Genomic DNA, 71,879 nt, shown 5'->3' with positions numbered 1-71,879 from the left:
GCTAGGATGCTGCCTGGAATGGAGAAACTTAGCTATGAGGATAGAAACATAGAAACATAGAAAATAGATGCAGGATCAGGCCATTCAGCCCTTCTCGCCTGCACCATCATTCAATCAGTTCATGGCTGAACATGAAACTTCAGTACCCCCTTCCTGCTTTCTCGCCATACCCCTTGATCCCCCGAGTAGTAAGGACTTCATCTAACTCCCTTTTGAATATATTTAGTGAATTGGCCTCAACTACTTTCTGTGGTAGAGAATTCCACAGGTTCACCACTCTCTGGGTGAAGAAGTTTCTCCTCATCTCGGTCCTAAATGGCTTACCCCTTATCCTTAGACTGTGACTTCCCCAACATTGGGAACATTCTTCCTGCATCTAACCTGTCTAAACCCGTCAGAATTTTAAACGTTTCTATGAGGTCCCCTCTCATTCTTCTGAACTCCAGTGAATACAAGCCCAGTTGATCCAGTCTTTCTTGATAGGTCAGTCCCACCATCCCGGGAATCAGTCTGGTGAATCTTCGCTGCACTCTCTCAATAGCAAGAATGTCCTTCCTCAAGTTAGGAGACCAAAACTGTACACAATACTCCAGGTGTGGCCTCACCAAGGCCCTGTACAACTGTAGCAACACCTCCCAGCCCCTGTACTCAAATCCCCTCGCTATGAAGGCCAACATGCCATTTGCTTTCTTAACCGCCTGCTGTACCTGCATGCCAACCTTCAATGACTGATGTACCATGACACCCAGGTCTCGTTGCACCTTCCCTTTTACTAATCTGTCACCATTCAGATAATAGTCTGTCTCTCTGTTTTTACCACCAAAGTGGATAACCTCACATTTATCCACATTATACTTCATCTGCCATTCATTTGCCCACTCACCTAACCTATCCAAGTCACTCTGCAGCCTCATAGCATCCTCCTCGCAGCTCACACTGCCACCCAACTTAGTGTCATCCGCAAATTTGGAGATACTACATTTAATCCCCTCATCTAAATCATTAATGTACAATGTAAACAGCTGGGGCCCCAGCACAGAACCTTGTGGTACCCCACTAGTCACTGCCTGCCATTCTGAAAAGTACCCATTTACTCCTACTCTTTGCTTCCTGTCTGACAACCAGTTCTCAATCCACGTCAGCACACTACCCCCAATCCCATGTGCTTTAACTTTGCACATTAATCTCTTGTGTGGGACCTTGTCGAAAGCCTTCTGAAAGTCCAAATATACCACATCATTGGATAGGCTGTGTTTGTTCTCATTGGAACAGAGGATGTTGAGAGGAGACCTCATTGAGGTGTCCAAAATTTTGAGGGGTCTGGATATAGTGGATAGCAAGGACCTATTTCCCTTGGTGGTGGGTTCAATTATGAGGGGGCATAGTTTTAAGGTGGTTGGTGGAAGGTTCAGAGGGGATTTGAGGGGTGGCTTTTTCAAGCAGAGGGTTGTGGGGGTCTGGAACTTAGGGCCTGGAAGGGTGGTGGATGTAGAAACCCTCAACACATTTAAAAGGTGCTTGGATGGACACTTGAAGTGCCATAATCTGCAGGGTTACATGGACCTAAAGCTGGTAAGTGGGATTAGACTGGATAACCTGTTGTTGGCAGGCACAGCTATGATGGTAAGTACTGCAGCAAATCGAATATATCCAGGGTGATCTCCTGGACGAGTTTCGATTACCTGGATGGGTTGGAGAGGAATGTTCCGAGATATTTTTTCCCCAATTGACCTGGGTTTTTATCTGTTTTTTGCCTTTCCCAGGAGATCACATGGCTCCGGTTGGGGAGGAGTGTAGAATGTTTCGGTGCAAGGGGTGTCGCAGTTGTGTGGGGCAGACTGGTTGGGCTGGGTGCTCTTTACCTTTCTGCCATTGTTCATTGTTCATACGTTTATATGTAACTTTCAGGGCTGCTGACTGAGGGCCGTATGTTTCTTTGTCGGCCGGTGTGGACACGATGGGCCGAAATGGCCTCCTTCTGCGTTGTAGATTTGCAATTGTGCAAAAATAAATGATGGCTTCTGCTCAAATGCCTTTTCAAAATAGTACTTGCATTGATTGATCAACTCAGCTTTCTGTTGAAAAGCAGGATTGCGAGGGGCTTTGCTGCCTGGATATTTGATCAGTTGAAATATTTTTTTTCTGCAACACTGACCTATTTGGTGGTGTATGAAGGTAGAGTTTGGAGTAATTTTTAATGCTTTCTTCAACAGCTCCACAGCTTTTTCCACATCTCCTTCTCTTCTGTAAAATTTTGCTGCATAACGAGTTACATATGGAAGATCAGGGGACTTCTGCAATGCTTGTTCAACTAATTCGTGTTCTTCCACCTTTTGATTGAACTCTTGTAGTTTTAGAGCCAACATGGCTACAGAGTCATCTGGATCAAGTTCCAGCACACGTCACAACTGCTTCACTGATTGGCTGCAGTCACCACTCTCTGGGGTACCAGAAAACCCTTCCAGACGGAACAAAACAGTCGCATAGCCAACGTTCCATTCAGTGTCATCAGGATCTTCCTCCAGAGTCTTCTCAAAACATTCCTTTGCCTCTTCATAGTATTGACAAGGAGAATTCAACAGTGACCAACCCTTCTCCCCGTATACTTCAGGTATCAGTGCTGTATACTGAGAGCCATCAGTAAATTATTTACAGATCATCTCCAGCTTGTCGAGGTAGGACTGGGCCTCTGTCAGTTGGCCCATGTGATAATATACCCAGGCATAGTTTCCATAGGTGATGATGCTTCTTCTTTCAAATTCATGTTCATGGTTCTCCCTCAGAATCTTTTCAGCTTCCTTTAAGTTTTGAATTGCCCCTTTGAATTGCCTTGCTGACAGTTTACAAATGCGAGGTGGTTGTCAGACCTGGCCTGATATTTCACACGAGCCTGTATTAAATCTTGTAATCTATACTTCATGTCGTCCAAGTCAATGCTGTCTCTCTGTGGGCCCCACGTGAAGTGACATTGAAGCGGCCAAGTTTTGCTTTCAAGCAATCATTCAGTGTGTTGCTGTAAGAGAACAAAATAATCAAAGCCCATCTTATGTGTATCTAACTTACATTTTTAGCTCATATATAATCAACATAGCAATGCTGGTAAAGTCAGAATAGCAGAACAGATGAGCAGGTCAGTGCACATGGGCCCGGAACACCTCCCTGCAGCCTCACTGCCTGGCATCCCTCAGTTCGGGGGAAACCCATTGGAATCCCGTAATGGTCCTGGAGGCAACAACAAATGAACAATTGGCTCATGAGTGCCAGCAGAAATCCACGATCATCCATTAGTATGATCATAGGTAGGAACATAGGAACATGTTCCACCATTTAATTTATCATGACTGAACTGTATCACAACTCCATCTACCCACCCTGGTTCTCTAACCCTTAATACCCTTGTCTAACAAAATTCTATCATCTCAGTTTTGACATTTTTAATTGGCCTAACCTCGACAGCTTATTGGGGGAGAGAGTTCCAGATTTCCACTACCCTTTGTGTGAAGAGGTGCTGTCTGACATCACCCCTGAATGGCTGAGCTCAAATTTCTATTTCATGCCCCCTTGTTCTGGCCTCCCCCACCAGAGGAAATCGTTTCTCTCGATCGACCCGGTCAAATCCTTTAATCATATCAAACATCTCAATTAGATCATCCCTTAACACTGGGGAAAGAGGGCTCGGGGAATGGGAGACTGGGGAATGGGGGCTCGGGGAGAGGGAGACTGGGGAATGGGGGCTCGGGGAGAGGGAGACTGGGGAATGGGGGCTCGGGGAGAGGGAGACTGGGGAATGGGGGCTTGGGGAGAGTGAGAATGGGGAATGGAGGCTTGGGGAGAGGGAGACTGGGGAATGGGAGCTCGGGGAGAGGGAGACTGGGGAATGGGGGCTCGGGGAGAGGGAGACTGGGAAATGGGGGCTTGGGGAGAGGGAAACTGGGGAATGGGGGCTCGGGGAGAGGGAGACTGGGGAATGAAGGCTTGGGGAGAGGGAAACTGGGGAATGGGGGCTCAGGGAGAGGGAGACTGGGGAATGGGAGCTCGGGGAGAGGGAGACTGGGGAATGGGGGCTCAGGGAGAAAGAGATTGGGGAATGGGGGCTCGGGGAGAGGAAGACTGGGGAATGGGGCCTCGGGGAGATGGAGACTGGGGAATGGGGGCTCGGGGAGAGGGGGAATGGGGGCTCGGGAGAGAGAGACTGGGGAATGGGTCAGGGGGGATCATGGTGAGGCCAGGCGGGAGGTAGAAGAGGCCAGGTTGAGTGTAATTTATTCTGTGGGGGCCTGGAAGAGCTGGACTGATCCCTGGGCTCCAGACAAGGTCACTGGGCCTCTCCAGCCCTGGCCTTCTCTCACACACCACAGCAACTCCCTTCAGCCCCCTCCCAGCAGATCCCTTCAGCCCCCTCCCAGCCGATCCCTTCAGCCCCCTCCCAGCAGATCCCTTCAGCCCCCTCCGAACAGATCCATTCAGCCCCCTCCCAGCAGATCCCTTCAGCCCCCTCGCAGCAGATCCCTTGAACCCCTCAGGAGATCGAGCTGCCGGGGGTGGGCAGAGCTTTCGGGGGGTTGGGAGTCGGGAAGTTGGGTTTGGATGGTGGTGGGAGAACTCGGGACCGGGAGAGGCGGGGATTATCTTTAACCTACCCGGCAACTGATGATGCAGCTCGCAGTATTTGTCTGATTGGATAGTTCAATGTTTGGAAAGTTTATTTCGGCACCAACACAAACTCTCCCCGTGTCTTTTCTACCCGGAGCCTATTGACTCACAGCCTGTTTTTATTGTAATTGGAGACAAATATACCCTCGAACCAATCGAACCGGAGGAGTCTGAGTGTAAAACACTCTGCACTGGGCAAAGCGCAAGAACAGACAGCACAGGGCACAGAGACAGTCCCAGAGACACAGTATCAGCACAGGGCACCGAGACAGTCCCAGAGACACAGTATCAGCACAGGGCACAGAGAGACAGTCCCAGAGACACAGTATCAGCACAGGGCACAGAGACAGTCCCAGAGACACAGTATCAGCACAGGGCACCGAGACAGTCCCAGAGACACAGTATCAGCACAGGGCACAGAGAGACAGTCCCAGAGACACAGTATCAGCACAGGGCACAGAGACAGTCCCAGAGACACAGTATCAGCACAGGGCACCAAGACAGTCCCGGAGACACAGTATCAGCATAGGGCACAGAGAGACAGTCCCAGAGACACAGTATCAGCACAGGGCACAGAGAGACAGTCCCAGAGACACAGTATCAGCACAGGGCACAGAGAGACAGTCCCAGAGACACAGTATCAGCACAGGGCACACAGAGACAGTCCCAGAGACACAGTATCAGCACAGGGCACAGAGAGACAGTCCCAGGGACACAGTATCAGCACTGGGCACAGAGAGACAGTCCCAGAGACACAGTATCAGCACAGGGCACCGAGAGACAGTCTCAGAGACACAGTATCAGCACAGGGCACAGAGACAGTCCCAGAGACACAGTATCAGCACAGGGCACAGAGACAGTCCCAGAGACACAGTATCAGCACTGGGCACAGAGAGACAGTCCCAGAGACACAGTATCGGCACAGGGCACAGAGAAACAGTCCCAGGGACACAGTATCAGCACAGGGCACAGAGAGACAGTCCCAGAGACACAGTATCAGCACAGGGCACAGAGAGACAGTCCCAGGGACACAGTATCAGCACTGGGCACAGAGAGACAGTCCCAGGGACACAGTATCAGCACAGGGCACAGAGAGACAGTCCCAGAGACACAGTATCAGCACAGGGCACAGAGAGACAGTCCCAGGGACACAGTATCAGCACTGGGCACAGAGAGACAGTCCCAGAGACACAGTATCAGCACTGGGCACAGAGAGACAGTCCCAGAGACACAGTATCAGCACTGGGCACAGAGAGACAGTCCCAGAGACACAGTATCAGCACTGGGCACAGAGAGACAGTCCCAGAGACACAGTATCAGCACAGGGCACAGAGAGACAGTCCCAGAGACACAGTATCGGCACAGGGCACAGGAATCACACGGTCTGAATTGGGCGCAGCTCACGGACGGTCTCTCGGAAAAGGATTGCCTGCAAACCGCTCATTCCAGCCTGTCGAGGGAAGTAACAATGTTTGGACTGACCGTGCTGGCCCTTCTGTGTGGAGAGGTGTGTGCAGGCTCTCACTCCCTACGGTACATGCACACGGCTATCACTCCGCTCCCGGGCATTGCTGAGTTCACCGATGTGGGTTATGTGGATGACCAGCAGTTTATTTACTATGACAGTGTGAGCCGCCAGTACACCCCGCGGCAGCGGTGGATCAGGGAGAGCGAGGGCGCCGAGTACTGGGAGCGCTACACACAGATCCTGCGGGGCAAGGAGCAGGTGATGAAAGGCAACATTCAGACCGTCTTAACCCGCACCAACCAGACCGGCGGGATCCACACGCTGCAGAGGTTGTGCGGCTGTGAGCTGCGGGATGGCGGCACCACCAGCGGCTTCTGGCAGTACGGCTGGGACGGGAAGGACCTGATCAGCTTCGACAAGGATCGCCTGGTGTGGGTCACCCCGGTACCGTGGGGAGAGATCACCAAGAACAAGTGGGACCAGGACAGGGCCGAAATGCAGCAGGACAAAAGTTACCTGGAGCAGGAGTGCATCGAGTGGCTGAAGAAATACCTGAAGGCTGGAGAGAGAGAACTGGGAGCTGTTGCTCCTCAAGTGTTTCCTTCTGTGGACAAGGCGTCGAATATTAAAGCCCCCCAACTCTCCTGTCTCCTCACAGGTTTTTACCCTCGCGAAATCCAAGTGACCCTCCTGAGAAATGGCGAGCCAATCAGGGACACGGAATCCACGGGCATCCTGCCCAACCACGATGGCACCTACCAGCTCACGACATGGGCTCAGATCGAGCCCGCGGATGGAGCCACCTATTCCTGTCAGTATGAGCAGAGCGGCCAAGCAGGAGGGAAGACCCGAGACTGGGACGGGACGTTCCGAGTGACTCCAGGATCGCCAGAGGGAACAAATAGGGGTTTGATTGTTGGAATTGTGATTGCTGCCGTCGCCCTGATTGCTCTTGTGATCGGTGCGGTTGTGTGGAAGAGGAGAGGAGGAGAGGAGACATCTGGTTACAGCCCAGCGAACCCTGCTGAACGAGGAGAATTATCCCCAAACTCACCAGCCCAAGCCTGAGGCTGGTCCCGAAGTGAAGTTCACTGGGACTAGAATCTGGACTTGCTGTGTCGCAAGGAGGGTTCATTCAGAAGCAATCCACGATTCTGCATCTTCATTTCGTTTGATTGTCACTGGCTGCTGCCAGTGTTAATAGTAATCGGTAACGTATCTATCATTGAGTGGGTTTGGGGATATTTTCTTTTTGGTGATTGGATAGAAATCTCCAGTTGGGTCTTTTGGTGTTTAATGTAAATGAGATATGTCTAATTCGGCACGGGCTGGATGGCCAAATGGTCGTCTTCCGTGCTGCAACCATTCTATGATTCTATGTATGGTGGCCGGAGGAGAGGGAGACTGGGAATGGGGGCTGGGGGAGAGAGGGAGACTGGGAATGGGGGCTTGGGGAGAGAGAGACTGGGGAATGGGGGCTCAGGGAGAGGGAGACTGGGGAATGGGGGCTCGTGGAGAGGGAGACTGGGGAATGGGGGGTGGGGGAGAGGGAGACTGGGGAATGGGGGCTCGGGGAGAGAGGGAGAGACTGGGGAATGGGGGCTTGGGAAGAGGGAGACTGGGAATGGGGGCTCCGGGCGAGGGAGACTGGGGAATGGGGGCTTGGGGAGAGTGGGAGACTGAGGAATGGGAGCTTGGGGAGAGGGAGACTGGGGAATGGGGGTTCAGGGAGACGGTGACTGGGGAATGGGGGCTCAGGGAGCGGGAGACTGGCGAATGGGGGCTTGGGGACTGGGAGACTTGGGAATGGGGGCTCGGGGAGAGAGAGACTGGGGAATGAGGGCTTGGGGAGAGGGAGACTTGGGAATGGGGCCTCGGGGAGAGAGAGACTGGGGAATGGGGGCTCGGGGAGCGGGAGACTGGGGAATGAGGGCTTGGGGAGAGGGAGACTTGGGAATGGGGCCTCGTGGAGAGAGAGACTGGGGAATGGGGGCTCGGGGAGAGAGGGAGACTGGGGAATGGGGGCTCTGGGAGAGGGAGACTGGGGAATGGGGGATTGGGGACTGGGAGACTTGGGAATGGGGGCTCGGGGAGATAGAGACTGGGGAATGGGGGCTCGGGGAGAGAGAGACTGGGGAATGGGGGCTCGGGGAGAGGGAGACTGGGGAATGGGGTGGGTGTGGGTTCCAGTATTTCCCCCAGAGCCGGGAGCAGCAGCAACGTGGTGAGTGGGAGTGACACTGAGAGAGGAGCAGCCAGTAAAGGGGTGAGTGAAACCTGGGGACCTTACTGTGGGTAAATAGTGAAAGATTATTTCCAGTGGTGGGCGAATGGGGAACTATGGAACAGAAACCAAGGATTCTAAAACCTAAAGGGAACGTGATAAATATTTGAAAAGGAAGAATGTTATAAGATCTGGGGGGAATGGGATTACAGAAGAGAGTGCGAGCTCCGAGGCCGAATGGTCTCCTCCTGTGTAGTCATTTCTATAATTCTATGAAAACCCTCCTTTATTGAGACCGAACACATGGAATGGTTTAGAAATGTTGGTGCTGAGCTGAGTTTAGGACAATGTTCCCTGTGAGAAGTGCCCCAAACACTGAGCTCACTGCCCTTTGCGCAATCTCTCGGATTGGTTCAGGTGGGTCTGTGCCGGCCGGGTTTGACGTGTGAAGTCCAAATACAGATCAGCTCAGACTGAGGTTCCCAGTTCAGAATTGTCACCTTCACACGGAACCGGAGACCAAATCAGATTCCAAGGAGATAGAGAGAGAGATGGGGCCTGTTAAATGTGGCTTCAACTGGGGAGCCTGACCTCACCTGGTGCAGTGCAGGGGGATTCTGGGTATGGTTTCAGGGTGAGTATCAGTGGGTTAAAGTATTACTGCTAGTTACACGTAGGATAGAGAGACATTACACCTATTACTGCTTGTAACATATAGACTATCAATGAGTTATTGTATTACTGTTGGTTGTGAGGGGCATCTGATTGTCAGCACTTTTTCGAAATCAGGGATTCCTAAAAATGTATAAAACTGTCACGAATGTGTAAAACGGATAAGAATATTATGTTTAAATCGTTGTTTTGAACTGCAGACGGAATATCTATTCGAATCAGAGAAATGCTTAGAAATGGAGGGTATAGTTTTTTGTACTATTTACAATCTCCCTGATGCTAGGCAATTTAAATACTTGTTGATGTATTTTATGTATAATGCAACGGGTAGGGTTTAAAGTTACCTGAACAAAACTGCTGGCGTAGATAATGAAAGGAAGTTTGTAGAGTTACGGTAAACATGTTGCTATGTCGTAAAAGAGGTAACACTCTGGGGTGAGCAGTTTTCTGGTTTTGCTTCTGTAGAAAAAAAATGAAGTAGAGGGAACCTAATTAATCAAAGGGGACCTAATTAAGTAACGTTAACAACCAAAAACAAAGGCTGTCAGAAACAAAAGAAATACGTGCTCCGAAACACAGGGAAAATGTTAAAACTCCAACTCTTCGGAAGATAAATCACCTTATCACAGTATAACCCAGACAGTTGGGCCAAGGTTAGGTCACATGAGGTGATAAATGATTACGGGAAACAAAGGCGGATTGAGAAAAATCTCAACTGGTTGAGAGCAGATCAGCCAAGAGGTGCAGACCTGAGAATGATGTAGCACGTAACTTATCAGATAAAAGGCGCACAGGGGAGGTAACGAAGCTTGCTGTCAATATAATTGTATTAACTAATTAATATTTGCAATCATAAAGTTAGGCGAAACTTTGTGATGTGGCAGGGAAACAACAAATGGAAAGCTTCCACACGGAACTTCATAATTTTGTATGTATTTTGACTGTTACTATAAAAATAGTAACCTGACGCTTGTTCGAGGAGAACAGCTAGTTTGGATCACCGAGTTACTGAACTCGTGCAGAAGCTGTCTTTCTCTCGATCGAGTACTTAATAAACAAATCTTTTCTCCAAAACAGACTTGTGTTGAGCATCTTTGTAATACTCCACATCAGCTTCATAGTTCAAAGAGTAGAGGAATAAGGCTGTGTAGTGATTGTTCCTGGGAGAATAGAGACAGAGAGGTATCAAAGGAATTCCACAGAAAAGCTACTTCGATAAGATATAAATAGTGAAATGTGACCAAAATTGTAAGACATCTTTAAGGCGGGTTGTTGAAACAAGAATTGAGACAAAGAACTAGAAAGCTTATTGGATAGTAAGTTTTTAGGGGCACCTCGAAAGGTCAAACGGTCTTGTCAATATCCAGGGTCAGGCCCACTCCTAAAAATAGAATAAAAGTAGCTTCCTGAAGAATGATGGTATAGATGGTGTGAGGGAAGGGCGAAACAGAAATTTAGCTGATTGAACACTTTTCGAGAAAGATCCCATGCTTTACCGAAGGAAGATCTAGACGAGAGAAAGAGACTGCAAGCCAGAGTACTGCTCACTTGTATCAGCCTTTTGTCCGATCGGAATCGGTATCAACTACCTGTTACGGTTGTATGTTTTTGCTCTATAACTAATATGTTATATTCTGTCTTAAACTCTGATTAAATATAATGTATCCACCAGATTGGTTTTACCGTTGATCCTGATTATTAAAGGGACCAGAGATAGCCTTAAACTTGGCTATTTCCAACCAATTGGCTTCGGGGGCAGGACTGTAAAAAGGTTATTGTGGAGAAACGAGTTGGAGACAGACTTGCTCTAAAATGTCATAAAGGGTATCAGGTGGAACGACTGGGTAGGAAACCCCGTATGGGGGTGTGCTTCGTCACGGAAACCAAAAAACAAATCACGGATGCTCATTGTAGACATAAAATCATGAGCAGTCTCTCCGAGAAATTCGGGGTCCAGAGGGCCAAAGAGGTTATTAGAGTGGTCCAAGAGGAGGGGTGTAGTTACTCCAAGCACTGGGATGGGATAGCGTCCCAAGTGAATGAGAAGAAGATTAAGCTTAAAGAAGCTAGTCATATACAGCCCAATATGGCCCACTTGTGTGCCGTCCGCTCGAAAGAACTCGAGCGCTTAGAACAAAATACTTCACTTGAAAAAAAATGACAGGACTGGCAGGATCGATATGCTAATGTCTGTTCTTTCCTTCGACATGAGGAGAGGAAGCCCGACTGGCTTCACAACGTCATCAGCAGGCCTTTGAGCAAAACCAGTCTTTAAAATCCAAGGTTAAACTCTTGTCCTCACAACTGAGGAACTCAAGAGGAGTTCTCAGAGAGTATCTTGTAAGCCCCCCTCCGGTGGGCATTGGTCACTCCCAGTGTGAATTAAAAATACTAGAATTGCAGGGGAAACTGGGAAAGCAATCAGCTGTTGTGGCAGCCATCACTCGCTCTAAACTGGGAGACCCCAATGTTAACCCGGAAGGCCTGACTAAACAGAAATAATCCCACAAAGATTCTTATTGTCAGGACAGCCCCCGACCCTCACGCCCCCTCCCCCTTATCCAGGAGGGAACACCCCGGCAGAGACAAAGAAGGTTAATCTGATCACTACCACTATTACAACAGCCCAGGCAGATAATGAAGATGAGTTTGACACTAATTCTGAGGTCTCCGGGACATATGACCAACCCCCGAGAGAAAGCGTCACCACTACTAGCAGAAGTCTGAAACCGGATGAATTAAAGGCACTCGTAGAATCGATGGGACCCGTCATCTTGGGGATGAATCCGATCACCCTGACCCGTAACTGGGGCAGGTTCCGCCGTAGCCATCCTGAATTAGAGACGGCAGATTTAAAACAGGTTTTGTTGTGATGTGTCTCCGAGGACCTTTGGGATGTGCTCCCCCAGGATGTGTATGATTCAGACAGAGATTGGTGGTATGTGTTGGAGGCAGTGTCCGTCCGACTGGGTATGGATTCAATTGACTTTAACCAGCTGATGGGATGCGCTCACCAGATGAGCGCCCTATTTCCTTTCGTTCTCGGTTATATGGCTAATACGAAAAGGCCCAATGATATCAAGATGCAAATGAAGCTAAGAAATTCAAACTGAAGTTTCTGAACGGTTTTTTGCCTGGGATAAGAGATGCTCTGGGAATAGCAGTTCATAAACGGACCCCGTGGGTGGACTTGATGGGAGTCTGTATTCAAGCCTGGACCGAGCAAGTCCCTTCGACCTCAAGCTCGAGTTTCAGCGGTGGAGGGTCCCCTAAACCCAGATCCCCAACCACCACAGGGCTCTCCCAATGAGAGGGACAGACGCGATGTGACTTGCTTTCACTGTAAAAAAAACCGGTCACATTTCTCGAGAATGTCGAGGTCGTCGACGCTCAAATTTTGGGCCGCGTTACCATTCTCCAGGTCAGGACGATAGCAGACTGGATTCAAGACAGATGCTACAGAAACTGGAGTGCTTGTCGGCAATGGTAGAGACCATGCAACACAATCAAATGGGGGGCAAACTGTGGCAGCTGTCTCCCGTAGTGGGGGTACATGGCCAGAACTATCCACCCCTTCCCAAACACTGTGACGGTCACCAACCTCACCAGTGACCAACTCCTCCTCCTCTCCCATTTGGTATGAGGAGGATGCGAGACCCTTCAGACCAACTATTGATCATGAAGGCCGCCACCATGTCATGCTCATGGACTCCGGCTCTGCCATGACTATTTTACACGACCCTGCCCCATTCAGGTCTTGCTCTGAATCTTTCTGGTTTTAATGCTGCTACGCGGGTGGCTAATCAGGGGTTAATTCCTATTGTTCTATCTATCAATGGGGATTCCGTTAATGTTCGCTCTGCCGTTTATCTGACTACTTATGACCAGAAAGGAATTCTCGGGAGTGACACATTACGTACACACCACGCTGTTCTCAACTATTGTTTATGGTGGCACTTTAGTGAGGGACCACCGAGGCCTGTTCGGATGCCCATTTGGTATATACGATTAAAAAACCCGAGAACTTCACCCTTCCCTGGACTGAAGACCCCGGGGTTGATTTGCTGAGTGTAAATTTTCAGGTGTTTTTGCTAAATCCAGACACAATTGTGGTAGAATGTCAGGGGAGGAGAAGATTATTGGGCCCTCCCACCCTCCTGTTAAGCAGTATGCCATTCCAGCTGAGAGGAAACCTTATGTTGGGTCTACTATTGGGTCGTTATTCACACTGGCACTTTTACTACTAATTCTCCAACTTGGCCAGTTAGGAAACTAGACGATAGTTGCCGTTTAACAATTGATTATCGCAAGCTTAATTCGGTTACTCCAGCTTGTGCCCCTGTTGATCGGGAGACCACATTCTCCTGTCCCAAATTCCCCCGGGTCGCTGCTACGTCTCCACCTTTGATATTTCAACCAGGTTCTGGAGTATCCCTGTCAAGGGAAGGGATCAGAACAAGTTTGCTTTCACCTTTGAAGATCAAAGGAACATGAAGGGCATGTTTGCCTCAAGGCTTTCACAACGCCCCGACTATATTCCACAAACGGATGGCTCAGGTACTTAAACCCTTTTTTGAGACCTGACTGTCTGCTGCAGTATGTTGATGACCTTTTGCTTGCAACATCTGATAAACAAACTCATATTGAAACATAGAAACATCGAAAATAGGTGCAGGAGTAGGCCATTCGGCCCTTCGAGCCTGCACCGCCGTTTAATAAGATCATGGCTGATCATGTAACTTCAGTACCCCACTCCTGCCTTCTCTCCATACCCCCTGATCCCTTTAGTCGTAAGGGACACATCTAACTCCCTTTTGAATATATTCAACGAACTGGACTCAACAACTTTCTGTGGTAGAGAATTCCACAGGTTCACAATTCTCTGGGTGAAAAAGTTTCTCCTCATCTCGGTATTAGATGGCTTACCCCTTATCCTTAGACTGTGACCCCTGGTTCTGGACTTCCCCAACATCGGGAACATTCTTCCTGTATCTAACCTGTCCAATCCCGTCAGACTTTTATATGCTTCTATGAGATCTCCTCTCATTCTTCTAAATTCCAGTGAATATAAGCCTAGTCGATCCAGTCTTTCTTCATGGAAGAGTTATTAGACCTTCTTCCGAAAGCTGGGTTGAACATTAATCCCAAAAAGGCACAATTGTTGCTACCTGAAGTGATATTTTTAGGGGTTATTGTGGGGCCAAAGGGACTCAGTCCCGACCAGGATAAGATTGCTATGCTTTAGGTACCATTGCCCGTATCCAAAACAGCACTTCTCTCCTTTCTGGGTCTGCTGGGATATCAGCGCTCGTTCATTCCCAGATTTGCAGAGCTGGCCAAACCCTTATATGAACTATTAAAGGGTGAAGAGGACACTGTGGCCTGTGACTGGATCATCGAACATACAACAGCGGTGTCCCTCCTTAAAATTGCCGATATGCAAGTCACATGCCTGATTAGCCTGACCGAGTTCAGCCTTTCCACCTGGAGATGGGATCCACCGATCAGAGTCTTGGTGCCATTTTGTGTCAAGAGGTACAGAGTAAACTTATGCCAATTGTGTAGGCCTCTCGTATTTTGACTGGCGTGGAGAAGAATTTTACTGTGTGTGAGTGACATCTGCTGGCCACTTTTTGGGCAGTCAAACAATTCTTGTTTATTATCAGTTTAAATAAACCGATCATTCATAGCCCCCACACTCCCTTGAATCTTCTACTTAAACCGGGGGGCACGCTGGTCTCCTCTGCTCAACTCAGTCATTGGACACTTCTATTAACTCAGAGAGATTTGGAATTAACGCCAAAGCAGACAACTCTACCTCAGCTCGTATTTTATGAGGGCAGAAGCCATGAATGTCCACTTTCACCACTGAAGTTCGACCGTCATCCCATCTCTCTTACTCCAATAGGTGATGCCACGGATGTTTACATTGATGGATCATCCTATCACAGAAATGGAAAACCCCTAGTGGATTTGAATTAGTTATGCCTGACCGAGAAATTAAGTATAAATGCATTCCCCACTCTGCTCAATGTGCTGAAGTTGCAGCCCTGGTGACAGCAATCCAAATTACTTATGACATACCTGTTAATGCCTGGCCAGATAGTGCCTATGCGATTAACACTTTGTTACCTTTATCGCTGTATGCTCGGAACACGATCAGCCCCTGTTTATGTTGGTAAGAAGAAGTCTCACTCAGCATCTTTGAACTTACACACCCGGAGCAACTCACAAGCAGATCATGCTGCTACAGATGCCACCGTTAATGGTGACCTCTGGCAAGCTCCTACCCCTCCCTTAAGGTCTGTCCCGAGTATTCAAGGTGGGGATATCGATCTCCCGGTCTCTAGGCCAGTTATCTTCCCTATGCGGTTGTTATTGCATGGCATCGGGATGGATGTCCGTTGTCTCAGCCCACTCCATGGGCTGTGGACACACAATTGGCTCCAGATCAGTCTGGGAAATCTGCCCTCCTGTTAATGTATGGGCCCTGCTTGCGGTGGCTATCATCTGATCTCCCAGTTGTCTGTGTTCCCCCATCCATGGCACCCAAAATGTTTGATCTCCTCCACTGACACCCGGTGGGAGGACACTATTCAGCCGATGCAACTGTTCAGAGACTACGCAAATTTGCATGGCATCATAATTGTGTAACTGACGTCACTCATAGAGTGAATGTTGCCTGCCCTGTTTACAGCAAAACCCAAGTGCCACATGAAGCGAGCACTGTTGGGTAGTCCCCCTCCTCACGAGGGGCCATGGTCTCACCTTCAAATTGACTTTATAGGCCCTTGCCTACAGGACCTTCTGGGTTGTGGTATTGTCTGGTTGTAGTTGATACATTTACAAAATGGATGGAGTCTTTTCCATGTAAAACAAACACAGTATTGACAGCAGCTCGCCTATTATTGGGTGAGGTGAGCTGCAGGCAGGGAGTGCCAATTCAGGCTGATACCGCACAAAGTTTTACCGAGCTGCAACGGACAATGGGTATGTTGCATAAACTTCACATCTCCCACCGTCCACAATCATCTGGAATGGTGGAAAGAGGAAATCGAATTCTGAAAGTTATGTTAAACAAATTTGGTGCAGATCACCCCACCAAATGGTCTAGCATGCTGTCAATGTGCCAGATAGTTATTAGATCCACCCCGCATAGCACAACGGGTATTTCACCCTACCAAGCTATGACTGGGCGACTAATGCGAATGCCAGCCCATCTGTTAACCCCTTCAGTTACACCCTTAGTACAGGGAACTGCCAACCAAAAATGGCTTGAAATGTAGCCAGACAGACAGGGAAGTCAAGAAGCCAGGCATAGAAACACTTCGATAAGCAGTTCCGACCTTTTGAACAGCAAGTGGGAGATATCGTAATGCTACTAAACTATGGGAAGCAACAACATTGCTTCGAACCAAGGTGGAATGGCCCCATTCCCGATTATTGACGGGGTCAGTCCTTCGGTTTATCTGTTGCAATTCCCTGGGGAAAAAGGGGAGGACCAAGGGGGCTAAATAGTACCATATCAATCAGTTGAAAACCGTGAAAGAATAAATATTGCATGTTTTATCTTATAGAACCAGTTAAGAATGATCAGTTATCGAACCCTCCTGCTGGAGGTCATCATTTACTTCAGACATTCGAACAGGTCTCAGACATGCTCAGTTACTTGACAACAGAAGATGTGAAATGGTTAATGTGGCTCAGGGAAGTGAGACAATTAACACATACTCCATCGAGAAACGATCTAATTAATGACAAAAATAGAGATTTGGAGAATCTTTTAAGTCCATGACTTGTTGATTAGATGTTAAACTTCAGCTTTCTGTACAATGTCTGTTTTCATTACCTGCATCAATGTTTGCTGGACATGTATATACTTAGTTGATGTGCTACTGATTGTCAGACTGAATTGTAACTATAATAATTATGTTTTGTAGGTAACAGAGCGTGGGAAAAGCCAGTATGAATCCAGTATGAGGGTTTTGATGGTGCCTCCTGTAGCATGTTTTATGGGTCTAACAGAACCTCTTTCAAAACCGATACCGAAGTGAAACTGACAGTAAATGAGATACTTCAGTATAAGCTGCACAATTAAGTGGTGCAATTGGTATGACATTCAGAATGGTGGGATATTGGGCCTAATATATCAGTACATTCTTAGGTTCAAATTATTTCACACGCTTGGTAATTATCTAACTTGTGATGATAGTGTATTTGATATTTGATTAATTGAACACAACAAAAGGGAATATGTGAAGCAACACAGAGGAAACCCCAGGTGGGGTAAGATCAGGAGAGATACAAGAAACAGAGGATAGCCCAGGCAGGGCACAATTGGAACACCGGAACAGTGAATTGAATTTGAGAAAGGGGTCAGAGGTTGCTTCTCCCGTTTAAAGGAACGGATTGTAAGAAAGGGGAAAATCTTCATTTTTGAATCACCCTTAGCAAAATCTAGAGTTGGCATGGTTAGTAGAGGTACGGAAATGAGAGATCAAAATAACTTTCTCTCAAGGAGGGGAATATGTTAGAAATCAGGGATACCGAAAAATGTATAAAACTGTTATGAATGTATAAAACTGATACGAATGCTGTGTTTAAATCATTGTTTTGAACTAAAGACGGAATATCTATCAGCTACCTGTTATGATTGTATGTTTTTGCAATATAACTAATGTGTTATATTCCATCTTAAAGTCTGATTAAACACTATGGGTTAGATTTTCCACTTTTGTGCATATTGCCCAAAAATGGGCGTTATTTCCGGTGTGGGCGGTAAGAAAGGGTTTTCAGATCGTCGGCTTCTCGCCCATTCTCAAAGCACCAGTCAGCATTTTTGAAATTAGGCGTTACCGCGAGCGATATGAAATGCACGGTAGCGTTAAATCTCTCTGAACTTCTGCTGTAAAGTGTCATCATCCTTAGCAATGGCATGTTAGCGCTCGATTCCCGCGATTCAGGAGGTCAAGGGTCACCATGACATGCACAGAAGAGGACACAGAGAGAGGGGGAGCTGAGAGGGACTGGTGTGTGGCTGTGGTGTGGGCTTGTTTGGCTGTTGTGGGAGGCATGAGGGAGATTCACCAGCAGCAAGGAGCCGACTAAGCACCAAGAACTTTGTTGGCACCGAGTTTTTATCCAACAAATAAGATGTAACATGAAAGGGATGGTGGAGGCCCTGGAGCTAGTAGCCAGAAACACTGATGGCAGAGAGCTCCCAGTGGTCCCGGAGCACAGCATTGCATCCCAAGGTGCCACGCCACCATTGCCACGACACATGAGAGCCACGATCAACATCTTGCTTCTGGCTCGGAGCACATTTCCACCTTGGGATCGTCCTCTCCCGTATCCGTCCACTCAGCAGTTCAGCCGTCATCCCCCCCAACCCTCCACAATGAAGCATCACCTGAGGAGCTCCTCGGCCAGGCGGCTTGGAGTCAAGAGGGGAAGTGGAAGGGATAGAGGTGGGGAGGAAAAGCGGGGTGGGGGGGCGAGGACGGCAAGGGGAAGGATTGTTTTTTACAGAAATACTGATGATTTCAGACAACTGTGTGGTTTAAATGATTTTTATTCAACAAAACCTAGTTGCGCATAGGCTCAGGTAGCTGCACCGTTACATGCTGGTGATTCCTTAACATCAAAGGGTATAATTGCACTTAATTTCAATCAATGTAAACTTTAACTGTCACCAACATGATGCCCACCATTGATGTATGATCTGCACACCCAGCAGTGTGTCAGCCTTGTAAATAACACCAACATTCTTCCAGGCAAAGCGCTCATTGATGAGCTCCTAACCTAAGGCTCTTGCAGCTATCATGCCACCACGGGCCCTTTCATGCGGTTTACAGGGGGGCAGGGGCATGGCTTCAGCGCCAGCCTGATTGTCTGGCATAATTTCAGCATCTGCCTCCTTGTCCTCCTCTTCCTCTCTGTGGTGAGGTGGACTGTCAGACACTTCAGGCAATTCTTGTCCCCTCCTGATAGCCAAGTTGTGCAGCATGGAGCACACCACCACGAATTGAGCCACCTTCTCAGGGTGGTTTTGGAGCTCGCCTCCTGACTGGTCCAGGCATCTAAAGCGCTGCTTAAGCACTCCAATGGTTTTCTAAATTTGACTAATTCTGGTTGCATTAAAGCAGCATATCCTTCGAGTAACCATTAGCAACACACTTGGAGATTGCTGATTGTAAGAATCGGCGGAAACATCGACAGACTTCAAAACATTTTGTACTTTAATTTTGGACTTTTGCTTTTCCATATTTTCTGTTACTGCAGAAGAGCAGACAGCGGACTTGGGATAGGTCCATACATGTTCCACAGGAATACACATCAGGTGGGTGGGGATGGGTCAATGGCTAAAATTGCAGGAAGATGGCTGATGGGACCCTTTGTCATCAGTGAGAGACCAAGTAAATTGGTCAGAGCTCAAGCCATCGAAATGACGGCGAGCCCCAGAGCACAGGAACCTCAGGACAAAGGAAGCCATTTGGCCACCCAGACTCATTGGAGCCTTTATCCCCAGAATGGCCCAGTAACAAAGACACAGGATTCATTGCTCTTTCAGTTGGACTGCCTCAGGCAAAAGACTGAATTTTGGCACGAAGAATTCAGAAGTATTTTCAGGTATAAGAGAAACGGCAGTTGCAGCCATCGCTCTCCTCCTCCAAGCTTACTTGTTTCATTCAACGCACACAAGGACTGAGCACTCGGTCTGGGACGGAGAGAAGAAACCACCAGCTATGAGCAAAGAGAGCCTCCCTCATCGGGAGAAGCAGTGAGTAAGCCAGAGGGGTAACTGGTGAGCATTATCCCAGCCCACACATGTCTTAAGACCACAGCATGGTATGAAGGGGTGTTGTGTGTCCCAACCAAGCCTTAGGGATTTAATGGAGAGGTTTCTGCATGGATCATAGGCGTATGTACAATCTGTTGGACAGATTCAGTGGTGCCCTATTGAGCCAAACAGGAGTGTTTTAGTCATGGGTACTTTGCGATGGGGGCCTGTTCAGATGGGCCAGTGTTGTGTGTTGTACTGTATTTTATTCTGTTTGTTTCATGCCACCAGAGTGTGTAAATTAATATGGCAGGGGGATGGGAATCTATTCAGGGAGACAGAGGGGAATAAAATGGAGACAGAAGCAAAAGATAGAAAGGAGAATAGTAAAAGTGGAGGGCAGAGAAACCCAAGGCAAAAAACAAAAAGGGCCACTTTACAACAGAATTCTAAAGGGTCAAAGTATGTTAAAAAGACAAGCCTGAAGGCTCTGTGCCACAATGCGAGGAGTATTCGGAATAAGGTGGACGAATTAACTGCACAGATAGCTGTTAACGTATACGATGTGATTGGCATCATGGAGACACGGCTCCAGGGTGATCAAGGCTGGGAACTCAACATCCAAGGGTATTCAGTATTTAGGAAGGATAGACAGAAAGGAAAAGGAGGTGGGATGGCGTTGCTGGTTAAAGAGGAAATTAATGCAATTGTAGGAAGGACATTAGCTTGGATGATGTGGAATCTGTATGGGTGGAGCTACAGAATACCAAAGGACAGAAAACGCAAGTGGGAGTTGTGTACAGGCCACCAAATAATAGCAGTGAGGTTGGGGACAGCATCAAACAAGAAATAAGGGATGTGTGCAATAAAGGTACAGCAGTTACCATGGGCGACTTCAATCTACATATTGATTGGGCTAACCTAACTGGTAGCAATGCAGTGGAGGAGGATTTCCTGGAGTGTATTGGGGATGGTTTTCGAGACCAATATGTCGAGGAACCAACCAGAGAGCTGGCTATCCTAGACTGGATGATGTGTAATGAGAAGGGACTAATTAGCAATCTTGTTGTGCGAGGTTCCTTGGGGAAGAGTGACCATAATATGGTAGAATTCTTTATTAAGATGGAGAGTGAGAAAGTTAATTTAGAAACTCGGGCCCTGAACAGAAGGAAAGGTAACTTTGATGGCATGAGGCGCGAATTGGCTAGATTAGACTGCCAAATGATATTTAAAGGGTTGACGGTGGATAGGCAATGGCAAAACACAAAGATCATATGGATGAACTTCAACAATTGTATATCCCTGTCTGGAGTAAAAATAAAACAGGGAAGGTGGCTCAACCGTGGTTAACAAGGGAAATTAAGGATAGTGTTAAATCCAATGAAGAGGCATACAAATTAGCCAGAAAAAGTAGCAAGCCAGAGGACTGGGAGAAATTTAGAATACAGCAGAGGAGGACAAAAGGTTTAATTAAGAGGGGGAAAATAGAGTATGAGAGGAAGCTTGCCGGAAACATAAAAACTGACTGCAAAAGCTTCTATAGATATGTTAAGAGAAAAAGATTAGTGAAGGCAAACGTAGGTCCCTTGCAGTCGGATTCAGGTGAATTTATAATGGGGAACAAAGAAATGGCAGACCAATTGAACAAGTACTTTGGTTCTGTCTTTGTAAAGGAAGACACAAATAACATTCCGGATGTACTAGGGGACCAAAGGTCTAGTGAGAAGGAGGAACTGAAGGATATTGTAATTAGGCGGGAAATTGTATTCGGGAAATTGACGGGATTGAAGGCCGATAAATCCCCAGGGCTTGATAGTCTGCATCCCAGAGTACTTAATGAAATGGCCCTAGAAATAGTGGATGCATTAGTGATAATTTTCCAACAGTCTATCGACGCTGGATCAGTTCCTATGGACTGGAGGGTTGCTAATGTAACACCACTTTTTAAAAAAGGAGGGAGAGAGAAAACGGGTAATTATAGACCGGTTAGCCTGACATCAGTAGTGGGGAAAATGTTGGAATCAATCATTAAGGATGAAATAGCAGCGCATTTGGATTGGTCCAATTCAGCATGGATTTATGAAAGGAAAATCATGCTTGACAAATCTTCTGGAATTTTTTGAGGATGTAACCAGTAGAGTGGACAGGGGAGAATCAGTGGATGTGGTGTATTTGGACTTTCAAAAGACTTTTGACAAGGTCCCACACAAGAGATCGGTGTGCAAAATCAAAGCACATGGCATTGGGGGTAATGTACTGATGTAGATAGAGAACTGGTTGGCAGACAGGAGGCAGAGAGTATGGATTAACAGGTCCTTTTCAGAATGGCAGGCAGTGACTAGTGGAGTGCCGCAGGGCTCAGTGCTGGGACCCCAGCTATTTTACAACATATATTAATGATTTAGATGATGGAATTGAATGTAATATCTCCAAGTTTGCAGATGACACTAAACTGGGTGGCGGTGTGAGCTGTGAGGAACATAAGAACATAAGAACATAAGAATTAGGAACAGGAGTAGGCCATCTAGCCCCTCGAGCCTGCTCCGCCATTCAACAAGATCATGGCTGATCTGGCCGTGGACTCAGCTCCACTTACCCGCCCGCTCCCCGTAACCCTTAATTCCCTTATTGGTTAAAAATCTACCTCTCTGTGATTTGAATACATTCAATGAGCTAGCCTCAACTGCTTCCTTGGGCAGAGAATTCCACAGATTCACAACCCTCTGGGAGAAGAAATTCCTTCTCAACTCAGTTTTAAATTGGCTCCCCCGTATTTTGAGGCTGTGCCCCCTAGTTCTAGTCTCCCCGACCAGTGGAAACAACCTCTCTGCCTCTATCTTGTCTATCCCTTTCATTACTTTAAATGTTTCTATAAGATCACCCCTCATCCTTCTGAACTCCAAGGAGTAAAGACCCAGTCTACTCAATCTATCATCATAATATGGAGGTGCAGGGGTGGGTGATCAGCCATGATCTTGTTGAATGGTGGTGCAGGCTCGAAGGGCCGAATGGCCTACTCCTGCACCTATTTTCTATGTTTTCTATGTTTTCTATAAGGTAACCCCCTCATCTCCAGAATCAGCCTAGTGAATCATCTCTGTACCCCCTCCAAAGCCAATATATTCTTCCTTAAGTAAGGTGACCAAAACTGCACGCAGTACTTCAGGTGTAGGAGTATAGGAACAGGGAAGTCTTACTGCAGTTGTACAGGGCCTTGGTGAAGCCCCACCTGGAATATTGTGTTCAGTTTTGGTCTCCTAATCTGAGGAAGGACGTTCTTGCTATTGCGGGAGTGCAGCGAAGGTTCACCAGACTGATTCCCGGGATGGCAGGACTGACATATGAGGAGAGACTGGATCGACTGGGCCTGTATTCACTGGAGTTTAGAAGGATGAGAGGGAATCTCATAGAAACGTATAAAATTCTGACGGGACTGGACAGGTTAGATGCAGGCCCGATGTTGGGGAAGTCCAGAACCAGGGGACACAATTTAAGGATAAGGGGTAAGCCATTTAGGACTGAGATGAGGAGGAACTTCTTCACTCATAGAGTTGTGAACCTGTGGAATTCCCTACCGCAGAGATTTGTTGTTGCCAGTTCATTGGATATATTCAAGAGGGAGCTAGATATGGCCCTTGTGGCTAAAGGGATCAAGGGGTATGGAGAGAAAGCAGGAACGGGGTACTGAAGGAATGATCAGCCATGATCTTATTGAATGGTGGTGCAGGCTCGAAGGACCGAATGGCCGACTCCTGCACCTATTTTCTATGTTTCTATGTTTCTTACTGGAAGCAAGTGTGTGCCTTAAATCGAATAAAAGCATTGTGACGGTTGAGACGGAATGATCTGGCTATAAATGTATTCTTGTTCACCACTATAATTCCGGTGTCTAGAAATGTTGTAAGGGAGCTGATTGAAACCACCAAGGGCAAAACCACTTACAGATTGTGTCTTTTATATAACGCACAGCCTATTTGTGCAGGAGCAATGCGAGTAACTAATAACCCACACTGCCACCCTCTGGAACCTAGTGCATGCACCAGTCCCAGCTCTCACAGAGAGGGAGGGAATACAGGGAGACAGAGTGGAGAGAGAGGGAGAGAGAGAGAGCAATTCCACCATCACCAGTCCCCTGCTGTAAGAAATGTTCTATTTTCATTGCAGCAGACACAGGGAGGCAGGTTTAGGAAGGAGTTTGCCCTGAGGCAGCTGCCTTGTTGTATACATACATCTGCTATAAGCGGATAGCTCCAGCTCCCCTCATTTCAGTGGGTTTGAAAACAATGTCTCTCTCTTAGGCAGCCCCTCGTATCGAGGATGACTTGCTTCCATGTCAAAAAGGGATGAGTACACAGGTGTTTCAATGAAGGACCTAATATTACTGGTCCAGAAAAACATGTTGAAGGGTGGAAGATGACAGTGCATGGATTTTTTTAATCTGTGGTGGCCGTTGCACACCAGCCATCGCACAGGCTTGACAGAACTAGGTCTTGGTCCAGTTGTAAGGATTAACCAAGACAGCAGGCCAGCTCTGCTGCATGGACCTAGTGCACGCACATATCGTAGTGTGGGCTGGCCCGTGCTGCTCCTGTGTCCTCGCCTCTTATGGGCCCCAAACGCACACCTCTCCTGGGCCGCTATCACAATGACTTTGATATTAACCCCTCACACCAGGTGGGAGAGGGTCACGGAGGGTTAAACTGTCAAACATGTGAAATGCGGCCGTAACCCAACGCACACGGAGTCTCGCAGTCGGCTGCAAGTCAATGCGTAAGGCAGGTGACTGATGGATTGTTCGCCCGTGCTGGAGGTATATAAACTGCCCCTGTGATGACAATAGCCAGAATCAGTGGGCACTCGGATTTACATCTCTGGCTGGCTTCCCACAGGGGCAGGCTGGCATCGACTGCACACACGGGGCAGTCCGAGCACCCCACAGATCAACCAGGAGTATTTGTCAATCCCAAGGGATTCCATTCCATCAATGCTCAGCTAGTGTGTAATTAAAAAATAAAGGTTCATGCAGGTCTGCGCCAGATTCCCTGGGAGCTGCGATCATGCTGTGGCAATCCAGAATCCCCAACATGTTCAGACCTGGAACCAGCCTTAAGGGCGAGGCGACAAAGATATCCCCTTCAAACCTGGCTAATGATACCTCTGAGGAGAGTTACATCAGGAGCCAGACGTCAACCAGATGTGTCATTGAGCAAGCCATTGACATGCTCAAGATGCGTTTCAGGAGCCTAGACAGGTCTGGAGACACCCTTCAGTACTCACCAATGAGGGTCTCCAGGAAAATCGTGGTGTGCTGCATTCTGCACAACACAACACAGCACAGCAGCGAGGACTAGAGGTGCAGAGGAACAAGCCGCTCAGCACTCCCCATCAGATGAGGACTCCAATAATATCCAGGGACGCCTCATTAAACCTGGGAGCAGCCTTTGTCCTCCTTCCTTCCATAATTCTGCCTGAACCCCTTCCAACCCAATGTAGCTAACTGCAAACCTCCTCCTCCATTGCCTCTGTGAACTGGCCCTTTCAGTGCTCGAGGTAAAATTGCATCATGCAGGTCTGTGTCATGCCTTCTCTCATACTTTGGGGACACGAAACCCGGAAAAAATTGAAAATGAGGAATCCCCATTGAAAATGGATTTTTCCACGGGTCCCACAATGTTGGCTTCTGTCATCTGCTATCGCCCCTCCCCCACCCTACTCTGATCCTGTCTCTGGATTAATATCGGAGTCAATGTCACTGTTTTTATCTTAAAATGTCAATACATCTCGTAACATAGTGTAATCATCATCATCATCAACCAAACTGGAAGCAATACGGTGGAGGAGGATTTCCTGGAGTGCATAAGGGATGGTTTTCTATACCAATATGTCGAGGAACCAACTAGGGGGGAGGCCATCTTAGACTGGGTGTTGTGTAATGAGAGAGGATTAATTAGCAATCTCGTTGTGCGAGGCCCCTTGGGGAAGAGTGACCATAATATGGTGGAATTCTGCATTAGGATGGAGAATGAAACAGTTAATTCAGAGACCATGGTCCAGAACTTAAAGAAGGGTAACTTTGAAAGTATGAGGTGTGAATTGGCTACGGTAGATTGGCGAATGATACTTAAAGGGTTGACTGTGGATGGGCAATGGCAGACATTTAGAGACTGCATGGATGAACTACAACAATTGTACATCCCTGTCTGGCGTAAAAATAAAAAAGGGAAGGTGGCTTAACCGTGGCTATCAAAGGAAATCAGGGATAGTATTAAAGCCAAGGAAGTGGCATACAAATTGGCCAGAAATAGTAGCGAACCCGGGGACTGGGAGAAATTTAGAACTCAGCAGAGGAGGACAAAGGGTTTGATTAGGGCAGGGAAAATAGAGTATGAGAGGAAGCTTGCAGGGAACATTAAGACCGACTGCAAAAGCTTCTACAGATATGTAAAGAGAAAAAGGTTAGTAAAGACAAATGTAGGTCCCCTGCAGTCAGAATCAGGGGAAGTCATAACGGGGAACAAAGAAATGGCAGACCAATTGAACAAGTACTTTGGTTCAGTATTCACTAAGGAGGACACAAACAAATTTCCGGATATAAAAGGGATAAGAGGGTCCAGTAAGAAGGAGGAACTGAGGGAAATCCTTACTAGTCAGGAAATTGTGTTGGGGAAATTAATGGGATTGAAGGCCGATAAATCCCCAGGACCTGATGGACTGCATCCCAGAGTACTTAAGGAGGTGCCTTGGAAATAGCGGATGCATTGACAGTCATTTCCAACATTCCATGGACTCTGGATCAGTTACCAATGGAGTGGAGGGTAGCCAATGTAACCCCACTTTTTAAAAAAGGAGGGAGAGAGAAAACAGGGAATTATAGACCGGTCAGCCTGACATTGGTAGTGGGTAAAATGATGGAATCAATTATTAAGGACATCATAGCAGCGCATTTGGAAAGAGGTGATATGATAAGTCCAAGTCAGCATGGATTTGTGAAAGGGAAATCATGCTTGACAAATCTTCTGGAATTTTTTGAGGATGTTTCCAGTAGAGTGGACAAGGGAGAACCAGTTGATGTGGTATATTTGGACTTTCAGAAGGTCTTCGACAAGGTCCCACTTAAGAGATTAGTGTGCAAAGTTAAAGCACATGGGATTGGGGGTAGTGTGCTGACGTGGATTGAGAACTGGTTGACAGACAGGAAGCAAAGAGTAGGAGTAAATGGGTACTTTTCAGAATGGCAGGCAGTGACTAGTGGGGTACCGCAAGGTTCTGTGCTGGGGCCCCAGCTGTTTACATTGCACATTAATGATTTAGATGAGAGGATTAAATGTACTATCTCCAAATTTGTGGATGACACTAAGTCGGGTGGCAGTGTGAGCTGCGAGGAGGATGCTATGAGGCTGCAGAGTGACTTGGATAGGTTAGGTGAGTGGGCAAATGCATGGCAGATGAAGTATAATGTGGATAAATGTGAGGTTATCCACTTTGGTGGTAAAAACAGAGACTCATTGAATGGCGGTGCAGGCTCGAAGGGCCGAATGGCCTATTGCTACACCTATTTTCTATGTTTCTATGTTTCTATAGGCAGTCCCTCGAAATTGAGGAAGACTTTCTTCCACTCCAAAAGTGAGTTCTCAGGTGACTGTCCAGTCCAATATGGGAATTACAGTTTCTGTCACAGGTGGGACAGACAGTCGTTGAAGGAACGGGTGGGTAGGGAATCTGGTTTGCCGCTCTCTCCTTCCACTGTCTGTGCTTGGTTTCTGCATGCTCTCGATGACGAGACTCGAGGCCTCCTGGATGCTCTTCCTCCACTGAGGGCGGTCTTGGGCCAGGGATTCATAGAAAGATAGAAAGCTAGAAAATAGGTGTGTGAGTAGGGCATTCGGACCTTCGAGCCTGCACCGCCATTCAATGAGTTCATGGCTGAACATGCAACTTCAGTACCCCATTCCTGCTTTCTCGCCATACCCCTTGATCCCCCTCATAGTAAGGGCTACATCTAACTCCTTTTCGAATATATTTAGTGAATTGGCCTCAACAACTTTCTGTGGTAGAGAATTCCACAGGTTCACCACTCTCTGGGTGAAGAAGTTTCTCCTCATCTCGGTCCTAAATGGCTTACCCCTTATCCTTAGACTGTGACACCTGGTTCTGGACTTCCCCAACATTGGGAACATTCTTCTTGCATCTAACCTGTCGAAACCCATCAGAATTTTAAATGTTTCTATGAGATCCTCTCTCATTCTTCTCAACTCCAGTGAATACAAGCCCAGTTGATCCAGTCTTTCTTGATATGTCAATCCCGCCATCCCGGGAATCAATCTGGTGAACCTTCGCTGCACTCCCTCAATAGCAAGAATGTCTTTCCTCAAGTTAGGAGACCAAAACTGTACACAATACTCCAGGTGTGGCCTCACCAAGGCCCTGTACAACTGTAGCAACACCTCCCTGCCCCTGTACTCAAATCCCCTCGCTATGAAGGCCAACATGCCATTTGCTTTCTTAACCGCCTGCTGTACCTGCATGCCAACCTTCAATGACTGATGTACCATGACACCCAGGTCTCGTTGCACCTCTCCTTTTCTAATCTGTCACCATTCAGATAATAGTCTGTCTCTCTGTTTTTACCACCAAAGTGGATAACCTCACATTTATCCACATTATACTTCATCTGCCATGCATTTGCTCACTCACCTAACCTATCCAAGTCACTCTGCAGCCTCATAGCATCCTCCTCGCAGCTCATACTGCCACCCAATTTAGTGTCATCCGCAAATTTGGAAATACTACATTTAATCCCCTCGTCTAAATCGTTAATGTACAATGTAAACAGCTGGGGCCCCAGCACAGAACCTTGCGGTACCCCACTAGTCACTGCCTGCCATTCTGATATCCGGTAACTGCTATCTGCACAGTTAATTCGTCCACCTTATGCCGAATACTCCTCGCATTGAGGCACAGAGCCTTCAGGCTTGCCTTTTTACCATACTTAGACCCTTTAGAATTTTGCTGCAAAGTGGCCCTTTTTGTTTTTTGCCTTGGGTTTCTCTGCCCTCCACTTTTACTCATCTCTTTTCTGTCTTTTGCTTCTGTCTCCATTTTGTTTCCCTCTGTCTCCCTGCATTGGTTCCCATCCCCCTGCCATATTAGTTTAACTCCTCCCCAACAGCACTAGCAAACACTCCTCCTAGGACATTGGTTCCAGTCCTTCCTAGGTGCAGACCGTCCGGTTTGTACTGGTCCCACCTCCCCCAGAACCGGTTCCAATGCCCCAGGAATGTGAATCCCTCCCTGCTGCACCACTGCTCAAGCCACGTATTCATCTGAGCTATCCTGCAATTCCTACTCTGACTAGCTCGTGGCACTGGTAGCAATCCCGAGTTTACTACTTTTGAGGTCCTACTTTTTAATTTAGCTCCTAGCTCCTTAAATTCATCTCATAGGACCTCATCCCATTTTTTTACCTATATCGTTGGTACCTATATGCACCACGACAACTGGCTATTCACCCTCCCTTTTCAGAATGTCCTGCACCCGCTCCGAGACATCCTTGACCCTTGCACCAGGGAGGCAACATACCATCCTGGAGTCTCGGTTGTGGCCGCAGAAACGCCTATCTATTCCCCTTACAATTGAATCCCCTATCACTATTGCTCTCCCACTCTTTTTCCTGCCCTCCTGTGCAACAGAGCCACCAATGGTGCCATGAACTTGGCTGCTGCTGCTCCCCCCTGATGAGTCATCCCCCCCAATAGCACTCAAAGCTGTGTATCTGTTTTGCAGGGGGATAACCGCAGGGGATCCCTGCACTACCTTCCTTGCACTGCTCTTCCTGTTGGTCTTCCATTCCCTATCTGGCTGTGGACCCTTTACCTGCGGTAAGACCAACTCACTAAACATGCTATTCACGTCATTCTCAGCATCGTGGATGCTCCAGAGTGAATCCACCTCCAGCTCCAATTCCACAACGCAGTCCGCCAGGAGCTGGACGCGGATACACTTCCCGCACACATAGTCGTCAGGGACACTGGAGGCGTCTCTGATTTCCCACATAGTACAGGAGAAGCATAACACGTGTCCAAGCTCTCCTGCCATGACTTAACCCTTAGATTAACTTAAATTGACAACAACAATGCTAAAGGATACTTCCTGATATAGAAGAGAAAAAAGAAAAACTACTTACCAATCATCAGCCAATCACTTACCCCCTTGGCTGTGACGTCACCTTTCTATTTCTTTCTGCTTCTTTTTTGCCTTCCCCTTGTAACTGGACAAGCCACGCCTCTCCACGGACCTCCTCGACGCTGCTCCAGGTCTCACTGTCCTTGTGTAGGCCTCTCCGATCCCCGGAACTCCCGCCTCTCCACGCACCTCCTCGGTGCTGCTCCTGGTCTCACTGGCCTTGTGTAGGCCTCTCCGATCCCCGGAACTCCCGCCTCTCCACGCACCTCCTCGACGCTGCTCCTGGTCTCACTGGCCTTGTGTAGGCCTCTCCGATCCCTGGAACTCCCGCCTCTCCACATACCTCCTCGACGCTGCTCCTGGTCTCACTGGCCTTGTGTAGGCCTCTCCGATCCCCGGAACTCCCGCCACTCCACATACCTCCTCGACGCTGCTCCTGGTCTCACTGGCCTTGTGTAGGCCTCTCCGATCCCCGGAACTCCCGCCTCTCCACGTACCTCCTCGACGCTGCTCCAGGTCTCACTGGCCTTGTGTCGGCCTCTCCGATCCCTGGAACTCCCGCCTCTCCACGGACCTCCTCGACGCTGCTCCTGGTCTCACTGGCCTTGTGTAGGCCTCTCCGATCCCCGGAACTCCCGCCTCTCCACGTACCTCCTCGACGCTGCTCCCGGTCTCACTGGCCTTGTGTAGGCCTCTCTGATCCCCGGAAATCCCGCCTCTCCACGCACCTCCTTTCTCCCCAGTCGATCTATTGAAGCGCTTTCAAACGGAAGGGGCTCACTGGTTGGTGCTCTCACAATCCTGTGCTGGTTCACCTGCTGTTGTTCCTCAGTCCACAATCCTTGTTTCCTTCCAGCTGTGGAACTTTCTCAATCACTCCGCCATTCACCAGGAGATCTTCACTAACGGCCGGTTGGAGTGTGGTACATTGTAAATTTATATGTTTCTATGTTTCTATGTTAAATGCCATTTGAAAATAGTACTTGCATTGATTGATCAACTCAGCTTTCTGTTGAAAAGCAGGATTGCGAGGGTCTCTGCTGCCTGGATATTTGATCAGTTGAAGTAGTCGCTTTCTGTAACACAGACCTATTTGGTGGTGTAAGAAGGGAGAGTTTGGGGTCATTTCTAATGCATTCTTCAACAGCTCCACAGCTTTTTCCACATCTTCTCTTCTCAGAAATGTTGCTGCATAACGAGTTACATATGGAAGATCAGGAGACTTCTGCAATGCTTGTTCAACTTCCTCCTTTTGATTGAACTCCTGAGTGCTGCCTCCTTTTGATTGAACTCTTGCAGTTTTAGAGCCAACATCACCATGGTTACAGAGTCATCTGGATCAAGTTCCAGCACACGTTGTAACCGCTTCACTGATTGGCTGCGGTCACCACTCTCTGGGGTACCAGAAAACCCTTCCAGACAAAACAGAGCAGTCGCATAGCCAACGTTCCATTCAGTGTCATCAGAATCTTCCTCCAGAGCCTTCTCAAAACATTCCTTTGCCTCTTCATAGTATTGAGCGGCAGAACTCAACAGTGACCAACCCTTCTCCCCGTATACTTCAGGTATCAGTGCTTATACCGAGAGCCATCAGTAAATTGTTTACAGATCATCTCCAGCTTGTTGAGGTAGGACTGGGCCTCTATCAGTTGGCCCATGTGATAATATACCCAGGCATAGTTTCCATAGGTGATGGGGAGGGGGAGAGAGGCTGCAATGTGGAGGGGGGAGAGGCCGCGATGTGGAGAGGGGAGAGGCTGCGATGGGGAGGGTGCTAGGTACTCGGGAAAGGGGAGGCAAGATGTTTCCTTGTTAGGTCCTGGCCCACAAGGAATGATGAGAAAGACACATAACTTGTGGAGCTGACAGTTCCCGCTTCCCTTCCACTGCCGTGTTTCCCGACCCCTGGGAAACCTGCTCATCAGCAGCGTGTTGCACTGTGGGAGCCCGATTTAAATATGTTAATAAAATGTCCTGGCTCTCCACAGTGAGGCACTTACTCACCCCAAAGTCCGCCGGCGAATATAAGGCACCATGTGTTGGGGACACGTTCTCTGTATTTAAGTCTTTCACACTCCTCTGACCCTCTCCCTCCCGTCATAGGGGAGGGGGTTAATATTGAGGACCAAGTGTCTCTCTCCCCTCCACAAGACAGTCTGGTTACTGCTGAGTGGGGCATCAGCAGTGGGGAGGGGAGGTTTGGTGAGGGCCCACAGCTGGGGTAGGGGGGTGAGGTTTGGTGAGGGTACAGAGCAGGGGGCGGGGGGGCGTTGGTTAGGGCATAGAGCGGGGGAGGGGGGTTTGGTCAGGGCATGGAGCGAGGGAGGGGGTTTGGTGAGGGCACAGAACGAGGGAGGGGGTTTGGTGATGGCACGGAGCGAGGCAGCGGAGTTGGTGAGGGCACGGAGCGAGGGAAGGGGTTTGGTGAGAGCACGGAGGAGTTTGGTGATGGCACAGAATGAGGGAGGGGGTTTGGTGAGGACACAGAGGGAGGCAGCGGAGTTGGTGAGGGCACGGAGTGAGGGAGGGGTTTTGGTGAGGGCACAGAGCGAGGGAGGGGGTTTGGTGATGGCACAGAGCGAGGGAGGGGTTTTGGTGAGGGCACGGTGCGAGGGAGGGGGTTTCGTGAGGGCACAGAGCGAGGGAGGGGGTTTGGTGAGAGCACAGAGTGAGGGAGGGGGTTTGGTGAGGGCACAGAGCGAGGGAGGGGGTTTGGTGAGAGCACAGAGTGAGGGAGGGGGTTTGGTGAGGGCACAGAGTGAGGCAGCAGAGTTGGTGAGGGCACGGAGCAAGGGAGGGGGTTTGGTGAGGGCACAGAGTGAGGCAGGGGGTTTGATGAGGGCACGGAGTGAGGGACGGAGTTTGATGAGGGCACGGAGTGAGGGAGGGGATTTGGTGAGGGCACAGAGCGAGGGAAGGGGTTTGGTGAGGGCACAGAGCGAGGGAAGGGGTTTGGTGAGGGCACAGATTGGGGGAGGGGGTTTGATGAGGGCACAGAGCGAGGGAGGGGGTTTGGTGAGGGCACAGAGTGGGGGAGGGGGTTTGATGAGGACACGGAGTGAGGGAGGGGGTTTGATGAGGGCACGGAGTGAGGGACGGAGTTTGATGAGGGCACGGAGTGAGGGAGGGGGTTTGGTGAGAGCACGGAGCGAGGGACGGAGTTTGATGAGGGCACGGAGTGAGGGAGGGGGTTTGGTGAGGGCACAGAGCGGGGGAGGGGGTTTGGTGAGGGCACAGAGTGAGGGAGGGGGTTTGGTGAGGGCACAGAGCGGGGGAGGGGGTTTGGTGAGGGCACAGAGTGAGGGAGGGGGTTTGGTGAGGGCACAGAGCGGGGTAGGGGGTTTGGTGAGGGCACAGAGTGAGGGAGGTAGTTTGGTGAGGGCACGGAGCGAGGGAGGGGGTTTGGTGAGGGCACAGAGCGGGGGAGGGAGTTTGGTGAGGGCACAGAGCGAGGGAGGGGGTTTGGTGAGGGCACAGAGCGGGGGAGGGGGTTTGGTGAGGGCACAGAGCGAGGGAAGGGGTTTGATGAGGGCACAGAGCGAGGGAGGGGGTTTGATGAGGGCACAGAGCGGGGGAGGGGGTTTGGTGAGGGCACAGAGCGGGGGAGGGGGTTTGGTGAGGGCACAGAGCGAGGGAGGGGGTTTGGTGAGGGCACAGAGCAGGGGAGGGGGTTTGGTGAGGGCACAGAGCGGGGGAGGGGGTTTGGTGAGGGCACAGAGCGGGGGAGGGGGTTTGGTGAGGGCACGGAGCGAGGGAGGGGGTTTGGTGAGGGCACAGAGCGGGGGAGGGGGTTTGATGAGGGCACGGAGCGAGGGAGGGGGTTTGGTGAGGGCACAGAGCGGGGGAGGGGGTTTGATGAGGGCACGGAGCGAGGGAGGGGGTTTTGGTGAGGGCACAGAGCGGGGGAGGGGGTTTTGGTGAGAGCACAGAACGGAGTCGCAATCCTCCCGGACACTGCTTTAAACTCAGCAACCAGAAGAAAGGCGCTCCACCATTGGTCCCCGATTTTAATCGCTCCACCATTGGCCCCCGATTTTAATCGCTCCACCATTGGCTCCCATGCCTTCAGCTGCCTGGGCCCTATGCTCTGGAATTCCCTTCCATAACCTCTCCGCCTCTCGTCCGCTCCTCTTTTAAGATGCTCCATAAATCCTACCTCTTTGCTGAAGCTTTTGGTCATCTGCCCTGATATTTTAATGTCTTTTATGGACTTGGATGAAAACTGCTTGCTTATTAAATTTCCTTGCTTAAAATGAATAATTTGTTTATTTGGTACATCGGGATGAAGCACAGCATTCAAAACACCACAGGAAAAATATTAAAGGATAGTGAGAGACAGCAGGGAAGGTGCAGAGAGACAGCAGGGAAGGTGCATGGTGGATAGAGGTGTACCGATGGATGTGGTGTATTTAGATTTCCAAAAGGCATTTGATAAGGTGCCACACAAAAGGTTACTGCAGAAGATAAAGGTACGCGGAGTCAGAGCAAATGTATCAGCATGGATCGAGAATTGGCTGGCTAACAGAAAGCAGAAAGTCGGGATAAATGGGTCCTTTTTGGGTTGGAAATCGGTGCTTAGTGGTGTGCCACAGGGATCGGTGCTGGGACCACAACTGTTTACAATATACATAGATGACCTGGAAGAGAGGACAGAGTGTAGTGTAACAAAATTTGCAGATGACACAAAGATTAGTGGGAAAGCGGATTGTGCAGAGGACACAGAGAGGCTGCAAAGAGATTTAGATAGGTTAAGCGAATAGGCTAAGGTTTGGCAGATGGAATACAATGTCGGAAAGTGTGAGGTCATCCACCTTGGGGAAAAAAAAACAGTAAAAGGGAATATTATTTGAATGGGGAGAAATTACAACATGCTGCGGTGCAGAGGGACCTGGGGGTTCTTGTGCATGAAACTCTTGTGCATGAATCCCAAAAAGTTAGTTTGCAGGTGCAGCAGGTAATCAGGAAGGCGAATGGAATGTTGGCCTTCATTGCGAGAGGGATGGAGTACAAAAGCAGGGAGGTCCTGCTGCAACTGTACAGAGTATTGGTGGGGCCGCACCTGGCGTACTGCGTGCAGTTTTGGTCACCTGACTTAAGGAAGGATATACTAGCTTTGGAGGGGTTACAGAGACGATTCACTAGGCTGATTCCAGAAATGAGCGGGTTACCTTATGATGATAGATTGAGTAGACTGGGTCTTTAGTCATTGGAGTTCAGACGGATGAGGGGTGATCTTATAGAAACATTGAAAATCATGAAAGGGATAGATAAGATAGAGGCAGAGAGGTTGTTTCCATTGGTCGGGGAGACTAGAACTAGGGGGCACAGCCTCAAAATACGGAGGAGCCAATTTAAAACCGAGTTGAGAAGGAATTTCTTCTCCCAGAGGGTTGTGAATCTGTGGAATTCTCTGCCCAAGGAAGCAGTTGAGGCTAGCTCATTGAATGTTTTCAAGTCAAAGATAGATAGATTTTAACCAATAAGGGAATTAAGGGTTACGGAGAGCGGGATGGTAAGTGGAGTTGAGTCCACGGCTAGATCAGCCATGATCTTGTTGAGTGGCGGAGCAGGCTTGAGGGGCTAAATGACCTACTCCTGTTCCTAATTCTTATGTTCTTATGTTCCGATGGTAGCCGACTGAGAGCAACTGCACAGTTCTCGCTGCCTGGACTGTGGCGGATGGTATAGTTATACGCTGATAGCGTGAGTGCCCACCTTTGTATGCGGGCTGAGGCATTAGTATTTATCCCCTTGTTTTCAGCAAACAGGGATATGAGGAGCTTGTGTTCGGTTTCCAGCTAAAATTTGAGGCCAAACAGCTACTGATGCATTTTCTTTACAACGAATACACGCACTAATGCCTCTTTCTCAATCATGCTGTAGGCCCTCTCGACCTTAGACAAGCTCCTGGAAGCATAGCCGACAGGTTGCAACTTCCCCGCAACGTTAGCTTGTTGTCATACACACCCGACTCTGTACGATGATGTGTCACATGCTAGCTAAAGTCTTTTACATGGGTTATACAATACAAGCAGCTTTTTGGAGCATAAAATGTTTCTGGCTTTCTCAAAAGCAATTACTTGTTTTTTTCCCCATACCCAGTTCTCACCTTTACGCAATAACACATGCGTGGGGGCTCTAAAAGGGTGCTTAACCCCGGTAGGAAGTTACCAAAATAGTTGAGGAGTCCCAGGAACGACCGCAGCTCTGTGATGTTCTGTGGCCTGGGCGTATTCCTGATAGCCTTTGTCTTGGCGTCTGTGGGCCGAATGCCATCCGACGTAATCTTTCTCCCCAAAAACTCCACTTCTGTTGCCATGAAGACGCATTTCGACCTCTTCAGCCGCAGCCCTACGCGATCCAGTTGCTGGAGGACCTGCTCCAGGTTTTGTAGGTGCTCGACGGTGTCCTGACCCGTGACCAATATGTCGTCCTGAAAAACTACTGTGCGTGGTACCGACTTGAGAAGGCTCTCCATGTTTCTCTGGAAGATCGCTGCAGCCGACAGAATTCCAAACGGGCATCTGTTGGAGATGAACAGTCCCTTGTGCATGTTGATGCAGATGAGGCCCTTCGAAGACTCCTCCAGCTCCTGCGTCATGTAGGCCGAAGTCAGGTATAGCTTAGTGAATGTCTTGCCTCCTGCCATCGTCGCAAATAGGTCGTCTGCCCCTTACGTAGCAGGTATTGGTCCTGTAGCGAGAAACGATTAATAATTACTTTATAATCGTCGCAAATCCTGACCGTGCCATCACTTTTGAGTACTGGAACAATCGGGCTGGCCCACTCGCTGAATTCCACTGGGGAGATGATGGCCTCGCGTTGCAGCCTGTCCAGCTCAATTTCCACTCTCTCCCTCATCATGTGAGGTACCGTTCGCGCTTTGTGGTGAATGGGTCGTGCCTCTGGGACCAAGTGGATCCACACCTTCACCCCGGAAAAGTTTCCAATGCCTGGCTCAAAAAGGGAAGGAAATTTGTTAAGAACCTGGGTACATGAGGCCTCATCGACATGTGATAGCGCTCGGATGTCAACCCAGTTCCAGCGAATTTTGCCCAGCCAGCTTCTTCCAAGCAGTGTGGGGCCATCGCCCGGGACAATCCAGAGTGGCAGTTCATGCACCGTGCCCTTGTAGGTAACCTTGAACATGGTGCTGCCCAGGACAGTGATAAGCTCTTTGGTGTACGTTCTCAGTTTCATGCGGATGGGGCTCAGGGCTGGCCTGAATGCCTTGTTGCACCACAGTCTCTCACACATCTTTTTACTCATGATGGTTTGGTTAGCGCCAGTGTCCAGTTGTATGGCTATGGGTAAGCCATTCAATTTTATGTTTCGCATTATAGGTGGACATTTTTTCAAAAATGTGTGCACCCCATGTACTTCAGCATCTGCCTCCTCTCTCTGAGGCTCGAATTTGCTTTGATCCACCATGGACTGATCTTCCTCTGCCACGTAGTGGTTAGCATGTTCTGCAGAGCTTGCAGCTCATCTGCAAGCTCGTTGGAGGTGCCCCATTGTTCCACAGCTCTTGCAAACATACCCTTTGAAGCGGCATGAATAGGCTAAATGGAAGCCTCCACAACGCCAACAAGGTGTGAATTGCCTTGCATTCATCCGTTGTTGGGGACTCTGAGTCATCTGGGTCACCTGAGGCCTGCTGACAGTTGCAGACTCGTGGGTTCTGCCCTGTATATTTCTGCTACCAAACACAGTTCCAGTTAATTTAGGAACATTGCTTGCACTTGTGTGCTGAGAGATTTGTTTGGTGTTATCACTGGTGGACATAAACACCTGTGCTATCGCAATGGCCTTACTGAGGGTCAGTTCTCTACAGTCAAAAGTTTTCGTAGGATGGTCGCGTGTCCAATGCCCAGTACAAAAAATTCTCTGAGCATTTGTTCCAGGTAGCCATCAAACTCACATTGTCCTGCAAGTCATCTTAGCTCGGCGACGTAGCTCGCCACTTCCTGACCTTCAGATCGCTGGCACGTGTGGAACCGATACCTCGCCATCAGCACGCTCTCCGTTGGGTTAAGGTGCTCCTGAACCAGTGTACACAGCTCCTCATACGACTTATCTGTGGGTTTCACCAGAGCCAGAAGATTCTTCATGAGGCTGTAGGTCGGTGCCCCGCAGACCGTGAGGAGGACCACTCTCCTTTTTGCAGCACTTCCTTCTCGTTCAGCTCGTTGGCTACAAAGTACTGGTCTAGCCGTTCGACATAGGCTTCCCAGTCCTCACCCTCCGAGAACTTCTCCAGGATGCCCACAGTTTGCTGCATCTTTGTGTTGGATTCGTATTCTCGTCGCCAGTTATTGTGTTCCTAACACAGATGAGACTGCACACATGGAGGTTAAAATAACAGTGACCTCAGTCTTTAATAAGACACTCCAGAGTGAGGAACAGGCCTTAGGGGCTGGCTTATATACAGTGCTCCCAAGGGATGCTGGGATCCCTTGGAACTTCAGGGGATGAGCGCCCTGGTGGCGGAACATGGGAGTGCATGCTTTTCAGATACACCACCTCATGGGTCACTGTAGCCCTGAGCTGCCGATGCTGTAGATTGAGAAGGCGGATTGGGTCACTATTGCATCGACTTGCTGATGTGATTGTTGCGACGCACCGAGCACGAGCGGCGCCGGTGTGTCCGTCATTGCCCCACGCCCTTTGCCCTTTGCCCTTTGCCACTGTGGGAGGGGCTGCTTGCTCTGGTTCCGGGTCACCTTGGATCATCAATACCAATACCTGCCTGCAGGGAGAGGGGGTGCCAATACACAGTGAAACACCCCAGATTCCCCCAGATGGCCCCTCACATACCTCCACCTCCTGCCCCTGGAGAGCACCCACCCCACACAGAGCCCCCTCACCTCCTGGTTCATCCTTCCCACACCCACACCCAGCTGTCAGCCGGCCATACAGCAACACATCCTCGCGTCCCACTGATTGATCCTGGTGGATCGGAGGCCCTGCTGTTGTGTCAGTCGCAGGCCGGCCTCGCTCTGCTTTTCACCGCTACTCTTTCCACAACTTCCGCACCGCCGCCATCTTTACGCTGCTTCTGGTTTTCACAGGATGCGCACACAGCTTAGAAGACACTGAAGAGGCAGCAGTCTCTGGACAAGGAGTCGGCCATTTAAGACTGAGATGAGGAGGAATTCCTTCACTTGGAGGGTTGTGAATCTTTGGAATTCTCTCCCCTAAAGGGCTGTGGACGCTGGGTTATTGAGTATATTCAAGGCTGAGATAGATAGAGTTTTGGACTCTCGGGGACTCTACGGATATGGGGATCGGGCAGGAAAATGGAGTTGAGTTCGAAGATCAGCCATGACCTTATTGAACGGCAGAGCAGGGTCGAGGGGCCATATGGCCTACTCCTGCTCCTAATTCTTATGTTCTTAAGTAACATTAAACTTGAAGTTAGGCTAAAATACACCCATTGTTCGAGGGAGAGGAATTTAAGCAGTAGAAGAGAGGAGATTGGGGGATGGCAATGCATGAGCAAGGAGGGTCACCCGGAGCAAAGCAGCACACCAGTCCAAGAGTCATGTTACCGCTCACAAAAATATCAACAATTCTGAAAATATATACAATGAACGTTAGATAAAGCTCAAGTACACACATTTAAAGCAATTCCCAGTTGAAAAATGTTTTTTCTTGTCTGGACTTTCTTGGCGGATTCTCCAACACGAAGGTTTTAAAGGTTGCACTGAATGGCGATACATATGTGCATGCCTGATGATGTCACCACGTAAGATTGGAAGTGTGAATGCTGGAGAAATTAGGCCAATTTGTAGATGCAAGGACACAGCCTGGTGGAGCCTGTCAAAGGAGGACGTGTATCTGATGAAGTTCACGCATGGATGTTGAGCAGTGCATGGGCAAGGAGCGGTGAAGGCATTCGAGAATGGAAGTCTCATGGAAAGAGCTGAAGGATTGTGGAATCAGGCCTATGTGGCCTGCCGGATGCTGCAAAGGAAGTAAACCTACCGGCACTGACCCAAGGGGGTTCGGCCTCACCCACCACCAAGTCACCAACTTGAACGGCCATCAGGACTGCGACGCATTCCTCCAACGGAGTCACGTCCTGGAGTTCCCAGTCCCCTCCTCCAGTCCTCATCTGCTCTCTGGTTGTGGACAAGCTTTGCCTGTAAGATTAAAGAGAACATCTGAGTCAGAGCCCTTCTATAAGTTTCTCCCAGGTGTTACATAGTTTACTCAGCGCGACCCCGACCTGCGAGGAACATCTGCGGCAGGTCGGGCTTTAAAAGGAGCATACCACTCCAGGGAGCAGCACAAGCTGGTGCAGGAGGGCGACGGCAGTGAGGAAGGTGATTGGATTGGAGGTCACCATAATCCTGGTCTGAGATTGGAGCGTGGATAGGTACAGCAGGAAGGCGGCAAGCAGCAGAGGATCGACGAGGCTGGGGCAAGGGAGCGGCAATAAATTGCAGAGCAACATGATTGGGATTCAGGAGAGGCGTGAGTTCGGGGCCCATAAGCGGCGAGGGCCCAGGGGCAGCACGGGCCAGCCCACTCTGTGATATCGGTGCGCACTAGGTCTGTGCAGCAGAGCTGGTCTCCAGTCATCTTGGTTAATACTTGTCACTGGACCGAGACCTTGCTCTGACAAGCCAGTGTGATGGCTGGTGTGCAACGGCCACCACATGTTAAAAAAATCCACTCACAGGCATCTTCCACCCTTCAGTATGTAGTTCGGGATGTGGAATATTAGATACTTCATTGAAACACCTGTGAATTCATCCCTTTTTGGCGTGGAAGCAAATCATCCTCGATATGAGGACCATCTAAGATGAAGACATAGTTTACTGCATGAGAGTCTTCACAGCTCGAGGTAACTTCCATTCACTACGTGGACTGGCTGTGGCAATGCTTGAATTAGGGGGCCAGGACCTAACATTCATGGGGAGGCGACCATCCTCCAGATGCATAAGAAGACTGAAGAGTTAACATCATGAGGGGTGGGACTGGAGAACCGAGTAGGAACGTTTTTAGCACATGCAGGCCCTTGCAGTGTGTGAGGCTACAAATGGGAACCTTGCATCTGGTCTCACCCACGTAGGGCATGGGTTCCGAAACACGACATTGAGCAGAGAGTGCACATTGAGCTCAGAGCATAGCATGTTGACGTTTAAGATTTAAGATACACACCCTCACCCAGCTGAGTCATATCGTTCCACTTTTTCTGGCATTGAGTGGCATTTCCTGGCCCCAATGTCAGTCACAGACACTCGTTCTGCAATTTCCCTCCATAGGACTCTGTATGTCTGTGGTTGTGGTCTCCTCTCAGCCTCTGTCCTGAGCAACTGACGGTAAAAAATCCTCTCAGCCGGTGACACCCCTCAAAATCGGCAGTACCGAATTTCGACCCCACAAAATTCTTACACAGCTTGACAGGGTAGATGCAGGGAGGATGTTTCCTCTGGCTGAGGGGTCTAGAACCGGGTGTCACAGTCTCAGAATAAGGGGTCGGCCATTTAGGACTGTGATGAGGAGAAATTTCTTCACTCAGCGGGTGGTGAATCTTTGGAATTCTCTACCCCAGGGGGCTATGAAGGTTCAGTCTTTGAGTGCATTCAAGCGTAGATCGATCGATTGTTGGATATTAAGGGGATTAAGGGATATGGGGATCGTGCAGGAAAATGGAGTTGAGATAGAAGATCAACCCTGATCTCACTGAATAGCGAAGCAGGCTTGAGGGCCTGAATTTTCACCAGTGTTTCAGGAGCATATTTCATAATTTAGACCCCTTTTTGTGACCATTGTAGGATTTTGCCGGTGCCAACATCAGTGTGTGTATGGGCCGGCAAGATTTTTGGATTTTTAAAATGGATCTGCACCCTTTTAAAATGGAGATGCACATGAGCTGCGTTTCAAAATGGAGTTTGAACATTTGGACTTTAAAAGGACTGATTTTTGGTTTCTGTGAAATATGGCAGGAGCTGTCTGTCTTTTGGGTTGCCATGGAACCAGTCTCAAAGCTGACGTCATGAAAGGCAGAGGCCGTTTCATTTCGAACTTTGTGTGATTTGTGGAAAAACACCTTTTGTCCATGGGGCCAGGAGGTCTGGATGGACAATGAGGTTTACAGGCCAAATGTAACACCTCTGGACTCTTTCGATGAAGGAGCAGTCAAGAACTCAACAAACAGTTAGCACTTCGAGAACTAATCATTGACAGAAATGGCCCACCATTGTGTTCATCGAGTTGACCAATCCAGGTCAGAGACATCACCAGGAAGACCAATGAGCGTCTCTGCGACCATGGTAACCAGGAATCGCCCAGCCAGTTTTGTGTATTATACGGGGTATAAAGATGCTGAACTTTGGGGATTCAGGGCTTACTTTTCTCTACCAGCTGGAACAGGGTTCCCCGCGTGGCTACGAGTCCGTCAACTCTCCAGGAACACCCGAAGTGAGTGCCACGCTGTACCACCTGAACGTAACTCTCTAGGTCTCATCGCATGCCTCTGTGAGACACGGTTTTTTCTTCAGAGCTGAACGGACCCAGGGCCACGTGAATCAACGACAAGGGATGGTAATTATATCCAGCATACACCTCTGGAAATCCCCAAGACCGCCAGCGTGTTTGGCTGCTGAGGAACTGCAAGTGTCCAAGACACAGACTAACACATGTGTGTGTGAGGAGACTTCCAAGTGTGGGTTCTGACCAAACCGGAGAGGGGTTTAATTAGGAGGGTTTCCATTATCTCGGCTTAGATTCTGGGAATGGGTTTGGTTCAGCATAACCGACAGGGTGGGTATTTAGTCTAAGGTTTTAAGCTAGTGTCCACAGTCACTCCAAACCGTAAGCGAGAGTAGGGGTTGTCATTTTGTGAGTGGTTTAAAAGGAATCGATCTTTGACCAACCTGAACCGTTTTGTTTTGTCTGAGTCAATTGTAATCTATCCATAGTAACTCCTTGGGTCTGAACTTGGGGGTTGCGGGGCTTGTGGTTCCCGGTATAATTCGGAAGACCGACCGGGTGGCATCCGCTCACGGCCGGGTTACACAGTAATCCCACTGGGGGCACTACGCATCGGGCATAGGAGAAGATCTATCTGACCTTGGTGTCTCTCTGTGTGGGATTACCCGCTGATCGACGGGCTAGGCAGGAACTATTGGCAAAAGCTACTGCCGTCCACAGGGAAACAACCCGAACCGGGGAGTTTTAAAGCACCGGTCGACTCAAGGGACAATCATCGAGACATGGGGCACACAAAACATCCTGCACCATCGAAACCTAAATATTTTGTCTATGATGTGAAAACAAGGTGGAATAGAGTTACCTGTTTGTTTGTGCCGTGCCGAGAGACTGTTCCCAGAGGAGATTCCTTGTTTCAGTGTTTTCCTCTGTGCAGCTGATGGTTGCTGTGCAGTTTGGAGGCCGGGGAACATCTGAGGCTGGTGAAATTGTCCCTCGAGCAAAGTCAGCAGTGTGAGGGGTGGTTTTCAGGGGATCAGCTTCCCCTTCTGACCTTATATGAGCGGTTTCGAATCGCTCCCACATCCTTGGTTCTGGACTCTGGAATTATGAAGGGACTGGGACAGACTTGGACAAACAGTCGGTTTCAAGGTAGGAAGCAGGTATGGCTTTATTGTGTTTAAAAGAAAGTAAAAGGCACACTTTTAATAGCACACACAGAATAGTAATACCAATACACACTGAGGGGTACAACACATTGAATAAAATGTCAAAATACAGACTTTGTCAGAATGTTATGGGTTCAAATCCAACTCCACTGACTTGAGCACAAAATCTAGGCTGACACGTCAGTGTAGTACTAAGGGAGTTCTGCACTGCACTTTTGGAATAGACTTTAAACCGAGGCCTGGTCCACCCACTCAGGATGTGCGGAGATTGTGACATGTACTGTATCAATACAACTCAATGGCTTGTAGTTTGCGGTCAGTGGCGAAGCAAAGGCGTTTGCTGCTGGTCCCAAAGTAATCTTCGCACAAAAAGCTTGTGATCTCTGTGGGGACCATTTCAGCTTTTCCGAGGCGTCATTGAAATAACGGAAGTTAATGGGGATTCCCAGCGGAGAGCTGCTGTGAGCTCAACAAGCTGTCTAAGCAGCCAATGTAAACACAGAATTGTCACAGACAGTGAACCAGGAGATGGGTAAGTTCCTTTGGCCCCGAAATTGGTGGCCTTACCGCCCAGTGCCACCGACTGTTGCCGATTTTATTCTCCGCTCTCCCCTCAGGTGACAGATCCCTCTTGGTCTGATGCCGGCGGGAGGGGAATACCGCTGGGAACCGCCTGCTGGCAGCCACTGGCGGCCAAGTCGCGTAAGTAACCTCCCGCTCGCTAAGCTGCCATATTGCTGAGGGTGGGAGTCAGCAGCAACAGGGCGAAGGACCGTTCCGTGGAGGCAGGTCTAACCCTGATGGTAAGTACGAAGACCTGCAAAAAAACGGTTCGTGAACATGTTTTAATTTTCTTTCTTTCAGTGTTTTAACTGAATGGGGTCCCCTGAAGGTGCTACGGGCGTATTTTTTTTTTGTGATTATTTTTATTTATCAGTGTTTCCCCCCTCCCTGGACCCAACTCAATCCTCGGCGGCACTTGGGCGAGGATAGCATCTGCTGCTGAGATTGAGAGCTCCCGCCTGCTGCCGCCCAGAGTGATGGTACAAGCTGTCATTTTGCTGCCGGGCGGGACTGCCATCTCTTTTTGAGGGCTCTTCCCGGCAAAGTACCGCCCGGTCTCTCGGCGGCCATCGGCAGTGCTTTGGGCGGCACTTGGCCGGGCCTTGGCTTTGACCAAGTTCAGGCCTTTTGATTCTAATGTTTTGAAAATGTTAGAGAGAACAAAACAAAGATTGGAGCCCTGACATGGGGAAAAGGAAATCCTGAAATAAAGATGGATATTTTTAAAAAATCAGTTGTTTTTAATATTTCTTAAAAATGTCAATTTTTATTAAAGTAGATACATTTGACACTCCAGAAACTTAAAATGAGTATTTCAGGGCCATAGCCTTTGTTCAGCAGTCAATATATTGTTAAAACCCCAATTACACCTAATCCAAAAGGACCTAACCTTTAATGGAGTATTTAACAGTGGTATTACCATGGAAGGGCCAAAGTTTTCATCAGTTTCCATAATTTGACAGCTTACACTGATTGCCGGCTGTGGAGAAGGGTTGGGAGGCAGTGGGGGTTCCATAGCACAGCCAGTATCGAGGCAGTCAATGACTGACCACAACTGTGGGATTGCAAGGTTAGGTTGCACACGCGCTCGATCCTGAAGTTACGGTCAGTGTCAAAGGTGAAATGACGGCAAATTCCAGACCGTTATTTGTTTCTTTACCGAATCAGGTTAATCTGAATCGCCAACTATTTGCATGTTGTATAGTTTGAACAGTTTGCTGATTAAAGATTTGACTGTTGAGTAAATGTGCAAATTCAGTTTTGGCCCCAAGCTAGCATTTGGTGTCTCGGAGTTCCAGGGCTACAGGCAGTCAGTGCAGGTTAAAGCATTCCAGCCAGACTGTTGACACTTTGAGTGCCTTTAAACTGAATCAAGTTACAGTCAACAGAACCCAGTATAAATTGCTTGTTGACGGCCTGGCTGTAACTGGCCTGTTTTGGCGAGAGCTCTGTACATGTCAGGAAACAACACGGTCAGAGCTGTCTGCCAAAAGTTATACATTTAAATGTTAGAGAATGTGGAGAGCAGAATCTCAACTCCCTAAACATTGAAATTAAGGTTAGATAGGTTTGGAAAATACTCAGGGGATTCAACAAACCCTGAGCGCTCTGCAAACCAGATTTGACCCCACACTTCCCTCTCCCCTACATTGCAATCCATTTCCTCCCACATTCCAACCATGTTCTCTATAATCTCTCCCCTACATTGCCCTATGTAACCTGACGCAGCTTACATAGAGCACTTTGAAATTCTTCATTGTCACGATCACACTCCAGGGCATTCTCAAAGTATTCAATGGCTTCTGATTTCTTGCCATCAATCTGGTGTATTAGTCCCAATATACCAAAAGCTACACTGTCTCTTGAATCTTTACTCATTCGATCTTCAGCAATACGTTTCAATTTTGCGCGGCATTCCTCATTCTTGTTGGTCTTAACTTTGAGTTTTAAGCATTCCTTGAAATGATGAATGGCATTCAGCTGGGATCCTTTCTTATACAGCTGGTACAATCCATAGTCCCAATGTATTAATCGTTTATTCAAAGGGCTGTAATCTTTATTTCTAAGCAGGTTGGTGTAGATATCATCGGCTTTGAAATATTCTCCACATATTGCGTGGAGTTCCGCCAAATGAAGTATTGCAAAAGTAAGCGAGGGTTTCTGTTCATACGCTTTTTGGAAATGGTACTTGCAAAGTTCAATCAATTTTCTGCTGTCTGCACGAGCAAAGTATTTCCGGTGAGGTTTCAGCTGAGCTTTGTAACATAAGCCGATCTCATGGTGAAGAAGTGCAGAAGAGGATTTAACCTTCAGTGCCTTTTTCAATAGCTGTAAGGAATATTCAACAGATCCTTGTTTTCTTAAAGCTTTGGCTGCATATTGAGTTATATATGGATCATCAGGAGACTCCAGCAGCACTTCTTCAAGTAATCTGTAATATTCATCTATTTGATTGAAATCCTGTAGTCTCAGAGCCAACATGATCTTGACAAACGAGTCATTTGGGTTCAGTGCTAATGCGCGGCGTAACTGCTTCACTACCTTGCAGTGTTCAGGACGCTGTGGGTCTTCAAAGGTTTCTTTAAGTCGAAACACAACAGTTGCATAAGCTGCGTTCCATTCAATGTCATCAGGATCCCCCTCCAGAGCCTTCTCAATACATTCATTTGCCTCTTCATAATATTTCCTGCCACATTTCAACAGTGACCAACCCTTCTCCCCGTATACTTCAGGTATCAGTGCTGTATACCGAGAGCCATCAGTAAATTGTTGACAGATCCTCTCCAGCTCGTCGAGGTAGGACTGGGCCTCTGCCAGTTCTCCCACATGATAATATACCCAGGCAGAGTTTCCATAGGTGATGATGCTCCATTTTTCTATTTCAAATTTGTGATTTTTCCTCAGAATTTCTTCAGCTTTCCATAAATTATTGACCGACTTCTCACAGTTGCCTCTCGTACAGTTTACAAAAGCAAGTAGATTGTAAGTCATAGCTTGATATTTCACAATATCAGACTCTATTATATAGTTTAGTCGTTCCTGCAAATCATCCCACTCAACATTTTCCATCTGCAGATTCCACGTGAAGTGACATTGTAGCTGAAGTAATTTCACTTTCAGGGCGTCCCTTTCAGTGTCACTGTAAGAAATATGTTTAAATATTTATTAGTTTTGTCACACATTCAGATAGGAATGGTGATGGGGAAATGATTACACACTGGCCAACCGAGGAACTCAGGAAAGTTATTAAACAGCGCTAAAAAAGCTGACAGCTCAAATAACAACCAGAAGCTGAACCACACAAACAACAAAAACAACAGACAGGAAAAGACCAGCTGGACCATGGAGCCTGTCCCATACCGTCACGGTGCACCTTAACACCACAATCCCCATTGCCCCTCCCCACCAACCAGGCTCGCAGCCTCCCTGAAAATAGGCACAAGAGCATCAAAGGCTCAAGCCGCTGATACTGGGGAACTTGCATCCAGCAGGGATCCAGAATCGGATCCTGGGATCTTTCTGCTTACATGGCTGAGCTACTCACTGCTTTAACCAGATGAATCATTGGGGAAACTATACTCATTCTGTTGTCGGGCGCTTCCAAAGGCAAAGGCACCTGCAGGGCAGATGTATGTACGTGTGTGCCTGACCACATCACGAGACCATGAGAAATTCTTAGCAAAAACATGTAGCCCCTTGATGCTTAGGGGTCAATTCCATTGGCCCAAAAGAAACCTGTCATGTAATCTATAATCGTTGTGATTGGATTGTGTCCAGCCAAGATGGGTTGAGTAATTGTAACCTAGTATTGTAAAACGTATAAGTATCGATGAATGTCTTTGTTCAGCAGAGAGCAGTGCCTGCTGTAACCCAGAGGCTTTCTCCCTGCCGGCGTAATAAAGGCTGTTTTGATGTTGGAACCGACCCAGAGTGTCGAGTGATTCTTCCTGGGAAATATTTGCGCTAACAGTGGTGTCACAAACAGGATTCGGAAGTCGCTGGACACGCTTGGAAGAACCGGGTGAGTATAGATTAAAACAAAAATAAGAAAGGGTGCTGAAGGTGGACATCGGTTGATCGACACGAGGAGACGGTCTAATACCTCAAACGCCTAGCCTGAGCCCGAATTAAGAGGACTTGTTCCCACGTGACGGCCAGGATTAAATAGGCATAGGGAACACACTTAGACCGTGGGATCGTGATACCGAGCGACATCTCCTGGGCCTCCTGGGCCCAGTAGTGTAATTTGAAATATACCCCGGGGACCAGGTGGTGCACAGTGACCAACGAAAATCAAGTCTGTGAACAGGATCGGACCAATAGGCAAAATGGTGCAAGGTATTTCGTTAAGGAGACGTAGAGCGCTGTCAGGAATTGCTTAAAGTATTTAAGGATTGTATTATAAGCCTGCTGTAAGAAATTATCACAGACTTGTGACCCGTCAGTAAGCCAAGAGACGGCCTACTACAAGTCGCGTTAGCTGAAAGCGGACCTCTGAGAGTAGATTCCTAACAGTTCTAGTCCTACCCAGACATGGTCAGTAAACCAACAAAACTCGAGTGGGGGCCAGAAAGGTCTCTTACCCGCCACCTGACGGAGAAACAAAAGAAAGTAATTGATAAGGCCTGGGTCCTGATTCTTTGAGCCCACGTAAAATTAACAGAGAAAGTAAATCAATCATGTATTAATTATAACTTGCGTAATTACATAATGCCATAAAAAAACCTGATAGTGACTATCTTAAATGATGTATGGATCCAAAAATAGAGCTGGCCAAACAATAAGCTTTGTTGAATAAAGAGAGGCTTTTGTAAATGTCTGTCTTTGAATGAGAGTGTTTGTGTGATTTTTGACTGCAAAATATTTGAGGTGGGAATTAATGAATGTTTCATGTGTCTGAAAGCCTGTTTAGAAAAGTGGTCGAGCTGTCTGTTTGTTTTAGCTCCACCCACTTTTTCAAACAGAGTGAAAGTTTTTTTAACCCTTTGCAGTGTTGTCCAGTATGTGGGAAGTTTTAAGAAAGTGTGAACCTAGAATTGAATTACATTTTAAATTAGAAACGCAGGTGTGGATTTATTCAGATGATATGTTATGGAGCTAGGAAATGCACAAAGGATAGGGTTGTTGAGCAAAAGATAAAAAATACATGGTCCCATTGGTTTACAAAAAGATTTGACATGCTCACTTACTTGTCAAAAGAAAACATGCAATCATTGATCACATTGGGTTGAAAGACAATAAATTTAGTCTAGGAATGAGATAAAGAACGGAAAAGGGAAGCTGTAATTCCTTTTTTAAAAAAAAGCCTGTGTGGGTCTCTCCAGGCTGTGGGTTGGGGAAGTACGCCCCCATTTTCCTTTGTGTAAAACCTTGACACGAAAGCTTCTAGCTCAGTAAAGAGATTTTTAAATAAAAGATTGGCAGTACAATATTTGAATTGGGATTTTGAGATATTTCAGGTGATTCTCCTTGATAAACATTTTGGTTGTATTGGAAAATCTTGGGTTTGGAAGCCTTTTTAATAAAAGTACACATACTGGGCCCAAGTTTCCACATGATTCGCGCCTGATTTTTAGGAGCAACTGGTGGAGAACGGACTATTTTAGAAATCGCAATTCTCCACATTTTTTTTTCTGCAGTTCTAGTCAGGTAGAACAGTTCGAGATTAGAACAGAATTTTTTCTTCAAAAGGGGGCGTGTCCGGCCACTGACGCCTGATTTGAAAGTTTCCACAGTGAAAATGTACTCCAAACTAAAGTAGAATGGCGCCAGTGAAGATTTTTGCAGAACTGAAAAAACCTGTTCTACACATTAAAAAAATCAGGCGCAGGTTACAAATTAGGCGTCCAGAACGAGGTGGGGGGGAAGGGAACTCATTAAATTCGACAATAAATCCTTATTTATACGTCTACAAATATTATACAAATAAATCCAACCTGAATAAACATTTATAAGCCAAGAAAAGATGAAATAAACCATCTTCCTACCTGTGTGAAAGTGCTTCAGCCAGGAGAATTCTGCAGCTGTTTGTGCCGCTGAGCGAGAGAGGGAGGGAGAGAGAGAGAGAGGGAGGGAGAGAGGGGAGAGAGGGAGGGAGGAAGAGAGAGGGAGAGGGAGAGAGGAAGAGAGAGGGAGGGGGAGAGAGGGAGGGAGAGGGAGGGGGAGGGAGGGAGAGAGAGAGGAGGGAGGGGGAGGGGAGGGAGAAGAGAGAGGGGGGAAGAGAGGGGGGGAAGAGAGGGGGGGGAAGAGAAGGGGGGTGTCGGGGAAGAGAAGGGGGGGGTCGGGGAACAGGAGCGGGTGTCGGGTCAGGGGGGGGAGCGGGTGTCGGGTCACGGGGGGGAGCGAGTGTCGGGTCGGGTCTGGTCGGGGGGTGGGGGGGAGCGGGTGTCGGGTGTTGGGTCGGGGCGGGGGGGGAGCGGGTGTCGGGTCTCGGTCGGGGCGGGGGGGGAGCGGGTCTCGGGTGTTGGGTCGGGGCGGGGGGGAGAGCGGGTGTCGGGTCAGGGGGGGGAGCGGGTGTCGGGTCGGGTCGGCGGGGGGTGGGGGGGGTGGGCGGAGCGGGTGTCGGGTGTTGGGTCGGGGCGGGGGGGAGAGCGGGTGTCGGGTCGGCGGGGGGGAGAGTGGGTGTCGGGTCGGGTCTGGTCGGCGGGGGGCGGGAGCGGGTGTCGGGTCGGGTCGGCGGGGGGTGGGGGGGGGGGGAGCGGGTGTCGGGTCGGGTCGGCGGGGGGTGGGGGGGGGCGGAGCGGGTGTCGGGTCGGCGGGGGGAGAGTGGGTGTCGGGTCGGGTCTGGTCGGCGGGGGGCGGGAGCGGGTGTCGGGTCGGGTCGGCGGGGGGTGGGGGGGGTGGGCGGAGCGGGTGTCGGGTCGGGTCGGCGGGGGGTGGGGGGGGGGCGGAGCGGGTGTCGGGTCGGGTCGGCGGGGGGTGGGGGGGAGCGAGTGTCGGGTCTGGTCGGCGGGGGGTGGGGGGGGGGGCGGAGCGGGTGTCGGGTCGGGTCGGCGGGGGGTGGGGGGGGGGGGCGGAGCGGGTGTCGGGTCGGGTCGGCGGGGGGTGGGGGGGGGGCGGAGCGGGTGTCGGGTCGGGTCGGCCGAGGAGCAGGAGCTGGCCGTGGGAGGAGCCTCATTCATGCAGCCCCAGTGAGGCCATTGGGCCAGGGCTAGGGGCTGCGTGCTTCGGGCCCCTCCCACACAGTTCGGCGCCTGGAGCTACTGCACTTGCGTGCCCACTGTAGCGCGCATGTGCAGAGGTCCCGGCACTGTTTTCAGCGCCGGGACCTGGCTCCGCCCCCCCCCACAGCTCGTGCTGGCTGCGCCGAGTGCCACAGGACCTGTAAGTCGGTGGAGAATACAGAGTATTTTTTGAGGCGCCGTTTTAGGCGCGAAAAACGGGCGCCCAGCTCGGAGGGGCGCCGTTTTTTTTCTTGTGGAAACTTGGGCCCACTGTGTCAGAAGCTGAAGCTTAAAAAAGATGTAATTTATGAGATACAGTATCACAAAATTGAAGTTACAGAACAAAAGATTAAAGTTTTTGATCAGCTTCTAAAACAGAAGTTAGGCACATATTAAAAAAAACAGTATTACCATATTTGACATTTTGTAATTCAACAATAAATACAAATTCTACAAAAGGGGAGCAGAAATTAGGGTGGGAACAGTGAAGAGTTAATTTTGTTGTGAAGGTTTCAACTACCACTGGTTAAGAAAAGGCACAACCAAATGCGATACATTTAAAATAAAAAGTTAAATCTGATCTCTTTTTGAAAAAGAAATAAAACTAACGGGTTTGGGAACAATCTAGAAATACCTCAGGGATCAGGTCAAACTCCTGGGCAAGTGGTGAGCTATCTGCGAAAGTGTAAAAGGGACTTTGGGAAAATTAAAATGTTAAAACAACAGGCTTTAGCAGTTTAGAGCAAAGGACCTTGAAACTTGAACATTTGAGATAATGGAAAGCAGCTTTCAAAGCCTACGTGCTAGACTCTGTTCTAGATATGGAAAGGACGAAAAAGATAAAGACGCAACCTTAAAAGCAAACAAATTGAACAAATTTGGGAAAAAATGTTTTCGATTGTCTTATGATTTTAAATTAACAAATTTACGGAGACACAAGCCCTCCGTGTAAAATACAAAACCTAATTTGAAGAAAGGAGATTTAAATGGAAAAAGATGTAACTTATTAAATACTAGTTGATATTGGCTGTGAAACAGATATTGATTTAATTGGGAAAAGGAAAAAAAAGAATTTGAAGAGGTAAAAGACATTCTCCATTGATAATGATTTTAAATTACGAGAAAGTTTCACTGCAGTTTGAAAAGATTTCCAAAATGGACGTTGTTTATCAAGAAAAGTCCTGAACAGTCTAAACAAGCAGGAGGGTTTTGAAAATAACAAGGAGAAAAGATCTAAGCTATGTGAACTCAGCACAGAAAGAAAAAGCTGGGAATTAGAAAATCTTACTGAATTTTAAAATTCTTATAGAAAATGAAACTGGCACGGAAGTTTAGATTTTGTGCCGAGAGAGAAATAAAACACAAGATTTGCCCAGTGAACGGGACCATAAAAAAAACCAAAATGTTGGAATGTATACAGCTTGTGTGAAAATTGGATTTCAGTAAACAAAATGGCTATTAAAAATGTGTGGTCTCGTTTTAAATCAATTAAAAAAAATCTTTGGCAAGTATTTGAATTAGGAGTTTAGAAAAAATTGGAGTTTAATCTAAAATGCCGTCTTTCCTGATGAGAAGATTTTTATTATGACGGCTTTACTAATTATTTCTTCTGTTTTAACAGATTGCTAATTTCTCAGCAAGTATTGAAGGCACAAAGACTTGAAAAAAATGTTTTTGGATGATTACGTAATGACATCAGGCCTTCTTACAAACCTGCAAAGGAGTTAACCCTTTCCATTGACAACTGTTTTACACTGGACCTCATTAATTTGGATTTCCTAATAAAATAAAGAAGACTCACCTGACAGACAGAGGAAATGGTGGGATAGTCAGAATAAAAAATAAAACAGAACTAGCCTATGTAATAATACTCACCTGATACAGATAAAATAAATAGATACTCAAACAAAACAAATTCAGGAGTTAAAGCTAAAATAAGCTGGAAGAGATTTTTTTTTAAATGGGTCCAGACGGATAGTGCAGTGCACAGCCATAGCACCAGCACCTATGGCGATAGGGCCAATGTACCCCACAGTGGGTAAGTGTAGACCACAAACTCAACCTAACAGTAAACCAGACTGGGATAACGAGTGCGGAGTCGAGTGACCTCTACATGCATGGATAAAAGATGAGTAGACCATAACCTAACACCTGGTGACGACCAGGCTATCTGTTTAAAATTTGCAGATATAACGCTCACCCAGATGGGACTGCAGTGGCTACTTCAACTCTGGAGACTCATGATACTGGGAACCTTAAGGCCCACGCAAGCACTGGGTAATACAGATGGACTACGAAAGATACAGCACACGCAGGAAAGACACCACTACATGAACTATGGGGCTTTGTTTAATTTAACTGACGGAATATGCATCCCAGCAGCCAAGGACTGGAGCAAGGACAGAACTTATTTTAATGCATAATGTTAAGTATGAAATTGTGCCTGTTCTGATCAATATCTCAGGCATACGAATGGCGGAATATTGTACAGAACAGGCAAGAAATATGTATGGTGTGCTGAGTAAAGTTGTAATGCAGCAGGCTGTTGATGCCATGGGTGCCAGTAGATTCAGAGGACAGGAGCCACTTCATAGGACTAAGAGAGAAATAGTTAATGATGCTGCTACCGATTTTAACATCGGAACCTCCATAGTAAACTCACTGGATATACAAGGGCCAAACGAAAAGCTGGAACAATTTAAAGGGGTGATGAAAGGACTATTAGAATGGGCAGAGCAGAATCAGGAAGATCAAGCTAACAGATACAACACAACCTTGATCAGATCCAAAGGGGGGAAGTGCCAGACTGGATAGACAGCCCACATCTGGCTCAGTTGGCCAAACTGAAGGGGACACTGGATAATTGCACTCTGAAGGGACTAATCAGAGTATTCCCAGTGATCCCAAACTGCCCAATGGGTAAAGCTGCCAGAGTGGGAATAGTCCTGATGATACCTATAGTCACACAAGACTCATGACCGTTTCCCCTTTATCAACTGGAGAATATCGGGATCATACGGGAAAACACCTCCCTCCATTACTATCTGACCGCAACCTCTGCTATCTGCAGAGACAACACACTCTATGGGATCTTCCTGACGGAATGCAAGCAGACGGTTGACATTACGGTGTGCCCTCACCCGGTGGGACAAGGAGAACGAGACGAGTGTGGATTTAAATGAACCAATGGATGTGTATTAGAAATAGTACCTGCCCCCACTCATTTTGCCAGAGCAGGTTACAGGGGCAAAGGGAGATACTGTGTCTCTGCCACGGTATGTTCATACCAGTACAATGACTTACAATGCCAGATCCCGCAACCAAACTTTTGCTTCACACCCCTACGACCCGTCACAATAGGACAAGCCCGCATTATCCAGGTTAGATGCCAGGGCACCGAAATCATTAACTCCACCAATCAAATCCACGATCACCTGCAGGATTATGATGAGCCAGAGCAAGCCCCTATCCCAAATTTAGCTGAGGTACTAAGGGAGCTAAGACTCAGAGTAGGCCAGTCTGTCAGACTCTACCACCAACTACAGACAAAGACACTGGAGAAGAATACTGACCAAGAGTTACAAAACCAGAGTTGGCGGAGGAGGGTCTGGGACTGGGGGATGAACGTAAACATCCACCCGTGGATTTGAATAATATCACACATACTGGTAGGGATACAGCTGGTCAAAGCACTGACATGGGGTGTTATGGTCTGTCGGACCTGCAGGCATTATGCACGACGTAGGAGAATCAGACCAGGGTTCAAGTACATAGGGAGATCTGTCCAGCAGAGGGACAGGAGAATTTGAACAATATCAATTTGATATAAGCAACCGGAACTCCTGAAACCACGTGACTGGCCAGCATGTTAAGGCAGGGAGTACCGGGTGGTACGCAAAGATATAAATGGGGTAATAAATTATAACCAATGTTGTCGGTTAAAGGGGACTAGGACTATTCCCTTACCGAAAGGGGGAATTGTTGTCGGGCGCTTCCAAAGGCAAAGGCACCTGAAGGGCATATGTATGTACGTGTGTATAAAATGGCTGTTAGATATAAAATGGCTGCCAGAGATTTTGCAAAGCATCAGGGGAACTCAACTGGCTAATTTGACCACATTCCTAGGTAACTGATACAACTGTGTTTCTCACACAGGCGCACACAATTAAGTCCAAATCAGCACATTCCGAAGCCCAGACCAGATGTCACTGCCCAATGGGACAGAATGGAACTCTGTAATTGGATTAAGATAAGAAAGATAAGCTCAGGCAGAACCCAAGGACAGTAGAGATAAGGGTGGGCCTGATCACATCACGAGACCATGAGAAATTCTTAGCAAAGACATGTAGCCCCTTGATGCTTCGGGGTCAATTCCTTTGGCCCAAGAGAATCTATAATCGTTGTGATTGGATTGTGTCCAGCCAAGATGGGTTGAGTAATTGTAACCAAGTGTTGTTAAATGTATAAGTATCGATGAATTTCTTTGTTCAGCGGAGAGTAGTGCCTGGTGTAACCCAGAGGCTTTCTCCCCGCCAGCGTAATAAAGGCTGTTTTGATGTTGGAGCCGACCCAGAGTGTCGAGTGATTCTTTCTGGGAAACATTCGTGCTAACTCATTCCATTGAACTAGTGCCTGTGTCAGCCATGACTCAGTGCTAGCTCTGTCGTTTCTGAGTCAGATAGCTGTCGGTTTAAGTCCCACTCCTGAGACTTGAGCACCAAATCTAAGCTGATACTTCAGTGCTGTACTGTCAGAGGTGTGCATTCCAGGTCACAACTCATCGTTTAAAAAAAAATCTTCTCATGTCGCCTCTGATTCCTTTGCCAATTCCCTTAAATCTGTGTCCTCTGGTTACTGAACCTTCTGCCACTGGAAAATATTTCTCCCTATTTACGCTATCAGAACTGTTCATGATTTTGAACACCTCTATCAAATCTCCTCTTAACCTTCTTTGCTCTAAGGAGAACACCCCCAGTTTCTCTAGTCTCTCCTTGTAACTGAACTCTTTCATCCCTAGTACCATTCCAGTAAATCTCATCTACACTCTCTCTCAGACCTTGACATCCATTCTAATGTGTGGTGCCCAAAATTGGCCACAATACTCCAGCTGGAGATTTATCAGTGTTTTAGAAAGGTTTAGGATTTGACTTTGTACTCTCTGCCTCTTTTTAGAAAGCCAAGCATCCTGTATGCCTTTTTAACAGCTTTCTCATCATGTCCTACCACCTTCAAACACTGATGTACGTACACACCCAGGTCTTCCTGTTTCTGCACCCCTTTTATAATTGTACCTAATGATATTGTGATCACTGGTCTCTAAATACTCCTCCACTGAAACATGCTCCATTTGTCCAACTTTATTCTCCAGAATTAGAACCAGGACTTCTTTTTTCTTCATTGGGCTGGAAACAAAGCAACATTTCACTCGTACTCTTTTCAGGAATTCCTCTTTGCCCATTACAGTGTTATTTTTGCACTCTATATTAGGATAATGGAAGTCCCCCATTATCACTACTCTATAGTTCTTGCACCTTTCTGCAATTTGCCTGAAAATTTGCTCCTTTACCACCTTCCTGCTATTTGGTGGTTTATAGTTTAGGGTAATCGCTCCTCCATTGTTCCTCAATTCTAACCAAATACATTCGGTTTTAGAACTCATTTCGAAGAAGAGCAGAGGAGCTCACGCCGATCTCCTGACCAATATTTATCCCTCAGTTAACATCGCAAGAAAACAGATTATCTGTGTAATGTATGCACATAAGGTCTGCCCACCACCAGGGGGCACTGCCATCGGGTCCGAGGGTCAAAGGTACACTCGTGCTGGGTCTGGTATATAACCTGAACTTCATCTTTGTATCTTCACTTCTGGAAGCCATTAAAGACTGACCAGGTTACACCTGGTCACTGGCTCACAGTATGGAGTTCATTGTGTCATTTCATACACCACAACTGGCGACGAGGCAAATACAAACCCAAACAAAAGTATGGCGAGCACAGCACGATCGAATACTGTTGGAATTCTCGAGAGATTCCAACAGTGGGAGAGGATTGGGGCGATTTCACGGATCGTCTTGACCAGTATTTCGTGGCAAACGATCTAAACAAAGACAGGGATGCAGAGAAGCGCAGGGCAGTTCTTCTCACCGTCTGTGGCCCTACGAGAACCTGTTCTCATCCATTCTTCCTACAGAAAAGGTTTATAAAGAACTGTGTGCTCTAGTTCGGGAACATCTTAAACCCACGGAAGGAATCCTCATATCCAGATATCGCTTCCATACGCACATTCGTCCAGAAGGCCAGGATACAGCGGCATTTGTTGCCAACCTGAGATGTCTTGCAAGGCCTTGTAAATTTGGGTCTGCGTTGGAAGACATGCTATGTTACTTTTTCATGATCAGGGTCAACCGCGAGATGATCTTAAGTAAGCTGCTGGCTGCGGAGACACCGGACCTCAGCAAGGTCATCGCCATCGCCCAGGCTTGCCTGTCCACACAGAAAAGCACGAAGCAGATATCGCGACAAAACAGGAACTCCACGGCAAGTACTGTGCACAAAATTGTATCGATGGCCGGCAGAGCTGCACATGGCAGGGCCTACTCGACTGTGTCTGCAAGACCAGGAGCCGCTCAAAGTTCACCATCGAAGGCCTACTCAACTGTGTCTGCAAGACCAGGAGCCGCTCAAAGCTCACCATGGAGGGCCTACTCAACTGTGTCTGCAAGACCAAGAGCCACTCAAAGTTCACCATCGAGGGCCTACTCGACTGTGTCTGCAAGACCAAGAGCCACTCAAAGTTCACCATCGAGGGCCTGCTCGACTGTGTATGCGAGAACGGGAGCCACTCAAAGTTCACCATCGAGGGCCTGCTCGACTGTGTATGTGAGAACGGGAGCCACTCAAAGTTCGCCATCGGGCGCCAATCCGAGCTCAATGTGTTGGCGTTGCGGGGGCATTCACCGCCCCCATCAGTGCCGCTTCAGGCAGTACGTATGCAGAGGGTGTGTGAAGCCGGGTCATCTTCCATGGACGTGTCCGCAGTGGAGCAAGCGAGCTGTGACGCACCACGTGGATGATGATTAATTCAGCGTGGATCTGGCGATGCAGCTCAAGGTATTTGAGAGCTCCGAGGAGGAAGTGTATAACGTACGTGCGTTCCGAACAAAGAGCCAACCGATAATGATGGAGGTAACATTAAACAGCGTGCCGGTATCCATGGAATTAGACACGGGTGCGAGTCAATCGATAATGAGCCAGAGGACTTTCGAAAAGCTGTGGGAGACCAAGGCAGAGAGACCCAAGCTGAGTCCGATAAATGCGAAGTTGCGTACCTACACCAAAGAGCTCACACTAGTGATCGGTAGTGCAGCAATAAGAGTGTCGTATGAGGAAACGGTTCATGATCTACCGTTATGGGTTATCCCGGGCAACGGCCCATTGTTATCCGGCAGGAGTTGGCTCGATAAAATAAAATGGAAATGGTACGATATCAAAGCTTTGTCATCAGTGGATGATGATTTGTGTGCTCAAGTGCTGAGCAAATTTCCCTCACTGTTTGAACCGGGAATTGGCAGCTTCAAGGAGCCAAGATGCAGATTCACCTAGGCCCAGATACAAGGCCCATCCATCACAAAGCCAGGGCAGTCCCGCACACGATGAGAGAAAAGGTCGAGCTCGAATTGGACTACAATACGAGGGGGTCATCTCACTGGTCGAATTTAATGAATGGGCTAGTCGCATTGTGCTGGTGTTAAAGAGCGACGGCACGGTCAGGATTTGTGGAGCCAACAAGGTCACGATCAACCCAGTTTTGAAACAAGATCAGTACCTGCTACCGAAAGCTGATGACCTGTTTGCAACGCTAGCCGGGGAAAATCGTTCACCAAATTGGATCGAACGTCGGCCTACATAACACAGGAACTGGTTGAATCATCAAAGAAATTTACGTGCATCAACACACACAAAGGACTGTTTATTTACAACAGTTGCTCTTTTGGCATTCATTCAGTGGCAGCCATATTTCAGAGAAACATGGAGAGCCTATTGAAATCCGTCCTCAGGAGCGTGGTATTCCAAGACAACATCCTAGTCACAGATTGTGACACTGCTGAGCACCTGCACAATCTGGAAGAGGTTTTGCATCGTCTGGGCAAAGTGAGACACAGGCTGAAATGTTCAAAGTGCGTTTTCATAGAAACATAGAAACTTAGAAAATAGGTGCAGGAGTAGGCCATTCGGCCCTTCGAGCCTGCACCACCATTCAATAAGATCATGGCTGATCATTCACCTCAGTACCCCTTTCCTGTTTTCTCTCCATACCCCTTGATCCCTTTAGCTGTAAGGGCTACATCTAATTCCCTCTTGAATATATCCAATGAACTGGCATCAACAACTCTCTGCAGTTGGGAATTCCACAGGTTAACAACTCTCTGAGTGAAGAAGTTTCTCCTCATCTCAGTCCTAAATGGCTTACCCCTTATCCTTAGACTATGTCCCTTGGTTCTGGACTTCCCCAACATCGGGAACATTCTTCCTGCATCTAACCTGTCCAGTCGCGTCAGAATTTTATATGTTTCTATGAGATCCCCTCTCATTCTTCTAAACTCCAGTGAATACAGGCCCAGTTGATCCAGTCTGTCCTCATATGTCAGTCCTGCCATCCCCAGAATCAGTCTGGTGAACCTTCGCTGCACTCCCTCAATAGCAAGAAAGTCCTTCCTCAGATTAGTAGACCAAAACTGAACACAATATTCCAGGGGAGGCCTCACTAAGGCCCTGTACAACTGCAGTAAGACCTCCCTGCTCCTGTACTCAAATCCCCGAGCTATGAAGGCCAACGTACCATTTGCCTTCTTCACCGTCTGCTGTACCTGCATGCGAACTTTCAATAACTTATGTACCATGACACCCAGGTCTCGTTGCACCTCCACTTTTCCTAATCTGCCACCATTCAGATAATATTCTGTCTCCGTGTTTTTGCCACCAGAGGTCGAATTCCTTGGACGAAAGATTGCCACAGACGGAATCAGGCCTACAGACGCGAAAACAGAGGCCATCAAAATGCGCCCAGGCCACAGAATGTGATGGAGCTGTGTTTGTTCCTGCATCTTCTCAACTACTTCGGTAACTTCTTACCCAAATTGAGCACAGTATTAGAGCCTTTGCAGAAGCTGCTCAGGAAAGAAGATGACTGGGTGTGGGATGAACTTCAAGACAGTGCCTTTGAGAAGGCTAGAAATCTGTTGTGTTCCCACAAGCTACTGGTACTGTATGACCCATGCATGCGTCTAGTTTCGACCTGTGATGCATTGTCCTATGGGGTCGGCTGCGTACTCCAGCAAGCCAACGAGTCAGGCAAGCTACAACCAGTTGCATACGCGTCTCGAAGCCTGTCCAAGGCGGAAAAAGCTTACGGCATGATAGAGAAAGATGCTTTACCATGTGTTTATGGGGTAAGAAAAATGCACCAGTACCTATTTGGGCTTCACTTCGAGCTGGAAACCAATCACAAGCCGCTTATATCGTTGTTCTCAGAACATAAAGGTATCAATACCAACGCGTCGTCCCACATCCAGAGGTGGGCGCTGACATTATCTGTCGATGATTATGTCATTCGTCATAGACCAGGCACCGACAACTGCGCTGATGCATTGAGCCAGTTACTGTTGCCCACACCGGAGATGGAAACGCCAATGCCCGCAGAGCTACTCATGGTCATGGATGCCTTTGAGAGTGAAGGGTCGCCTGTCACTGCTCAACAAGACCGAGACCAGCCAGGATCTGACCCTATCAGTTGTAAACCATTGTGTTCTCAACAGGGACTGGTCGACCATCCCCAAGGAAATGGGTGATGAAACCAAACTGTGCAGCCATCGCAAAGGTGAGCTGTCCATCCAATCTGACTATTACTGTGGGGTAATCGTGTTGTAATGCCCAAGAAAGGCAGGGCGAGATTTGTGCGGGAGTTACATAGTATGCATCCCAGTATTGTCGTGATGAAGGTCATCGGCAGGTCCCATGTTTGGTGGCGTGGCACTGACTTGGACTCAGAGTCATGCATGCATCAGTGCAACTCTTGCATGCAGTTAAGCAATGCCCCAAAGGAAACTCCGCTCAGTCTGTGGTCATGGCCATCCAAACCGTGGTCTAGAATCCACATTGACTTTGCGGGCCCCTTCCTCAGTAAAATGTTTTTTGTGATGGTGGATGAATACTCCAAATGGATAGAATGTGTGATCATGTCATCCAGCACTTCCACTGCCACCATTGAGAACCTGAGAGTCATGTTTGCCACACATGGTCTGCCAGACATCGTTGTCAGCGACAACGGACTGTGTTTCACGAGCCTGGAGTTTCAAGAGTTCATGAAACGCAACGGCATAAAACACGTGAGGTCAGCCTCGTTCAAACCCGCGTCCAATGGCCAAATGGAGTGGGCAGTTCAAACCATCAAGCAGAGCCTGAAACATGTAACTCATGGTTCCTTGCAGACACGCCTATCACGTATACTGCTCAGTTACAGGTCAAGGCCACACACACTCACCGGGGGCCCACCTGCAGAACTATTGATGAAGAGAGGCCTCAAAACCAGGCTCTCTCTAGTCTATCCTGACCTTAACGATCATGTCGAAACCCAACGTCAACGCAAGGAGTGGTATCACAACCACACCGCAGTGTCACGTGACCTATCTGTAAATGACCCAGTGTATGTACTTAACCATGGTCAAGGGCCCAAGTGGCTCCCGGACAATGTTACGGATAAGGAGGGTAACCAAGTGTTTATTGTTAAGCTCAGGAATGGGCAGATGTGCAGGAAACACATTGATCAAATCAAGCAAAGACACACTGACGAACCGGAACAGTTGGAAGAAGACACCTCGAGCTTAGACGACCAACCAACTCATGTCCAGCCATCAGAAGAACCCACTGTGGTCAACACCCAGCTCCAAGTCGTGAGAGACTCGGAAAGCACTGGGATTGTACTGAGACGGTCAACTAGGGAGCGAAGTGCTCCGGACCATCTGAGCTTGTAATATGGACTTGTGCCAAGAACTGGCGGGGGGAATGATGTAATGTATGTACATAAGGTCTGCCCACCACCAGGGGCCACTACTGTCAGAGGTCCTAAGGTCATAAGTACACTGGTGCTGGGCCTGGTGTATGAACTGAACTTCACCTTTGTATCTTCACTTCTGGAAGCCATTAAAGACTGACCAGGTAACACCTAGTCACTGGCTCACAGTACGGAGTTCATTATATAATTTCAAAAACTACACTCTGGTCACTATCATGTTGCTATTTGTGGGACCTTGCTGTGCACCAAATTGCTGCCGCATTTCCTTCATTACAGCGGTGACCACACTTCAAAAGTACTTAATTGGGTGTGAAATGCTTTGGGACGTCCTAAGATTGTGTAAGGTACTATGTAAATGCAATTCATTATTTCTTCCTTTACCTAAACAGGTTCATCTGAATTGCCAGCTATCTGCATGTTGTATAGTTTGAGCAACGTGCTGATTAAATATCGGCCTGTTGAGTAAATGTGCAAATTCAGTTTTGGCCGCAAGCCAGCATTTGGTGTCTCAGAGTTAGAAACATAGAAACATAGAAAATAGGTGCAGGAGTAGGTCATTCGGCCCTTCGAGCCTGCACCATCATTCAATGAGTTCATGGCTGAACATGCAACTTCAGTACCCCATTCCTGCTTTCTCGCCATACCCCTTGATCCTCCTAGTCGTAAGGACTACATCTAACTCCTTTTTGAATATATTTAGTGAATTGGCCTCAACAACTTTCTGTGGTAGAGAATTCCACAGGTTCACCACTCTCTGGGTGAAGAAGTTTCTCCTCATCTCGGTTCTAAATAGCTTTCCCCTTATCCTTAGACTGTGACCCCTGGTTCTGGACTTCCCCAACATTGGGAACATTCTTCCTGCATCGAACCTGTCTAAACCCGTCAGAATTTTAAACGTTTCTATGAGGTCCCCTCTCATTCTTCTGAACTCCAGTGTATACAAGCCCAGTTGGTCCAGTCTTTCTTGATATGTCAGTGCTGCCATCCCGGGAATCAGTCTGGTGAACCTTCGCTGAACTCCCTCAATAGCAAGAATGTCCTTCCTCAATTTAGGAGACCAAAACTGTACACAATACTCCAGGTGTGGCCTCACCAAGGCCCTGTACAACTGTAGTAACACCTCCCTGCCCCTGTACTCAAATCCCCTCGCTATGAAGGCCAACATGCCATTTGCTTTCTTAGCCGCCTGCTGTACCTGCATGCCAACCTTCAATGACCTTCCAGGGCTACAGGCAGTCAGTGCAGGTTAAAGCATTCCAGCGAGACTGTTGACAGTTCGAGTATCTTTATACTAAAGCAAGTTGCAGTCAGCAAACCCCAGTTTACATCGTTTGTCTCCAGCCTGGCTGTAACTGTCCTGTTCAGGAGATAACTCTGCGCATGTCAGGAAACAACACGATCAGAGCTGTGCCAAAAGTTACAGCTTTAAATGTTAGAGAATGTGGGGAGCAGGACCACAATTCCCTAAACATTGAAATTAGGGTTAGGTCGGTTTGGGAAATACTCAGGGGATTCGACAAACACCCCGGGCACTTTGCAAACCACATTTCACCTCACACTTCGCTCTCTCCTATATTGAAATCGATTTCCCATCTTAGCTCCCTCAACCCTTCCCATTACCTCTCCCCTTCATTACCCTTTATTCCTTGTTGTAATGTATGTACCTGTGTGTATGCTCACAGGTTTGTAGAGCTGTTGCACTGTGAGTGGCTGAGCCAGTCACGTGATGTTCACAGGATTCAATAAAACCCCAGTCAGTTGGCTCTGGGTCATCCACAATGAGTTGTGCAGTTCTGAGCCTAGTGGATGAACTGGTAATGTTTAGTAATAAAAACAGAAAATGCTGGAAATCTCAGGAAGTCAGGCAGCATCTGTGGAGAGAAACAAAGTTAACGTTTCGGTTCTGTGACCCTTTGTCAGAACTCTGTCACACACGCTGCCTGACCCACTGAGATTTCTGGCATTCTCTGTTTCTATTTCAGATTCCAGCATCTGCAGTATTTTGCTTTTGTATTTGTGGTAATGTGTCGTTTGTTAATAAACCAACTAGTTCTTAACAGCAAAGTGTTGCTATGAATTCTTAAGCCAAGAACCCATGAAGACATTACATTACACCTGTTACCCCTCCTTTCCCCTGCATTTCACTCCCTTCCCTTTCCCATCAGAGCTGCTGTTGGAGAATATGTGGGAAATAATGAGAGTAAAAGTGAGAGGGAATGGGGGAATAGGCTGGCAATATCGTGCTTTATTGCCAATGAGGATTGCAGGGCGATTGGGCTCAGGATGGTATGTTGCTTCCCTGGTGCAAGGGTCAAGGATGTCTCGGAGCGGGTGTAGGACATTCTGAAAAGGGAGGGTGAACAGCCGGTTGTCCTGGTGCACATTGGTGCCAACGATATAGATAAAACAAGGGATGAGGTCCTACGAGACGAATTTATGGAGTTAGGAGCTAAATTAAAAAGTAGAACCTCAAAAGTAGTAATTTCTGGATTGCGACCAGTGCCACGTGCTAGTCAGAGTAGGAATCGCAGGATAGTGCAGATGAATATGTGGCTTGAGCAGTGGTGCAGCAGGGAGGGATTCAAATTACTGGGGCTTTGGAACCGGTTCTGGGGGAGGTGGGACCAGTACAAACCGGACAGTCTGCACCTGGGCAGGACCAGAACCAATGTCCTAGGGGGAGTGTTTGCTCGTGCTGTTGGGGAGGAGTTAAACTAATATGGCAGAGGGATGGGAACCAATGCAGGGAGACAGAGGGAAACAAAATGGAGACAGAAGCAAAAGACAGAAAGGAGATGAGTAAAAGTGGAGGGCAGAGAAACCCAAGGCAAAAAACAAAAAGGGCCAATGTAGCAAAATTCCAAAGGGTCAAAATGTAATAAAAAGGCAAGCCTGAAAGCTCGGTGCCTCAACGCGAGGAGTATTCGGAACCCAGAAGAGGGCTCTGAGCTAGTTAGAATAGGTGAGAGCTCAGATGAACAGGACCCCAAGGAAGAATGCAAAAGGCAGGAGGCAACAGAGAAGAGTAGCATTGGGGTAAGTGTAAACCACAAGGTGATAGGAAGGGACAATATGTATGAATATAAAGGGGCTGCAGGAGGGATCAAAACTAAAAATCATGGTTTAAAAACTAGTATTAAAACACTCTACCTAAATGCACGCAGCATTCGAAATAAAGTAAATGAGTTGACGCCACAAATCATTACAAATGGGTATGATTTGGTGGCCATTACAGAAATGTGATTGCAGGGTGGCCAAGACTGGGAATTAAACATACAGGGGTATCTGACTATTCGGAAGGATAGACAAGAAGGGAAAGGAGGTGGGGTAGCTCTGTCAATAAAGGATGATATCAGGGCAGTTGTGAGAAACGATATTGGCTCTAATGAACAAAATGTTGAATCATTGTGGGTGGAGATTAGAGATAGTAAGGGGAAAATGTCACTGGTGGGCATAGTTTATAGGCCCCCAGATAATAACTTCACGGTGGGGCGGACAATAATCAAGGGAATAATAGAGGCATGTGAAAAAGAAACGGCAGTAATCATGGGGGATTTTAACCTACATATCGATTGGTCAAATCAAATTGCACGGGGTTGCCTTGAGAAGGAATTCATAGAATGCATACGGGATTGTTTTTTAGAACAGTATGTTACAGAACCTACAAGGGAGCAAGCTATCTTAGAACTGGTCCTGTGTAATGAGACAGGAATAATAAACGATCTCCTCGTAAAAGTGAATGTTGGTCCCTTAGAAGATGAGAAGGGGGATTTAATAATGGGAAATGTGGAAATGGCTGAGACCTTAAACAATTATTTTGCTTCGGTCTTCACAGTGGAAGACACAAAAACCATGCCAAAAATTGCTGGTCACGGGAATGTGGGAAGGGAGGAACTTGAGACAATCACTATCACTAGGGAGGTAGTGCTGGACAGGCTAATGGGACTCAAGGTAGACAAGTCCCCTGGTCCTGATGAAATGCATCCCAGGGTATTAAAAGAGATGGTGGAAGTTATAGCAGATGCATTAGTTATAATCGACCAAAATTCTCTGGACTCTGGGAGGTACCAGCGGATTGGAAAGCAGCTAATGTAACGCCTCTGTTTAAAAAAGGGGGCAGACAAAAGGCAGGTAACTGTAGGCCGGTTAGTTTAACATCTGTAGTGGGGAAAATGCTTGAAGCTATCATTAAGGAAGAAATAGCGGGACATCTAGATAGGAATAGTGCAATCAAGATGACGCAACATGGATTCATGAAGGGGAAATCATGTTTAACTAACTTAATGGAATTCTTTGAGGATATAACGAGCATGGTGGATAGAGGTGTACCGATGGATGTGGTGTATTTAGATTTCCAAAAGGCATTCGATAAGGTGTCACACAAAAGATTACTGCAGAAGATAAAGGTACGCGGAGTCAGAGGAAATGTATTAGCATGGATCGAGAATTGGCTGGCTAACAGAAAGCAGAGAATCGGGATAAATGGGTCCTTTTCGGGTTGGAAATTGGTGGTTAGTGGTGTGCCACAGGGATCGGTGCTGGGACCACAACTGTTTACAATATACATAGATGACCTGGAAGAGGGGACAGGTTGTAGTATAACAAAATTTGCAGATGACACAAAGATTAGTGGGAAAGTGGGTTGTGTAGAAGACACAGAGAGGCTGCAAAAAGATTTGGATAGGTTAAGCGAATAGGCTAAGGTTTGGCAGATGGAATACAATGCCGGAAAATGTGAGGTCATCCACCTTGGGAAAAAAAAACAGGAAAAGGGAATATTATTTGAATTACAACATGCTGCGGTGCAGAGGGACCTGGGGGTCCTTGTGCATGAATCCCAAAAAGTTAGTTTGCAGGTGCAGCAGGTAATCAGGAAGGCGAATGGAATGTTGGCCTTCATTGTGAGAGGGATGGAGTACAAAAGCAGGGAGGTCCTGCTGCAAATGTACAGGGTATTGGTGAGGCCGCACCTGGAGTACTGCATGCAGTTTTGGTCACCTTACTTAAGGAAGGATATACTAGCCTTCGAGGGGGTACAGAGACGATTCACTCGGCTGATTCCGGAGGTGAGGGGGTTACCTTATGATGATAGATTGAGTAGACTGGGTCTTTACTCGTTGGAGTTCAGAAGGATGAGGGGGGATCTTATAGAAACATTTAAAATAATGAAAGGGATAGACAAGATAGAGGCAGAGAGGTTATTTCCACTAGTCCGGAGACTAGAACTAGGGGGCACAGCCTCAAAATACGGGGGAGCCAATTTAAAACCGAGTTGAGAAAGAATTTCTTCTCCCAAAGGGTTGTGAATCTGTGGAATTCTCTGCCCAAGGAAGCAGTTGAGGCTAGCTCATTGAATGTATTTAAATCACAGATAGATAGATTTTTAACCAATAAGGTAATTAAGGGTTACGGGGAGCGGGCGGGTAAGTGGAGCTGAGTCCACGGCCAGATCAGCCATGATCTTTTTGAATGGTGGAGCAGGCTCGAGGGGCTAGATGGCCTTCTCCTGTTCCTAATTCTTATGTTCTTATGTTCTTTGGTCTCGCTGTGAGTCTCTCGCCTTCTCAGCTGCTGTCCTTCTCCAGGCTGCTCTCGGGGCTCTTGTCGTCTCCAGGTGGCTCTCTTGAGTTTCCCTCTTGAACTCGTCTCCTCTCCAAACAGCTTTCGAGGCTTTCTTGCCTCTTGTCGCCTTCACTGGCCCCTCCCCCAGTCTCTCCATGTTCTGTCTGACCTCACCCCTTGCCCACTTCACACGCCACCTGGTGGTGACACACCGCAGGTGTTCACGCTACTTCCAGAGCGAGCGGCCTTGTGCCCGGGCGTTCTCCCTCCTCTGCACTGAATCACGGGCAAACCGGGGCTGTCAGTGTTACTGTCCACAACAACAACAACTATTGTATTTATATAGCCTCTTTCACGTAGTGAAACATCCAAGGCACTTCACAGGAGTATTATGAGATAAAAACAGTTACATTCTGACTTGTTACATTGCTAATAACTAAGACAAAAAATGCCAGACCCAGGTTGAGCAAGGGACTTTACAAAACTGGTTTAATTAGTGTAATATAAAAAATACTATTGTTTCTGGAAAGAAATACATTTTTAAAATTATTCAGTCACGGGGTATGGGTGTGACTGGCAAGGAGAGCATTTATTGCTCTTCCCTAATTGCTCTTGAGAAGGTGACAATAGGCCTCCTTCTTGAACCACTGCAGTCCGTAGGTGAAGGTATCGCACAGTGCTGTTAGGGAAGGAGTTTCAGGATTTTGACGCAGCAACGATGAAGGAACAGTGACATATTTCCAAGTCGGGATGGTATGTGACTTGCAGGGGAAGTTGGAGGTGATGGTGTTACCATGCACCTGCTGCCCTTGTACTTCTAGATGGTAAAGGTCGCAGGTTTGGTAGATGCTATTGAAGAAGCTGTGGTGATTTGCTGCAGTGCAACTTGTGGATGGTTTAGGTGCTGGATGGGGTGCCGGTCACGCGGGTCGCTTTATCCTGGATGGTGCCGAGCTTATTGAGTGTTGCTGGAACTGTACTCATCCAGGCAAGTGGAGAGTATTCTATCACACTCCTGACTGAAGCCTTGTAGCTGGCAGAACAGCTTTGGGGACTCAGGACATGTGTCAGTTGCTGCATTTGTGTAGCACCCCTCACAGACTCAGGACATTCCAAAACGCTTCAAAGTCACTGAAGTACTTTTGAAGTTTAGTCGCTCTTGCAATGCAGGAAATGCTGGCACCAATTTGTGCACAGCAAGCTCCCACAAACAGCAATTTGATAATGGCCGGATAATTGCTCGGATTTTGTTGTGAATGACGAAGGAACGACTTTTGCCGTTGACCTCACGTACAGTTGCCCACAGACTTTTGGTGGGCTTGTCAACGCAGATTTCCAGTCTTCCAGCGTCTGTTTGAATTCGATGCTCCCTGCAGGGGATGTGTGATGTCTGTGAGCAGACCAAGCAGCAGGGAAGCTGTTCAACCACTCAGATTGAAGAAACCGCACAGGTGGCAAAGCAGGAAGTAAATAACAGGAAATATAAATTACATTTAAATCATTGTACAGGAAGCAAAATAAAGATTGGGACATACACATGAGATTAAAAGAGAGACATAAAAGAGCAAAACACATAAACTATAATAATAACATTATTTGAATTTTTATATCTTTAAAAGTCTGCAACATGAATTTTCTTCTGAGGGAATGAGATTCCACACTTATAAAATTATTTTTTCAGGACCAGAGAGGTTGTTCAAAAGTAATTATGAATTATCATACCGTTAAAAACTCAGTTACTCCTGTTTGAAGAAGGCTCAAGTTTTCATTGGTCTTTAGTGTGTTAATAGTGGGTAATTAGTTTAAGTTCATGCCTTAACTATGATTTCTGTGCAGGTTCCATCGGCGAAGACTGCAACAGCACACCCTGTGGAGAAGCAGGGTATCACAGACAGCAAATTCTGGATTTCCACTAAAAACTGCGCATGTGCAGATGCCAGAAGTTGCTGTGAAATTTACATTGCAATAATGGCAAGCACTGACAGCTTTGCTGTTATTAGTACAGCTAAATTCATTCCATTGTGTTTTAGCGATGTCGATTAAGGTTTACAGAGAATTACGTAGCGTCTACAGCACAGAAGCACGCCATTCAGCCCAATTGGTCTCCACACGATCCTCGTCTCACCCTTCTTCATCCAACCCTATCAGTAAATCCTTCTATTACGTTCTGACTCATATGTATATCTAGCTATCCCTTAACTGTATCTGTGCTATTCGGCTCAACTACTCCTTGTGGTCGAGAGTTCCACATTCCTACCTCTCTTTGGATGAAGACATTTCTCCTGAATTCCTATTTGGATTTATTAGTAACTATTATACTTATCGTTCCTAGTTTTGGTCTCCCCCACAAGCAGAAACAGCTTCTCTACATCTACCTTATCAAACGCTTCAATGATCTTAAAGACCTTGGTCAGCTCACGCCCTCAGCCGTCTTTATTCTAGGCAAAAGAGTCACAGCCTTTTCAGCCTTTCTTGATAGGTATACTCTCTCAGTTCTGGTATCATCCTTGTGAATCATTTTTGCACCCACTGCAGTGCCTCTATATCCTTTTTATAATAGGTATACCAGAACATTGCACAGTACTTCAAGTGTGGTCTAACCAAGATTTGACACACAAGACAAATATTGGCAAGGACACAAGGAAAAACTCCCCTGCTCTTCTTCGCAATAATGCCAGGGGATCCTTTACATCTACTTGAGGGGGCAGACGGGGCCTCCATTTAATGTCTCATCCAAAAGACGGCACCTCCGATAGTGTGCACTCCCTCTGTACTGCACTGGAATGTCAGCCTGGATTTCGCGCTCATGTCTCTGGAGTGGGACATAAGCCACTGACTCAAAGGCAAGCGTGTTACCGCTGTACCACAGCTGACATCTTAACTATATACGTTATTTACACATGAAATTCACTCTTACCTCATGATGGTCGGAATGAATCGGCCTGCTTCTTGTTTAATTTTACTTCTGTTGTCTGATCAGCTGTAAAAACAGAACTAAGTGTGTTCAGCTCTTCCAAGATATTTATATATCATCCACACCCTTTTAGAGTCAGATGATTTTGAAGAATTATTCTTGAGACGGGAAGTTGAAAACAACCGATACCTTATCATCTGCAGAAAATATATTCTGATGAAAGGTTATCGAGCTGAAACATTAACTCTGTTTCTCTCTCTGCAGAAGCTGCCTGACCTGCTGAGTGGGTCCAGCATGTTCTGTTTTTATTTCAGAATTCCAGCATTTGCAGTATATTGCTTTTGTTTTTCAGAAATCAAAACAAAAGCCCCCCCCCTCCCCCCCCGCCCCACAGCCGACCCCAATCCCTCACGGATTATTTCATTATTCATGTGTTGATTAGAATTTACTCTGTGTATATTGGCTGCTCTATTGATATTATATTCTGCTGCATCGCAACAATGGCTGGAATACAGATCGTGCTTTTGGGATAGGGGAGCGATGAGATAATTTCCATGAACTGTTCCCCAGGTGTACAGACACCAATTTACTTGTAGCAGTGAGTGAAGTAGAAATTAGACCATACAGCGACCATTTTTTCAAGTAAATAATGGGGACAGACAGCATCAATTTCCCACTGTGTCTCCTATACCCCAAGTGTGCCTGAGATACCACCAATGCCATATTGAGTGGATATTGTTCAGGTGTACCTGATGGCTGCCTTTAACAGGCATTAGGCTCCTTGCATATGTTAATGAGGGAACTCGACCCTGTCTCCTGAAAATGCATCAGTGCAATCATCGGGGCCATAGAAGCCATCTTAGTCCAACCCACTTCTGTCCATACCTTATAACATCTGCACACCACCCACAAAACCTGAGAGGCTGAGACTACAAGAGGAACAGAATTTCCAATTCCCCAATAGCCACTAAAATGTGTAGATTAACCAGAATGATACCAGAGCTTAAATGGTTAAA

General features: G+C 47.7%; 2 protein-coding genes across 4 annotated transcripts; one reads left to right on the top strand and one right to left on the bottom strand.

The window, feature by feature from the left end:
* Positions 1–6,047: 6,047 nt before the first annotated feature.
* On the top strand, positions 6,048–17,222 carry LOC139260370 (class I histocompatibility antigen, F10 alpha chain-like). Its single transcript, XM_070876915.1, has 2 exons — positions 6,048–7,331; positions 16,958–17,222. Exon 1 carries the CDS (start codon positions 6,122–6,124, stop codon positions 7,187–7,189), a length of 1,068 nt encoding a protein of 355 aa, XP_070733016.1. The 5' UTR covers positions 6,048–6,121; the 3' UTR covers positions 7,190–7,331; positions 16,958–17,222.
* Positions 17,223–43,565: 26,343 nt separating this feature from the next.
* Positions 43,566–71,007, bottom strand: LOC139260369 (interferon-induced protein with tetratricopeptide repeats 5-like). 3 transcript variants are annotated; one of them, XM_070876914.1, is made up of 4 exons: positions 70,867–71,007; positions 69,672–69,816; positions 45,887–47,292; positions 43,566–44,406 (listed from the first exon to the last, which is right to left on the bottom strand). In XM_070876914.1, exons 3-4 carry the CDS (start codon positions 47,220–47,222, stop codon positions 44,381–44,383), a joined length of 1,362 nt encoding a protein of 453 aa, XP_070733015.1. In that variant the 5' UTR covers positions 47,223–47,292; positions 69,672–69,816; positions 70,867–71,007; the 3' UTR covers positions 43,566–44,380. The 3 variants fall into 3 exon arrangements, with proteins under 3 accessions (XP_070733015.1, XP_070733013.1, XP_070733014.1); XM_070876912.1 differs by lacking the exon at positions 69,672–69,816; XM_070876913.1 differs by lacking the exon at positions 69,672–69,816 and having other exon boundaries at positions 43,566–47,292; positions 70,867–71,006.
* Between the last annotated feature and the right edge of the window lie 872 nt (positions 71,008–71,879).

Source organism: Pristiophorus japonicus, chromosome 3, assembly GCF_044704955.1.
Source record: "Pristiophorus japonicus isolate sPriJap1 chromosome 3, sPriJap1.hap1, whole genome shotgun sequence".
Classification (NCBI taxonomy): Eukaryota; Metazoa; Chordata; class Chondrichthyes; family Pristiophoridae; genus Pristiophorus; species Pristiophorus japonicus.
This window is presented reverse-complemented; position numbering and strand designations above follow the sequence as displayed.

Excerpts from the sequence above, each read along its gene's own strand:
- LOC139260370 (XM_070876915.1), top strand. The coding sequence starts at position 6,122 with ATGTTTGGACTGACCGTGCTGGCCCTTCTGTGTGGAGAGGTGTGTGCA.
- LOC139260369 (XM_070876912.1), bottom strand. Across the intron at positions 44,407-45,886 it reads AGAATTTCAAAGTGCTCTAT|GTCTTCGTACTTACCATCAG; the intron begins GTAAGCTGCGTC and ends GTTTTTTTGCAG.